The following is a 54,170-nucleotide window of genomic DNA, read 5'->3' on the forward strand; positions in this document are numbered from 1 at the left end:
CTCTAAGGATCTTACGACAGATCGTCTCCTTTTTTGGATAACACCATGAGCAGCACCCACATCTTCTTCACAAAGCTGGTGAGTTCTAACCTGGTGCGTGCGTGGAGAAAAGCCGCAATGGCTCTATCTGTATAGAGAAATACAGATAAACTCTGTATCTATCTTTATGTTTTTTCAACTTCTATTTTAAGCAGAAGTTTTAGTCTTGAAACAAAAATCAGTAACAATTTCTGCCTTGTTCTATATAGACCGCATCAGTGATGGCTCTAGTTTCTGTTAGCCCTGAAATTACTGAACAAAATTTGGTTGCGGCAAAGCTGATAATAATAATAATAATAAAATGTTTACTTGCATGGATTATTGCACTCTCTAATCCTGAACCAAAGCAGTGACTTGAAACTGTTTAACATGCTCGTGCCCTATCGGCATGGCCTTGTTTCAGAGAAATAGGGAGAAAAAGCATCAGAGAAGTAGCTGAAGTACAGCATTTGCTGTGTTTCCACCATATAAAGCACAACATTGCACATCCATTTCTGGTTAAATCTGGCTTTCCTGAAGACTCTGCTGCAGGTAACAAACCAACTGGTTATTTTTGTCACATTTACAGGAGAAATCCATCATCAGCAATTTACTGGATAATTAGCAAGATTTTGCCTTCAGCAAAATCCATCAGCTGAGTACCAGTGCATCAATATAAGCATGACACTATATAAATAAGTACATAAATAATAAAGATATATATATTCACTGAGGCATGGAGCTTGTTTAATGGAAAAAGAAAAAGAGCCAGAATGTTCCTCAGAAATGAGTCCACTGGCAAATTACTCTTAAGGTTGAAAAAATACTTCTTTTTTTAAAAAGGGGGAAAAAAAGTAGTGTGGTTGTATTTGCAGCAGTGTATACCACAGAACAGTTACAGTGAAGATTAGATTAATTGATGCCATTTGATGATCTAACAAAGTGCTTAGGGAAGAGATGCTGGAGGAAGAATAAGAGTAAACAGAAGTTGAAGAGATTCCTTCAGTGCACAGAAAGTATGTCTGAATCCTTTTGGTTCTTGTTATGATTGATTCCTGCCTGCAGGGTGGTTTTGTTCATGTAGACTTTAAACATGTATCATCACACCAAAATGTTGCTGTCAGTATCCAGGGGAAAGCTGGGAAAAGGGCTGACGAATGTTACCCCTGTGCAATACAAGATCACCTGAGAATTTGTATATTTATGCAATCATTACCTGTATATTTCAGGGTTTTTTTTCTTGATATGTATTTCAGCATGTTTTTCAGCCATTAGAGAAATATGTGCAAAAAGTATAGCCTTTTTAAAATTAAAAGAAACTGGTCTGAAACATGTTACTTGCATGTTTTAAGCACCGTGATGTTTTAGAAAGGTGTAGCGTCGCCATGAATATTAAGCCGACCTAAGGCATTGTAAATACTGAAGTGCTACAGGCTTTTTCTCACTTCACGGAAATACATTGTAATTCTTCCCAGTTATCACCAGGTGGCAATACCGTGACCGTAAAAGTCTTATTTTTCTGAAGGGGCAACAGACATGAGGAAGTGATGTATCCCTGTGCTGCGATCGTTCCAGGAAACAGTTAGATTGCAGTCTCCAGCAAAGTTCAGATTACGGTCTAATTTCATCTTTTGTGTACAAAGCTATAGCCAGTATTGAAAATCTTAAACATTAGGCCTCCAGGTTTCCATTTAGATTGTCATTTAACACTGGTTTGGGGTTTTTTTCTTTCTTTTTTTTGAAGAACTTGGGTTGTCAAGAATTCATGATGAAAAGCCTTTTTCTGTCTGTCTTGCTAGTCTCTGTACTGTTTATGAACAGCTCAGAAGTGCAGGGAAAGAAATGGAAAGGCGAAGGTACAACGCTAAACCTGGAAAATATTGTCATCGGAAGATGCTATGACTATATTAGAATTGTGAATCCTGCTGTTGGGTAAGTTTTGCTTGTTTCTGGATTAGTTTTTTATGTTCTGTACAGAATGGCTATTCATCAGAAGCCTGATGTTTTGCTCCTAGCCATGAAAGCAATCCTATCAAAGCCAACATGCTTGTAGCTGTCTAGAAACAAAAAATGAACTTTGGTGGATGTCATTATAAAAATAGTGTAATTAAGGCAAGATTTGTAATCCTTCAACTTTTTATTTCACATTTCCCTCCCCACCCCACCCCCCCTGCCCTCCCCCACACTAGTGCCACAATATTCTGTAAGGAGAACAGCGTGCAGAAATGGTGGAGATAGTGTATCTGAAGTACCAAATCTCTGACAGTGCTCCTGGGAAGACCAGCTTTACTTCACATGCCTTGTATGTCAGGTCATGTAAAGAAGGAAAGCACTACACTATAGCTATCCTGTGGTACTGAAAGAGACTGTGTAGCTCATCCACCTGAAAAATCAGGTTAACCTGGAAAAAGTTATCAGCTGCTGAAGTATGATTACCATGAGCTTTCACTGAATTGTGTTAATTCCCCGGAACTGGAGGTTAAGTCAGACACTTGGTTAAAATGCCACTTTTTCTGTCTTCCTTACATTGTTTGGTCTTCAGTGAAAAGGAAAAAAGCCCTAAGAAGGACAGTCTCCTGGAGTTCAGTCCTTTATTCTGCCCCTAAATTTTTTCCTGATAGTTTGAAGAGGTATTTGCAGAGAGGACTTGGCAGGGTTCCTGCAGCATTGAATTGTGATCTTAAACGGGGTTAGATTGTGTTGCATAGTATCAGCAAGTATCACCTCCTTCCCCCAACCTCCCATTTTCATTTCCTGCTGCAAAAGAGGAAGATACAGGACTGAAAACAGGTTCACGGCTTTTAACAAAGGCAAAACAATATGTTTCTTCCTAATAACATTCCAAAGTTATCAGAAGTGTTTTGGTTCGTGTCTCCATGAATGAAAAAGATATCCTAATGCCAGCAACATGGTACTAAAATTTCAGCTGAACAATTCCGAGTTTGGCAGAATTATAAACAAGTCACAATGGAAGGTGCCAGTACACTTCTAACTATAGATTTCTACACACCTACAATATAATGTATAATACAAACTGTGAAAACGTAAATCAGGTAACAGTTGTGTAAGCATATGAAGTCTGGTCTTGCAGTAGGCTTTAGATAGGTAGAGTTATTCTTGGAGTTAACAGATATCGCTTCATTTGTATCTGAAGCAGGACACTATTAATACAGAATACACTAAAATGAGCAACATAAAGGATGGTTACTGTGGAAATGCTAACTTCATTAACTGATTTGGGCTTTATATATAAATAAAATATTCTTAAAAGTATTTCTATGTCTATGTCTATATTTATGGCAGTTTTGTGGTCTAATTAATTCCTGTGACATTTTCACAACATAATTTTAAAATTGAGAAGTCTGAACACATTCTTCAAAGTACTCTTGCTCAGAATAGCATGAAGCCAGGCTGGACGTTAGGACTGCTTTCCTGAATTAAGGCCCAAAATGGCCTTGTAAAAAGAAGAGCTGCACAATTAATTTCATATTATGTGGTTTTTTCTCTTTCCCTTAGGTCTATAAGCAAATAGTGTAATATAAACAAAATGGAAATTTCATATTGCACAGGTGCAAAACAGATATTCAAATTATTTATAACCCTTTCTGTTCATTGTCTGTTTCTTAATTGCCCCCAGGATAGCTTTTACAGAGACATAGCCACCTGGATAGGTTTTGCTTCTGAATTTATGTGCAAATAGAATAATTTTTTAAAAGTACTTTGCTAACAGCAAAGAAACTAAGAAGCTAGAAAGGCATGTCTTTACACTGCAACATACTTAAAGCATAAAGACGATTATAGAAAGGTATGCAAAACGTTCCCTTACTTTAAAACAGAACATGCAAAATAGTAGTTAAAAGGAGACATTTTACAAAATGTTATGGTTATATAGAAGTGAGAGATTTAATTTTCTAAGAGGAATATGCTATATAACACAAATATTCCTCTAGTGCATATCCCCCATATTTCTTTATTTGAACTATATAATGGAAGATTGTAGAACATAATTTTTTTGGAGTGACTACTATGAAATAAATCTAATACACCTTATTAGTGTCTGTTGAGTTTGGATGGAATTGCCCTGAACTACGGTCCTTCCCTTCCCTACTCTGTAGTTTCAAAAAGTATTTTTATGAGCTAAGAAATTTTGAGTAACAGAGCAGAATAATCCTTTTGATTTACGAGCTGTTCAAACCTGGGTGAGAAGACATGAAGAAAAAAAAAAATGCAGTATGTGAATTAACCAGAAAATTACTTCTGGATTCAACTGTCAAGAATGATATTAAGAGTTCAGTTGATAATAATTTACAAGTACTAGCATGAATAAGTTAGTGTTTACAGTAGACAGCTCTTTAGCAGAATGAGACAAGTATATAGAAAGTTAGAAGCTGAAGTTTAACAGCTTGATATCAGTAGTAAGGTGCAAATATTTTTATCACATAAGGCTATTTAAGCATTGGAACTACGAATCGAGGGTCATATTACATTACTGAGGATTTTCAGATCAAGATCCCATATTTGCTTACAATACATTGGGGTTTTTTTATACAGTTGGAAGCATAACCAGAGATTGCTGTAAAAATCTGGTCAGTTTCCTGCATGGGAGCTGTGTAGCTCATCACAAGGGGTCCTTTAATTTTAAATTATCTGTGACATTCAGCATCACAGAGCAGCCCGTTAAAGAATTTCATTAGGAGAAGCGCCCCCAGAAACCCTGCTGTCTATGGACGACATCAAATGAGCAAAACACTGTAATGGCAAAGTTTGGTTTACTTGCCTGGACTACTGTTGTTCAAGCTACAGCTTTGCAATTACAGCTGTTGGCGTTAGGAATGCTGTATGCATATAAAATACACTATTCTGTTTTGCACAGTGTTTCTGGCATAAACATTGGCACAGCGTATGAGGGGAAGGTACTGTGGAAAAGTGGTGAAAGAAGCAATTCCCTTCTTAATTACTCCAGGCAGGCTCAGAGCTGTGACAGATGAGATCCTGCAAATCCAGAGAGATAAAACACTTCCAACCCTAGATGGCCTGGCCTGGCCTTCTGCAGGAGATTATTGTCCCCAAGGCAGAGCTGGCAGAAGGGAACTATCGAAGTGCACAGCCTAGCATCTTATTTCAGGCCCCCCTTCACAAGCAGTTTGAATGTTGAATCCTAACAGCATTCTTGTAGCTCCTGCACAGTGACAGTACAGGTACCACATGGTCACTATACTCATTCCAGCGAGGTAAAACTGCATAACCCTAGGGCCTATATACACAGAAGAAATGTCTTGGTCAAAACCATTATTCTACCATCAAAACTTTTTAGTAACTCCTCCTGCATTGAATCTAACATTTTAAGACTAATTTTACATTCCAGTAGCTTTGCACATTTACCTACGCTTTAATTGAAATGGCTTTTTGAATCTGGAAAATTTCAAAGCAAGCTGTTTTCTTTAGTATTTTTACAATGCTGGATAGTGATCTCACTGTGTATACTGTACCTTCTTGATTTACTTCTAATTCCACATTGTAAATCCTAATATTTTCATTGCTACTTCTTAATCTCCCGCTGTTAGGAGTCAGGAAAAGACAGGATCTATATGCTCTCCTGGATTGCAAGTTTTCTACCAGCCTGACTTCAGTTCTCTATCTTAACCTTGTAGGGGGTTTAATTTGGGAATCTGAAGAAGTTGGGAACAAATTACTTTCATGCTCTGCTTTGAAAAAACAATTCTATTTGTTTGTTTCAATGATTACAGTGAGAAGAATTGTTCAGAGATATGGGAAGCGTTTAAAAATGCATTTATTAACAAGGATCCTTGCAGCATTCTACCTAAGGACTATGAATTATTTATCAACCTGTCATTGCACGAAATTCCACCTAACAAGGTAATGATTTTTGATGTTGAGTTAACAATCCTGTGACATCCAGCAGATTTTCCATGACACAGTTCAAAACTGACCGAGAGTCATTCTGTGGCTGACTCAGGATGTATTATTTTTGGCCTGTCTGTAGTTTACAAACTAAGCTCAGGCTTGATGGCATTTTTCAATGTGTTTGACTGCATTTATTTTTTTGCAGTAACTTCTCAGCACATTCTTTATTTTCATACCACAGTGCCAGGAGCTCTGTTGTAGTGCCTGGATTTCTACTTTTTCTCAAGTTAGGTGCCCTGCCTGCAAAGACTTTGTCTGCTATCACCTTTTGCTTCCACTCCTCACAGCCAAGTCTCAGGGCAATGACATGTTAAACATTGACATGTTAAACAAGCATCAGCAGAAATGAGATAGGATGTCATTGCATGCTAGAAAAAGTAAGGGTTTGATGTGCTGGCAGCTGCAGAGACGTGAAAGTGCAAAAAAGACAGCTCTTCATGCCGTCATATCTCATCAGAATGTGTGCTTTGGCCTTTTCTAAAAGGTTGTGCTTTAAAGCAGGTTTTCCTCTAGCACAATTACTCCTTATTTCTAAATGATAAAAGCTAAACCAACAAATAATCCCGTCAACACAGCTTAATTCATGAAAGATTTTTTTCAAACACAGAAATAGAACTAGACAGATGATTTTTCCACAACATAGCAGTGTGAAAGAATTCTGGTAAAATATACATGGCTTATAAATATGTGTCATCCCTTTTTCTCCCTTTTCCTAAATTTGTCTGCTGAGAAAGAAGAAGCTTGGCCTAACTATATTTAATATAGGCTTATATCAATTACCATGGTATGAATGCCCCTCAAGCCTCTAGTGGCCAGAGCACCACTGAAAAAAAACCCCAAACCCCAACAAACTTTGTTCCTCTAAAGAGACAGCTAACATTGGTGGTTATTAGCTTGATTTTGAAAGAAATACCAAAGCATGTTTTAAACTGTTTTCAACACCCCATAATCTCATTGTGCCCATGCCCAAGTGATGGTTCATTTCTTCTCTTTTTTTTTTCCTTTTTTTTTTTTTTTTTTTATATAGTCTCTCTTCTGGGAAAATAATCAGCTGCTAGTCAATAGCTTTGCTGGCAGAGGCCGTCGCTACATGTCTCTGGCTGATACTCTGTTTGGCTTCTTTGGAGATTTTCTAAACTGGTGTGGGCAGGAAAACAGTGCTGGTAAGGTGATGAGTGCTATATTAAACATCTGTCTGTAAAACCATAACGGAGACTGACTGCTGTGTTCTGGAGGAGCTAATTTTACTCTCGCCCCATGAAGGGGATAGCTTCACTGTCTCATTTTCTCCTGTTTTCTGTGAATATTTAACATTGCAGTCAGGGAACCACACAGTGAAATCTAAACAGTGCTGCACAGGAGATAAATTTCCTTCTCAGTCCTCTGAATGTGGAGCTTTTTGCATCCCAGATACAGAGTTAGAGCTGTTTCAGCCAAATTATTGAATACACAGAATGTCACTGTTTGTGTAAAATGCAAAGGATGGAAAATGATTGCAAAAAATGCAACTGTCAGCTTTCAGCGTTATGTCAGACCATCTTGTATGTTCAATGAGTAACATGCAGATATGTTTAACTGCTTTCTAAGGTCACTGTTTATGATCATTATCATCTCTCTAATAGCACAAATCACATGTCTTCCTACAGCACTGGACTATGAATCCTGCCCTACCACAGAGGAATGTGAAAACAATGCAGTGGAATCTTTCTGGAGAATGGCCTCAATCACTGTAAATACTGCATTAGTGCTGACTTTGTACATTAGTGTGTGTGTCCTGGGTGTTTCAGGAAAACGTTGCCAGATCAAAACAGATTTAAGTCTGTAACTGTGCTAGATTATTTCCTCTGATACAAATACACTCTTTTAGACTGGGTACAGTGCTTTAGCAAGAGGAATCTAACTTTCATCTTAGCTACATAATGTGTTAAAATTCTGTGTCAGCTTTGTTAATATATATTAAGCATGTAATAAGCACAATAAGCACACTAGTTGCCTACAGAATATGGTCCTAAGAGACATTTGACAGCCTTGGTGGAAACCCTTTATTCACAGATCAAACCCAACACAATGTGCCAAAATGCTTTCTTCCTATGCTGAAGAAACTATTCATAGGTGTGAGAAAATAGTTTGAGAAGATGCACTGAATTCATGCACTGGCTATTTAGCTCTTGTTCTCCTTCTTGCAGTGACCTGCTAGTGTGTTACTTTGGTATTATTTTCACAGTTCTGATATTCTTCTTGGTAAAATTTTTCCTTGGTCATTGTTGCTTGAAATACAATACTGTCATATAACAAATCTGTAAGATGAGTTCTGAAAGAAATTGTTATGTATTGCAGTATGCACAGCACAGTTCTGGGGTGATACATGTATTGTTGAATGGTTCTGCAGCTGGAGGAGCCTATCCAGACCCAGGGTAAGAAAACTGAATTATTTATGTGTGCAAGGTCTGATGCCTGCTAAAAAAGGGTCAACAAGTTGTTTGGGTCTTCTGCTGCACAAAGCATGGGAAGTATAGCTGAAAGAGCCTGTTGCATAAAAGTCTGCTGAGTTGTGGGGACAACTGTAATTGTCCCCAGCTGTAGGAATTAACATGAAATGTGTTGAAACAATCCTTTTGACTCCTGCATTTCACAAACTGCTGTGACAAGCAGGATATATGCTCTTTGAAAGCAGCCTTCAAGTCAGCCAACATCCTGCAGCAAAATGTGTGTCCTCAAAAAGATAAGCGTTACACAATTTCTATTCAGGAAGTCTCCAAAGAGAGGCTATTGTTACAAGGAGTGTAGCTTGTCTCCAGCCTAGGAGCAAACTTGTGAAGTTCTATAGGGAAAGTGCTTTGTCCTGCTATTTCTCCATGACCAAGAGAGGAGGCAGTTTGAGATCCATCATGGTTTAAGAAAGCAAAAAGGCTTGTTGAGAAGGATAACAGCAAGGATTAGTTTCCTCTTCTCCTCATTCCCTTATATATTAAGGATAGATATACTTTCCCTGATTTACAAGGGTACCACTATACAGAGGTTCATCTAAGCCTATATTTAAAATTTATTGTAAAAGTACATCCTTAAGAACTTTTATGTAACATGTGGCTGTAGTGACAGTACCTTTGATGAAAAATACAACTGTCCTTACCTCAGCAACTGTCCTGTCCAAGGCAGCTAAAACCCGCCATATTTTACACATCCATAAAACAAATCCTCCTCCTGTGTACTCACTGAGGACTAAGAGTGATCATTAGAAAGTGAATTTTATCTCCAGATAGGAGAGAAACAAGAACCACATGTTCCAAAACACCTACTACCTACTTACCTCTGTCCCCTAAAAGGTCCGTCTCTATACACGTCTTTCAGCTATCGAGAAGACTTACGTGGTCTCCTTGGTCAGGTGGTCAGCTGGGATCAGGCCTTCTGCAGATGATAATAGCTGGCAGCAGGTTAATGACCAGAATCCAATGTAGATTCCTTATATCAGAAACGGATACCTTATTTCTGTTAATTTACAGATTCCTTATTTCAGAAACCTCTTACACATAAATTCATTCTACCACTTCCCTGAATTGCCTGTCTGGAGGTATTGTGACCAGTGAAATCTCCACCACTGGAACAAAGCCTGCCAAGAAAAAAATACAAAGTCAGTTAATCCATCTATTTCCTTGGCTGGGTATTTTCAGGTCCATTTATGACTGAATTTGTTGAAGAGGTCTTGTTTGAAAGAGGCTTAGGGATGAATAGTTGATAGCAGAAGGTAATCTGAAACATCTGTCTGTCTTCCCAAACATCTCTCTGGTCTGTTTTCAAGAATTTCAAAGCCACTTCCAAAGTTTATTCATGGCACGGGGGTTGGAACTAGATGATCTTTAAGGTTCCTTGCAACCCAAACCATTCTATGATTCGATTATTTAGTTGCCATTTTATTATCTTGGTTTAATTGTTATTTAAATACCTATCAAAGTCAATTTACACAAAGTAATAAAGGGGAAGATTCCCTAGCCTAGGGATGGACATATCTAGAAGTTTCTCCCTTATGATCTTATATATCTTAGACAAATACTTCACGTTACTGTGATTTGTGACCTAAAAATATATTTGTCTTGTGGCTGTTATTTTTTTATTTAAAGCAAAATTGTAATTGTGTCTAAAAGCAGTAACCACAAAAATTACCTTTTCTTTTACTAAGTATCAAATGCTTTTTGTTTTGTTTTTGCATTTTTTAAAGACCACTTCATTCTGGTTCACCTCTAAGTTGTGCCTTCTTTTAGCTGAGCCCCTCTAAGCTGAAGAATATGAAAACAAAATTTATGATTAAATGCCTTTGACCTTTGAAGACAGACAAGACACTCTGAATGTGAATCACATTTTTCTACTCTGTGTTGAGTCTGATTGTAACCAGAAGTTATAAATGTATAATTGAGCAAGCCCATACCCTACAGCAGGATCAGAGCCTTCATTAATACAAAAGGGAAAAAATTTGTTAATTTTTCATGTTCTTTATAGTTCTAAAAAATTGTTTCTTGCAATAGTTTTTTTGCAGATTATGAAATACCTAATCTCCAGAAAGACAAAATCTCACAAATTGTCATCTGGGTTGTGGATGATATTGAAGGACCAGATATGTAAGTTACATTTTATTTGTATTTAATTTCTCCTTTTTGGACCTGTCTTTAAAATTTCACCTTAGCTGTCTGATTATATTTGCATAGCAATTAAACTAAAAATATTTTAGTTTCAGAAAGCATTTTAGATGCTTTCACTAACAGAGAAGGCATACCCTGCCATTCCCAAAGACTACAGGAATACCAGAATTAGACAAAGTATAAATAAATTTTAACATTAGGTCTGGTATCCACTCTTGGTTAGATGTGCGTGTGGATCTCAGACCTTGAGTGAACATATAGCATGTACAGTTTTACTAAGAAATGTTTCAATCTGAATTTCTGATTAAATGCTGACATGGAATATTTCTTTTGCCTTGCCATATGCATTCTTTTCGTTTTCACCTACCTTAACTGTTTGAAAATTAGTGGAAACAGAGAAATACCATGCGGGGGTCTTGTTTACTCTTGATACTTAAAATGAATCCAATAATAAAATTCAGGCTTTAGAAAGGTCTAATTTTGATATTTAAAATTAATTTAATTAAAATGATAAAAATTTTCAAAAAAGCCCCCAAAAACCCAAACAGATAAATAAACCAAAACAAAACAGATGACTCCAAACAGCATAGCCTGTTAGTAAATACCATAGACCAAGTAAGTTTTCAACAGAAACATCATCGAAAACGGACTTTGAAGTTAAAAAAATTAAATCATTAGTCCTAATTTCTGATTAAATTAACTAGGGACTGATTAAAGGAAGAATTAAATATTTTTTTCATTATAGCTTTTGTGAGGATCCCTGCAAATGTACATAGATGAATCAGGGGTAGGGGAACCCCAACCATCTGCAAGGTCCCTATAGTTCAGCATAACATGGTGGTACTTCATTGGTCTTAAAACTGGCCTGGGTGAAGAGTGCCAGAGAAATGGACTCAGATGCCACCATACCCACCACTGGTGGCTGAATCCCTGGTGTCATCTGCACTTTTAGGAGCATGAGGCTTCTGTTCTTGCTTCAGTGTTTTTTAGTTGCATCCATTCATTTTGTGTCATTTCCCTTTTACATTTTGTCTCTTCTCTTTTCTATCTCCTTTTGCTTTTCTTTCATTAAATTTTGGCATGGCCGACCCAGACCACATATTTCATCATATGCTGTGGAGTCTACAAAACATAGTTCAGATTAGCATTTTTCAGCCTTTCTCTTTACATCAGAGAATCATACCCTTTTAGAAAAAAAAAAATACAGCTCACCTTTGCAAAAGTTGCCCATATTACAAAGAAAAAATCAGACAACCACTGAATGTTAATGGATGCATGGGAATATTTGTGTGCTTTTATTAATTGCTTTTTACAATGATTTTGTTAGTCCTCATATTATTTCTTTACTCATTAATATTTACTAAACAATGTGTAAGTAGCACTGGCCTTAATACTTGATGGTGGTGTGAGTCTGAGAGGTCTCAGTAGGTTCTGTATTGTGCTAAACTTTCTTTTGCTAATTGGGCCACAAATTAAAAAAATCAGTGCTAGGCACAGAAGCTGCATTTAGGATTGTTTCTGGTTTCTTCTTTCTCCTTGCGTTTTTTTATTTTTCTGTATTCAAGACAGAGAACAAACTTCTAACAAGAATAATTCCAATTTATTATAACCAACTTATTCTGTAAAGACAGCTAGCATCACCTTTAGCACCACCTAAATAGTGGCCAAAGAGTATTACAAATGAAACAGTTATTATTTTAGAAAATTATTTAGCTCTTTTTCTGTTTGTCAGTGAAATATTAAAGGTGAGAATATTGGTTAATAGAATATGCAAATGCTACACTGGCTGAAGCCAATCTTCTAGTCTCTGCAAACTGAGTATAAAATGTTAAATGACTGTAAGCAAATGAAGCATTATAAATAGTGATGTACACCAGTTTTCTGTAGGTTTTAAGGAATATAGAAGAGGCAAAGTAATAAGGGTTTACTTTACTAATTCCATCAGGTTCTGTGAAAGGAAATTAAATAATAAAAGACTTGCAATAGTATTAATATCCTTTCTTACAGAGAATCCTGTGGAACTCATAGTGTAAAGATACTAGAAAACAGGCTGAAAACCCTTGGTTATGACGTCACCTGCACTGACAATTACAAGTAAGTGAAAATCCTTCATTAATATGGTGTATTTAGAGAAGGACCCGATCTATTTTAAATTGTTTCTTACCTTCCAATACTTAATTGCCATTAATGTTGTGTCTTCAGTAAGAGGGGTGTTGGAGGGATGATGTCACATTTTTCAAACTTAGCATTTTTCACCTGTGAATTGAGTGAAACACTACACTGTATTGTATAATTAAGTGGAATATTATACTTACCCATTGTCAGACACAGAATATGGTGTCGTGTGTTCCATTTCACTCTAAAATCTTTATTCGGATTGAAAATCTAAATAACAGAAAAAACTACTGTTGAATATCTGCAGAATTACTAGTTATTCACAGTAGTATTCACAGCTCTAGTGATTCACAAAATAGGTTGTGGGATAAATATAATTGAAGGGAAGCTTTAGGCACGGTAATACTGTTGACTTTGTTTCATTTGTTTTTTTTCATTTGTTTTCCTCAGTTTTCTTCCTGAAAGATGCTGAATAAAATTGTATCTTTACAGGTCTGTAATGCTCTTACTCTGCCTGGATTATCCTGATGATTCTAAGTGTACCCTTTCATCGTAAGTAAAAGGAATCCAGTCCATCCTCAATGTCATTACAACCAAATAAATAATGCAGAAATCAACAGTTCAACAGATTCCACCTCTATCATCTATTATATATCACCCATGCGCAATATACTTATGCTGGAATTTATTACTTGCTGTGTATTAAGTAAGCAGTTTCTATCTACAAATATAGTGCAAAATAGTCTGTGAGCACCTGCTGTTCAAGATCAGGTTTAATATACAGTCACCTTGTATATCAATGATAGTATGAATGAAGTTTGTAACTATCAGTGTTCTGATGCAAAATCTATTACAAATTTGAAATTGCTTTCATTGGCATTCTTCCTTGAATAATGAAATTGTAGGACAAATGACAACAGATCTAAAGGACATTTCTCCAGCTACTGGAACTTTCAGCTCCAAATTTTGAGAAAGTTTTTTTTTTAATCTTCCATTTTGTGTGTAAACCCAATTTCTATATTTTAATGTATTTACCTTAGGCCGCCTGTAGGTTATCTGCAGAGAATGCAAATTACATCTGAGATACTCCTTTCTTACAAGCATCACTCCCAGACTAAGCTTTAATAGTTTCCCTTCCTATTCATGTTTTTCTTTATTCTATAAAGAGGTTTAAGTTAATTTATGATGTATTTCAGTGAATTTACAGTAAAGATGGCTGTTTTCAATTGTGGCTAAGTGTCTTAATCTATATGCTGTTGCATGTATAGGTACATATAAGGTACTCAAATACCTGAATATGAAAACTTCCTCACAGTTTGGAAAGTTGCAGGATACATAGATGCATAAGAGTTGTTCTCTGCATAATCCAGACATTTGGCCACATGGAATCATGGAATGATTTGAGTTGGAAGGGACCTTAAAGATGATCTGCTTCCAACCCCCCTGCCATGGGCAGGGACACCTTCCACTAGACCAGGCTGCTCAAAGCCCCATCCAGCCTGGCCTTGAGCACTGCCAGGGATGGGGCATCCACAGCTGCTCTGGGCAACCTGTTCCAGTGCCTCACCACCCTCACAGTAAAGAATTTCTTCCTAATACCTAAACTAAATCTAACCTCTTTTAGTTTAAAACCATTACCTCTTGTCCTATCACTGCAGGCCCTACTATAAAGCCTGTTCTCATCTTTCTTATAAGCCCCTTTTAGGTACTGGAAGGCTGCTATAAGGTCTGTCTGGAGCCCTCTCTTCTCCAGGCTGAACAACCCCACCTCTCACAGCCTGTCTTCATAGAGGTGCTCCAGCCCTCTGATCATCTTTGTGGCCCTTGTTTGGGCTCACTCCAACGGGTCCAGGTCCTTCTGCTGCGGGCCCCAGAGATGAACGCAGCACTCCAGGTGGGGTCTCACAAGAGTGATGCAGAGGGAGAGAACCACCTCCCTCAACCTGCTGGTCAGGCTTCTTCTGATGCAGCCCAGTACCCAGTGGGCTTTCTGGGCTACAAGCACCCATTGTGAGGCCGTGTTGAGCTTTTAGTCCACAAGCACCTCTAACTCCTCCTTCTCAGGGCTGCTCTCAATCCATTCTCTGTTGATCGCCACAAGGTTCACATGAGCCCACCTCTCAAGCCTGTGAAGGTCCCTCTGGATGGTATCCCCTCCCTCCAGTGTGCCAAATGCACCACTCAGCTTAGTGTCATCAGCAAACTTGCTGAGGGTGCACTCAATCCCACTGTCCATGTCGCTCACAAAGATGCTGAAAATCTATCTCCTACTGTCCTTTCTGCCTAATTCAAACAGCAGCAACTCTTTTGTATTTTAATACTTACGTAATACTGCAATGATAACTTCTTCTATGAAAAAACTGATTTTGTTATGGCAGCAGAGAGGTGGGACTCCTGCTTGCCTGCCTCTGGCTCTGTGGCAGAAATGCTTCATGCAGTGCAGAAAAGGTGTATATCACTTTCTGCAGCATACATTCAGTTTTTAATACACCCTTTTGGAGAAAGTGAGAATTCTCTGTTCCTGCCGATCACTGAAAGCTTTTACTCAACCTGTCATGCAACAACATCATTCTTACATTCAAATTACATCCCAGCACCAGCTTATAACTGTGTGATGAAAACAGTGGCATTCTAGGTATCACTGATAGCTCCAGACTCCTAGGTAGTAGATCATGGAACAGGCTTTCTGTTCTGTTAAAGCATTTGTTTGTTACTAGATACCACTTGCATGGTGAATTAAAGGTAGGGTTTCCTTGTTCTGCCAGTAAATGGTAAGGTTTTTGTTCATGTGTGAAAATAAAATACAATTGTCCTGTGCAAATCAGCAGCTGTGAATGTGGTGACAATATTAACAAAAAGGAAGAAAATGCTCTTTACAGGACTTTAAAAAATATAATATTGTGAACTCTTAACAGAAGATTTTTCTCTTCTCCACGTTTTAAACCATTTCCCTCAAAATTCTGTGATGTGAGTACACTCCTCAGCTGAGAAAACCGGAATAAGAAGGCTTTTGGCTTTTTTACTGGCTTTTTCCAGTATTACCATATAGTGCTTGCAGTACGTAAGCAGGGGAGCAGCCACCCCTTCCTTTCCATCCATGTCAGTACTTAAACTAATATGATCACTAGCATATTCTAAGCACCAGTCTCATACTCTCCTGGGGTAACTACTAAGCAACTCACCATTAATCTCCTTCTTTAGGAAAAATTTCCTTGCTTCTTCCCTTCCCGAGCCTTCTATTCCATCCCGTATGTATGGCAGTGTGATAGGCCTGATTCACTTCATATCTGTACTATCCCTAATCAAGACAGAGCTTCCCAATCTGAATGTTATCATTGCCTCTCCCTGAAATTGAAGTAGCTAAAATACTTCAAGCCAATGAGTATTTACGGTCTTCCCCAAATCACTTACTTCTCTGCAGTAACATCTCCATTGAAATTAGCTGCCCTTTCAGAAAGAGCCTTAAGCAGATATATATAAATTATTTGATGATTATTTTCTACATCTGTTTTCTCCATGGATGGATCCCTGCTCTCTGATAGTCCATTAACTGACACGGGAACAGTTTGGTCAGTAGGGGTATCAATATTAAGAGTGTGTATGTGTTAGGAAAAGGTTTTCTTTCAGAGTGTGTATGCTTAGTGTACACTCCGTGTTCATATTCCCATAATAAATAGTGAGACTAGGTATGCAGCCTCTGTTGTGTCCCCTTTCACAGTGGCTGTTTGCTGTTACAAGACAGATAACTGCCATCTCTGCATCTGGAGAAAAACGTCCTGAGCCCAAAACCACCAGGGTTGTGCAAGTGACTTTTTTTTGTCACCGCAACTCCTGTTACATTGGCATACCAAAGGAGAGGGCTGTGTCAGGGTAGCAGAGGGATGGCCTAGAAGGTGCTGTAATGTACTTGGGGCTTCTTGGGTGGTGACAGAGTCCTTAACTCCTCTCCAAACTTGAACTGTGTTCCTGCCGAGTCAAAATTTGAACGGGCTTGTTGACAGTTTGAAAAAAACTTGTAAGTAAAAAAATACCCACTAGATGGCACAGATGACTTACAAACATAAGCAGAAAGGACGCCAGATGCAACCTACTAGCAGCGGTATTTATTACTTGCATTATTGCAATGTCAGGGAGACTTAGAAGTGGATCTGGATAGTGTTGTATCAAGTGCTGTAAAATACATATATAGAACTCTAGGATCGCTGCTCTCTAGAAATGCTCTATACAATCTCAAGCATAAGGCCAGAGACAGTAAATGGATGTGGAGAGACAAGGAGGCTTAGGTATTAAGGTAGAATGGAGTGCTGCCAGGGTTTTGAAGGTTTTGAACAGATACGCTGTTTATAACATCATGACAGCCAAAAGGAATCTGGTGGCAAGCTCTTATATTGAAACTTCTAGCTTAGCACTTGGACTGCAAACTTCACCCTTGGCAACAACCCCCTGATACTTAAAAGAATCCTAACTCAGCTCTGTGCTGTGAACATCCTGTTTGTTTTCTTTTCCTCAGATCTGCACCAGCAGCACAAAGAGGACCTGTATCTTCAGACAGAAGAGGCAGCTGGAACAAGCTCATGATTGTTTCTTTTGTAGGCTTTTTGTTCAGATTTGCTTTAGTGTACTAAGTTAATCAACTGAATCCACACTCTGTCTTAGCTGGCTATAAATTTGGCTTCAACTAATTTCTGTCTGCAATTTCGCCCTACTTCTGGGACTGAGAAACCTGCATATTAAACCCCTGCATACTTTTATCTAGATACAAACTACTTTTAGTATCAAAAATTGTTCTACTGCTACTACCCTTCATTTCCTTTTCTTGACTAGAAATCCCTTGCTATTTCCTCTTATCCTTATTCTCCACAATTAAACTGAGAAGACTTCCTGTACACATATTTCAGAAAGAAAAGTGAAGCTATGCCTGTCATACATCTCTACACAGCTTACTTTTTTGTAAAAACAGTCCTAGCGTTTGGCCTTGGAAACTGTCTGATTATTGTGTTTTGGCAAGGGGAAATACAAATTCAGATGGCAGGGAGCTTAGATTTCTCACTTGGTACAAAACGGAATAGGTGAGACAGTGGAAAAATGAAACTCATTTTCATAAGTGGTCCAATACTTGGGGCAGACTTACCTGAAACTATCATACATCGAGATTCTGGCTTGTATACTCACATACACTATTTATCACATATCGATTGCTTCATCATCCACATGGCTGTTCCTCAGCTGGCTGTTTCCTGGCCACTGGATAGCCAATAATCAGGAATACCAGGTCGAGAAGGTTCCTCAGGTTTTCCACCATAATATGATGGTTGATCACCATGATGTGATTTAGGGCCTATCAAATTCAGACAAAAACCTGCCAAGTCAGACATCTGCCTGCTTGCAGTGAACTCAGCATGCTTCAGAATATATTGAGAGAGCAACTGCCATTTTGAAGGTCTCTTGAGTTACTTTTGTAGATTATCAAAGTGTTTCAGCTAGATGCTCCTCTAAACCACCAAGGCATCCAGCTAACAAGATGACACATAAATCTTTGGAAAAATGTAGTTGTTCTTCTAGAAAAACAACTTTAAGTAGAGTTTTGTTGCACATTCTCTGTTAGCTTCTGTATTATTTATTTGTTTCTATTAGCTGGTTGTCAAGAAGCTGGGATAAGACGTTCCTGTTATCTCAGTGCATCTGATTTAGGACTCCAAAGTAGGTTTACATCCTTTCAGTCCCTGGTACAACTGTATCATGTTGTATGTTTGAAAGATAAAATATCTAAAATGTGTTGTTGTTGCTTATTTGTCTGGCTTCCATTCCTGTAACAGTCTTCAATTTGGTTTTATTGCAAATCCCTTTACGTTACAGACATAGTTGCATTTGCCTGTGTCACAGCTGGGTTTAGGCTCCAGTCTGAAGGTTTTTTGTGTCTGTTTCAGACACTTGCAAAAGTACTGAAATCAGAAGTTACAGACCTTTGAAAATCTGGGGTCTAATATGCCTCAAAATTGTTCCCTACCTATGCTGAAACACTAGTCCTTAAGTTCCTTCAACATCTCATTTTTGTTGTCCTTAGCAGCAGCTGCCAGAATAGAGGTATCTGTTTGTGACACCCACAGCTCAGATAACTAAACCCAAGCAATTTTGCTCAGTCTTCTAGTTGTCCACAGCAGATCACATCGTGACACATTCTGAAGCGCAGGCTGTAGAGATAGTGCGTATGAGGCTCACAGATAGGTGTCTAAGCCATCGTTTGGTCTAGTGTTGTCCTACCCGCTGACCTGTATATGATAGTGTGTGTGGGATTCAGAGGAAAGCATAATACCATCAACTTTATGGGCCATGTGCCTCTTAGGCAACTTCCGTCCAGAAGCCAAGTACCCTAGTTGGCCAACTTTAGCTTTCCAGCCTGTGAAAGCTTTGCAGCCTCAGGATGCAACCCAGTCCAGCAGCACAGTCAGTGCTGGCCATTACATAGGATACCAAACACACTATAGGAAGTTCTAAATAATTCTATTAAAAAAAAAAAAAATAGTAAAATACAAAGTAGAATAGATAAGATTCAAACATTTGAGGTTATTTACTGCTTAACCTTATATCAAGAACAACACACTCAGAACCCTCTTGCAGTGTTTTCTTATTTCTCTTTCCTGTTCCTGTCTCTTTTTCCATTACTTCAACTTGGTAGCAAATCCAATTTCCAGTATCTTTTGAGTAAAGTGTCTCAAACTTCCTGGAAAAGCTGAGGAAGACCTGTAAAGATTTTTAGCTCACCAGCCAATATAGCTGGGAAAACAAAGAAGGCAAAGTTTTAGATGCATAGACTTCCTAAGATCTTAAAGGCAGTAAATTTCAAACTGAGTGTGGATCACTTGTTGTGCGTTTAATCTAATGGTTTTAATCTGTGCAAAAGAACAGTGTGACTGGCACCTTGAAAGCAGAGGGGCAGAAGAAGTGTCAGAAGAAGGTCATTTGTTACTCCCAGAAGGAGGGAGAGACTCACTCACTCAGGCACACACTCAGGCATGCTCAGGCACACACTCACTCAGGCACTCAGGCTCATACTCAGGCGCACACTCACTCGGGCACACACTCAGGCACACACATCACTCAGGCACGCTCAGGCACACACTCGCTCAGGATCACACTCAGGAACATACTCACTCAGGCAGACACTCAGGCATTCACTCAGGAACACACTCACTTGGGCCCACACTCACTCAGGCACACACTCACTCAGGCAGACACTCTGGCACACGCAGTCACTCATGCACACAGACACTCATGCACACACTCAGCCTCACACTCAGTCAGTCACACACTCATTCAGGCACACACTCACTCAAGCACTCACTCAGGCACTCAGACACTGAGGCACACACAGTCACTCAGACACAGACACAGGTACACACTCAGGCACTCACTCAGGCACACACTCACTCAGGCACGCACTTATTCAGGCACACACTCACTGAGGTACACACTCAGACACACATTCAGGCATTCACTTCGACTTTGTCTTTCCTTTTTTCTTTCTTTCTTTCTTTCTTTCTTTCTTTCTTTCTTTCTTTCTTTCTTACATGCTTTCTTATTCCTTCCTTCCTTCCTTTCTTTCTTATTCCTTCCTTCCTTCCTCCTTCCTTCCTTTTTTCCTTCCTTGCTTCCTTGCTTTATTTATTTATTATTCCTTTCCTCCTTCCTTCCTTCCTTTCTTTCTTTCTTTCTTTCTATCTTTCTTTTTTATTCCTTTCCTTCCTTCCTTTCTTTCTTTCTTTCTTTATTATTCCTTCATTCCTACCTTTCTTTTTTCTTCCTGTCTTTTTCTTCCTTCCTTTCTTTCTTCCTGTCTTTTTCTTCCTTTCTTTCTTTCTTCCTTCCTTTCTTTCTTCCTTCCTTTCTTTCTTCCTTCCTTTCTTTCTTCCTTTCTCTCTTTCTGTGGAAGTCTGCACAGCTTAACCACAGGGCCCTTTTTCCTTTCTGTGCCAGAAATAGCTGCCAAAAAGGCTGTGTTCACTTGGGCTGTACAAAGAAAACTTCAAATGAAACTTCCAGCCATATGGCAACAGGTCAGGAGGTGATATTCGGTACACCAGTTTAAATTCAAGGTAGTTCACTGTGTTGTTTCACCAGGTGCAGCAGGCTTCTGTGAAATGCATTTTTTGCAAGGGGCTGTGCACTGCCAGCTCACCGGGAAGTGCATGTTGCCTACTGGCTGAAAAGAATTTGGAAAAAAAATAACTTGCAACACAACACTTGTGTACGGTTTGTACCCCGCATGGCAAGGCACTGGCCATGGAGCTGCTGGCCCCCACGTGGAGGCACAGCCCCGTGGTCCAACAGGCCCTGGCCACAATGCGGTGAGCAGCTCTTCCCCAAGCACCGCTGCCATGGAGGGGGTGCTGTGCGCTGGGTCCGCGCCCACCCCAGTCCTCCAGCAATGGAGGTGCTGCAGCCCTGCCTCGGGGTGCCCCAAGAAGGTGGACCATGTCCTCGGTCGAAACGGTGACCTTGCATTTCTGTGATCTGAAGGAACAGCTTGGTGCTGCTTCACCACGAGGAGCAGTTGGCTGCTTTTGTACCCTCTGAACTCTTTGACATATGGTTTGCATGACAAAGGCCCAGGGCAGGTGACAGCCCCGAGTACTGGAACATGCAAACCCTACACCCCTGCCCAGCAAAGTGCAGCCCACAGAGGGGCAGCCTGTAATGCCTGGTCAGACAATAGTTAAACATTTTTGCCTCCTCCTCCTTTAGGCAGCTACTCACTGTGCAGGGTTCACTACTTGTGCCCCGCTTGTCAACATTTCTCCTCCAACAAAATGGAGGCTCACCAAGCTGGGACACATTTAAATGTCAAGATGTCTGGGGAAAAGTCATCCTGCCTCTTTTAAACTTTGCCAAAACGGGCCCAATAAAAATACAGGCAGCTTTTGGCAAGCTGCCTAGGTATGGTACATTTTCCATGCATACTGTTTGCCCAATAAACAGGTCTAAAGCACTTGAGACCCTCGTGGAGACAATACCTGTGGCCCGTGACAGCCATTGCTTGTCCTGCAAGCCCAGCTGGGTCTGAACAGCTCTTAACCCTGCAAGTGTCATCTCCTACCCACACCTCTGGGTTGATGCATGGATGAACGAATACATGGGTGAACACATGCATGAATGCACGTACGGATGCATGGACAGATATTGGCTTGCAGTGCACTGAACCCACTGGTTGCTCCCTGACCATGAAAGCAGCAGGTGATCTGTGTGGCTGCAGCAGGGTCCTGAATGTTATGCACTATCTCTTGGTCTCACCTCTAGTTCCCTTCAGGTGTCTGTACGGGTGACTGCTGTTAGTAAGCCTTGCAGAAAGTGACAGGTCTGAGGGCTGAACATGCTTGAGGCAGGAGGTTGGCATCAGTTTGCAAGCTGCCGTATCCTGAACAGCTCACACTGCCGCCTGCAAGCACCACTCAGTGCAAAGCAGCTCTCAGGCAACGGTGGATGTGTCTCCTGAACACCTTTTAACATTTTGGTTTGTAGTAGGTGGGTGGGCTTCTGTGAAGGTGTCAAAGTATGCCAAAAGGGTGCAGTGTGGGCACTTGCAGAACCCACTTTGTGAATTACATGGTGAGGGCCATAAACACTTTTTGAAGAACTAGCTTTTGGCAATCGTTTCATGTCCAGACATGAAAAAATCAGGGATAAGCTGAGGGCTAAAACTTAAATATCCACTGAATAAATAGTGTCTTTATTTAAAAAAAAAAAAAAAAAAGCCAACAGAAAATGCCCTGACAGTGATGTGACCTCAGTGGCAGAAAGATAGCTACATCCATATATTCAGACTTGGAGGAGATACTGTAACAGGACCAAGATGCTTAAGTGGGTTGCTGGAGCTACACAGGCAATACGCATTGCCTCTGTTCTTCCCATGCTTGTGGAAGTTCACCTTACTGTTAAATTTCCCTCAGGCATTGCACACAGGGTATACCGGTCACTAGTATTACATGTCCTGGTTTATTCTATTGCATGACCAGCAACGGTGCATTTTCAGTAAAATCTTCTATGATTTTTGCTGTTTAACCACCTAAAGGTTTTAATTCCAAAGGTTAGTAACAAACAAGCTGTAACAACATGCCTGTAGCATGGAGACATGGTGTGTACCATGAAGTAACTGGGGGTGAGAGGAGGGTGTGTGCCATGAAGTGACCAAGCAGCTAATGCTACAGATGCTGTCGTGAAAGCCAAGCTGAGATGCAAGACTTGGTTCCAAATTGACCTAATCTTAGAGTAAATCTGAGTTTCTGAAGGAAAGAGGGCAACGTGCCAGGAAATAAAGAGCTTGGTAATTCTAAACAAGTAGCTTGTACTGGATATTGGGGTCCAGCCTACATAAAACTGTTGGAATTTTTGCTAATGAGTGTTAGATATCTTTATAAATACTTAATACAGAATGCATATGTGAAATAACACAAACTTTAATAATTTTAAGGTTTGGGATCTCCAAGTCCAAAGTTGTAGGATATGGTGTCTAAGGCTTGATTTTCATAAGGAGTTTCTGTGCTACCTTAGTCTTTGCATTAGTTTACCTTGACTTTTTGAGGATCATGCTTACATGATTTTGCCACACTGATAAAAGACTGAGCCTGAATAAAAACGGAACAAGTATCTATCGGTAAAGGATCTATCTGCATGTATCTTGGCACATTGCTAGGGTAAAACAAGGTTAAATTTGTATGTTTAAGTTCTCAGTTGATTTCCCTTCATTAGGAAGTGGCTGCATTTTAGTGCTGTTGTGCCCAATGGATTACAGAATGTTTTACACTGTAATGCAAAGCTTCGCCCCTGTGATGTGCACAATGCTTAGCAATCCAGCAGGGAAAGCTCCTGGGAAGTTTTAACACTGCATCAGTTAAGTTAATGTAATTTCCTTTCCCTTGCCTGGCTTTGTTATCCAGGAGTTGTTGCTGCAGTAACCGAGCCGCAGGATACACAGCAATTAAAGCTATGGGTGGTTGCACTTCAAGAAGATCGCCCCAGGAATACTACTTCACAGAGGTGTTTTTAGGACCCAATTTGATGAAAACTTTCTGGCAGCAGAACCAACATATGCCATTTTCTAACTTGGCCTTTGTAGATCTGCAAGATAAAGTTAATCTTATTATTTTTAATCTATGTTTGTTTCTATATTTGCTTCAGGTTTAACCAAGCAAAATGTGCTAGGTGAAGGAGACAGCACAGAGAGGGAACATATTCGTTCCATGTATTCATTCATCCAGCTGGGAAAACACTTGTGAACATGTAGGTACAGCACAGCGTTAAGCATTTGTTCAGGAGCTCTTTTCCCTGTTGGAACAAAAGTAACCATTGACATTTGGAACTGCTTACAGAGCTGATGAGGAACCATTGTGAGACAGCTGCTCTGCACAGCAGCAATTCAGCTGATTTTTATGAGTTCTTCCCCCACACCATTCTTCCCTGCTTGCTTGGCATCAATGGACATCATCACTGGGAACACCCAGAGAGGCTTTCCTGACTTTGAGTTGACTAGAATGTGCTTTACATCCTTTCTCATCCCATCTCTTAGGTGAGCTGTAATTGCATCAATATGGAGAAACAGCACATTTCTATCTTGTGAGATTCTTAGTGTGAAGCCATGACCGTTACTACCATGAATACCCTGGTTTCTATCTAAGACAGGCCAGTATCCCCTTCCATTTCAGAAAATGAGGAGCAGTAAAATGAGAGCATTTACCATCGTGGTAACTAAAAGCACTCTCCTCACAGCCTTGAAAAGATTATCACTTCACATGTGGATTTTAACAGAGACCTGGTGGGTAGGAATGGAAAGAACTACACACCCAAGGACAGTCTCAAGGTTGCTGTTCCCCCTGCTGTCTTGGTTAATGCAGCCTGCTATGCTTCTGTGATGTACATCAGTACTTTTCTGGTAGCACAAAGGACAGTCAAACAGGTCCTCCAACCTGTCATTGCTGCATGCCAGCCCTGAGTTTCAGGATGAAAGAGCAATCCAGGACTCCATGTGTGATTACACAGCATAAGGCTGAGCAGTCATGCCTGCAAACACTTGGGCCTGTGCAGTCAGTTCCATCCCTACCATCATGCACAAAGCAGAATCCTGCTTCTCCTTCCCTAACAAATCTGTTTTCCCTCTTGACTAAAACATTTGTGACCCAGAGAACCCTCCTTGCATTCTCACAACAAACCAGTCTTTCCCCTCACTCCTGAGGCATGTCCTCTCCCTGGCTTTCCTCAATAACCAAAGCTGGTGAGTCAAACTCTTCCTTCTGTCTCTCATCACTCAGCCTAAGACCTCTGCTTCCTCTGGCACACTCTTCATGTGGATATTTTAACTAAACCAACTACCCTGCAGTCACAGAGAGAGTTCTAGCCACTCTGACATACCACTTCACATTCATCAATACATGCAAGATGACTGGGACTCAGCGTCAGCATCACAGTGTGCTAATTCTGCAACAGCTTGTAGTAAAGCTGTAGAAGGGGAGCTACCAAATGTATGCCAGGGAATTAACAGATTGTTGTTGACTATCATAGCTCTGTCTTTGCAGTGTGCTCTGCACAGAGAGCAGAGCAAGACATTTATGTAACTAAAGATCCTCTTGGAAACTAGATTGGGTACTGAAAGTGTAGTATGGTGCTGTTTTCTGTATACCTAGTTGTCACCTAGGTAGCTCCTGAGCATGCTGATGTGATGCACTACAGGGGATGCTATTACTGTAAAGGTGACACTCAACCTTCTTATGATCCTGCTTCTCAGATACTAGTTATTTAATCTGTATTAAGCGTCTTTCTTTAACAAGTGCTCCAATTACAGAATGAGGGTTGTTTGTGTTAGTGAACTTACGTTGTTCTCTGCTTCAAAGGATCATTTGAACTGATCAGTGTCATCTTTGATGTGTTAGCCACATTTCAATTAAAGGCTGGTTTTGGTCAGTATCTGGGTTGGAAACATCCTTTCAAGGGGGATTTAGCAAAGGATCCTAAGAATTGTTAAGGTGAAGGTTTTTACAGGTGAGGAGATAAACTACAGCAACAGCTGCTATGGAACTCCAACTTGGACAACAGGGTCGGCTTCCTTGCTCGTGTCATATTCAGTTAGCAGCTACGCTCCCTCCAACCTCACAGCTTCCAGTCACCAACCATCAGCTAGCTTTACTTCTCATTACACTAGACAGTAGAAAGGATACATGCTTTATCATCTTGTCACCACTGATGAATAGCCTTTGACCAGGGTGTTACAGAAAGACTAGAGAAAGAAAATGCAGTTTAATGTAAGATTATACAAGGTCAAAACACAATTAGAACAGCCATGCTGAATAGCATGCACACTGACCCACAAGTCACAACAGTCTCAAAACCATCACTGGTGAGAAAAGTCACTTTGTACCAGTTACTCCCCTTCTTTGAAACTTTACAGAGCACTGAAAATTTAGTCTGTATAAAGTGTAAGATTTCTGCATTGTAGAAGATACCCCTTACTATGGAAGCCCAACAGAAAGATGGAACCATGTCTTTTTCAGGATCTTCATCAGCACCTTGCTGTTCTGTTAACAGCTTCATCAGAATATCCATGAGATACTGCTGTTACAGCTCCCCAGCCAGTACGAATGAACACCGTACTGGTTTGGAGGAAGTCCAGCAAGGCCAAGAGCATAGTGGAAGGCAGTCTGGAACTCCCTCTTCATCACTGCCATGCTATCCGAGCGCACAGAGGGCCCTCTCCCTGCGGCCACGCTGCCACATAGACATGGAGAGCTTCAGCAGGACATACCCACATCTCTCCACATAACCTCGGTTGGATCAAATACCTCTCTTGGCCTATATGAGATACATACAAAGGTTTGCGCTCCCTTCAGTCAGCTGGAGGTCACTCGAGCACAGAAGCTCTGGCTGTGCTGTGTTTTGGTGATTTGCCACCAACTCTTCTCTAAAGAGGGCACCAGAACAGGCTGTGGTAAACACTACACGGCGCCATACACACCCTGAGGAGAGCGACAGGAGACTCCAAGTCCCAGGGAGAGATCTTAACACTTCAATAGTTACAGGAGAGTAGTTACCATTTGAAGGGCCAGCCCCAAGTTTCAACCTGGATATTGACACGCAGAATCGAACTCTACAGCTCGAGGAGAGTTATAAAGCAGGTATGATTATTGCGGCACCAGGTGCAAGGGGGATCCCTCCTCCTAGTTTGCACACTGTTTCAACAAACAGTCCAATATTTATTATACAAAGTCATGTATATACATAAGGTTTCTGAACATTCAGAATCTTCTCCCTCTGGCGCCTCTTCAAGACGTACTTTTCACCTTCTTGCAGTTACCTGAAGTTCTTGTTTATCTTTGCATTCATTAGCAGTCTTTGTTATTTAGTTTCTGTTATCTTAAAACATCTGCTAGCAAACGATTAGTCCTTCCTTATTGTCCACTCTAAACATGCCAAGGTAATACATGTCCATTGGGCTGGTTTTGATCTATATCAGCATGATCCCCATATGGGGGATCCACCTTCTTCGGGGTGGGGGCCATTTGAGTAGGAGGTCGCTGATCTCCTACTACCACAATTATTTTACCCTGGTTTATTTTCTTTTAGCAGTTAGCACATCCTCGTCAGAAGGCTCCTTATTTACACTTTTGTTGAGCTCATCTACATCAGTACTAATTGTCCCTTCTCAGGGCTAAGTGCTAAGCTCCCGCACTTTGCTCTTTCTCATATGTTAATGTTTCTGTTATCTATGTAGCTTCTGTCTGCAGCAGAGTTCTAGGTTTTTCACTATATCATTATCATGGGACAAGTAACAGGATCTTGAAGAGGATCAGGCTGATCTGCCATTCTGGAGATGACGGCACCAAAGGAGGTGAGGGCGCGCAGGAAAACAGCAAGCTGAAGCTCAGGCTGCCAGCTATGGAGCCTGGCTGCTTTGTTTTGCCTTGGGATTCAGCAGGGGTGGCTGCGGTAGAAGGGGCAGCCATCACATTAAACTGTGCACAAATCACCTGGGTGGGCCAGCTGTAATTAATGGCGAAGGATGGCCGGGGAGTAATTCAGAGCTGAGTCAGCTGCAGCCAGCTGTTCTCTGCAGGAGGCCTTCCGGAGCCCCCAGGAGCACAGGTAGGTAACCTTAGACACCTTTTAACCTTACCAGTCCGCCCATTGTTTCAGGCTTGGGCGGGACTGGGGTGAGGCGCACCCGCACGCCCCCGTCCCTGCAGGCGGCCCGCGGGTTCCGGCCCCGCCAACGCCCGCCGCCACACCTGCCGCGCTGGGCAAGGCCAGGGCCAACGCGTTGGGCGGGCAACCAATGGCAGCGCTCCGAGCTACTCCGAGTGCCCAATCGGAGGGGGGCGCTGCGAGCGGCTCCGCGGCTATAAAAGGGCCGTGGGGGGACAGCGGCTGGCCTTCGTTGGTTCCGCTATGTCCCGGGGTGCCCCAGCTGCGGCCGCCCCCCTTCTGGGAAATGATGCTGCTGCTGGCCCGGGAGCCGGGTATGGAGTGGCTGGAGCTGGGCCTTACTGCGCAGGCAGCCACCTGCCTGCATCGTGGCCGAGGAGCAGCGTGGGGGACCGAGGCGGTGGCGCAGCCCCGCAGCTCCTGGGAGGACGGCGTGGCGGTGGCTGGTAAGTGCGGCCCGTGCTCTGTGGCGAGGATCCCAGGACACCCGGTGGTGGGTGGCTCAGCACCTGCCCCGCCGTGGATGGGGCCTGGCCTCTGGTTCTGGGTGGGGGGCAAGCGGGTCGCTGGTGGCTGTGGCTCTTGCTGGGCAGCCTTTCCCTGGTTTTGCCCGAGTTCATGTGCTTTTGGAAGGAGGCCTTGAAAGAATTTCCCTTCCTAGGCTTGGAAATACAGTGCCTTCTGGCTGGAGTGTGCCCTTTGCAGTTGCTATTTCTGTAAGCCATACCAGGAAGGCTTGGTTTTAAAAATGCTTTTTGCTTCTCTTGTCAATTGCTACTCCACAAACCTGTACATTCCCAGAGTGTTGCCAGATCTAGTGCCTGAAATGGTCCTGGTATGTTGCTTGTAGTTTCCCATTTGAAAAATGTCTTTGGTCTTAACAGCTCTGGGTGTAGCTTTGTGTGAATTTGTCTTTAATCAGATAAACTAGCAGAGCATTGTCTAGGGGTGTATTGCACTGAAGAATGCTATTTTTATTGCTGCTTAAGTGACATGCTTGTGTCCCTTGTCAGCATGAGCTAACATGTGAACTGTCTTGTAGGAAGGGAGTTTAGTTGTCCTCAGAAACATTCCTTGGGACCTTGGCCGCTGAAGACATTGTCGTTGTTGGAGAGCTCAGGAGATAGTAGGCTTTGGCAAGCTTACCTGGAAGGACTGAAGAAATTCCTTCTCTTTAGGAAAAGCATGAGAATGCCTGCAGCCTGGCCAATTCCAAAGGAGCAAGTTAGAGACTTTTTGGCTGTAGAATCTCATCGTTCATCCTCAAAGACACTCATGTATGTGGCAGCACTGTCTTACTTATCAAAACTGACTGGTAACCCTGATCCTCTGGAAGACGCTGTAACCCGTTGTATGGTGGTAGGGTTGAAATGTCAAGTGGGCATCCTAAGGGATAAATACTTGCCTGTAACAATTGAGGTGTTGCGATCTCTCTTAGGAGCTCTGGAGTCTGTATGCATAACTCCTTATGAATGCTTACTGTTTCGTGCATTATTTACTGTAGCTTTTTTTGGGGCACTTCGGATAGGTGAGATGGTGGCAAAGCACCATAATGTACTGCAGCCTGAGCTGCTGTACCTGAGTGATCTCCAGCTGATGGAGAGGAGAGTGGTGTTTTGCCTGTGTAACTCTCCTGTGGCTCAGGAGAGACAACTCATCAGCCTTGGGCTGTCTGGAGAGCCGTGGGTGTGCCCTGTTCTGGCCCTCCATCGCTACGTGATAGTTCGTTCACAGCTGGAAGGGCCACTCTTTATGCACTCTGATAACACTACTGTAACGAAGAGGGAGTTCCTGACCATTCTCCGATGTGCCCTGCGGCTGCTGGGGTTATGCCCAGAGCAATATGGTGTGCATTCCTTCTGGCTGGGGACTGCTGCCACTGCTGCACGCTGTGGGTATCCCAGGGAAGATGTCACTCGCCTAGCAAGATGGCCCTGTGTGATGCCAGAGAGATCATAGCCATGGAGGCCAACGGTGAAATGGAAGCTAATGAATTACCTTCTTTCTGTAGAGCTGGCTTTTAATAGTGTAGTTTCTAGTCTTTGACAGTAATTTAGTATAATGCCTGTAATGAATTTTCTACCTCGAAGTGGGGTGATCTGTGAAGGTCACTCACAGTAGCTGCTTGTGCTGTTTGTAGTGTTGGTGGTGGGGTGTCAAACCTGCTGTGCATGGACCTTGTCTGTCTTGTCTTGACAGAGCAAGTCTGCAGACAGTTTTATCTTGTATAGTGTGAGTATACGTTTCCTTTTGACGTGCAGAATTAGACTCTATAACTCGAAAGTTATAAAGTAGGTATGTTTATTGTGCGCAGATGGCCCGGGGGATCGCTCCTCCACAAGCGTGCATGCCCAAAGTGAGGAACCATCTCACATTTATACAATAAAACAAATGAATATTCAATTAACGCCTATACATATTCGTTACCTAAAGCCGCTTACTCTTGCTTCGTATGTTAATTAGTTTATCAGTCCTTTGCCTGGAATGTGGTGGTCTTGCAGGTTTGTAGGTGATTCAAGTTCTTGTGGCCATCCGATCTTCTCCAGCAAGGAGACTTAGCACTCCCTCCCTCTAGATAGCATTGGAATATCTCTCATCCTTTTCTCATTCTTTTTTAAAATAGCCCCTTTTGTTAGAGGAAGAAGGGCAGGCGTCTCCTCAAAACTGTAGGAGTCTCCTCAAGGCTGTGTGCCTGTGTGACCAGACACCGCACCCATGACTAGTCACCATACCCACATTCCTGGGCAGACATATACAATCACAGTCGATGTCCATTGTCCCCATTTCACACTATTTCTCCATATCACTTTTTAAAAACAGTCTCTGCCTACTAGTAATATTGTTGCTCTTTACCAGAAGAAATTGTAGTCTTGGCTTTGACAGCAATGAATGACAAGCAGACTCTGAAGTTTTGAAGGAAGACTCTTGAGACTTTAAGGTGGTAATCATTGTAAAACAGGAGGTAGTTGGATTGCATAGGTGCACGCTTTTAGCACTGACATGTCACTAAGGTGAAAAGGGAAATATAAGCTACGTTATTAGCCCAATAACAGACACCAAAGGATGAGCTTTCTGCAATTTCTATCGATAATTGTAAGATGTTCAAAGTAATATCCTTGTACTGCTTAAATAGGGGACAGCAGCTTTCCTGCTCAGCAAACTCTGCCTCTGAAAATACTTTGCTTAATCCTCTAGACCCAATTCCCTCTGAGCATAATTAGCCTAATCAGTATTTTCAATAACAGAAATAGCACGTGGTTCATTTAACAGTTAATGATTTCCTTAGGATATGATACTTGCTGTCCTTAATTCAGCCTACTCTTTTTGCCTGAATTTTAAGTTATTTTTTTAAAAATTGAGGAGTTTTCAACCATAATTGTGAATACAATGGCTTGAGTACTTGTAATTTTGTAATTATAGCATTTATAGTATTTGGATAGCATGTGTTGGAGTATGTTTTTCACCATAGGGCTGGACTGGGAAGGCAGTTGATGTGTCAGATGGTCCCCTGGCCAGAAACTGTGGTGAGCTACCAGCACTGCTCCAAACCTGGACCATGATGATTGCTGATCAGGCTAGCTTTGTATCTTACTCTGCCCTATGCGCGTCTCTAACAAAACTATGGGTTATAGAAGTGTAACCTGAAATTTAATGCTCACTTGATCTCCATGTGGATAATTAGCCATGATTTCTGAGACTTCTGATTGGTAGAATTTAACGCTGTCTATGTAGGGCAGCACTAATCTGCTACTCTACTATGAGTGACATTGTGTTCACTGTGGGAATTAACTACAGTGCAGCGAGACTTCTGTGGTTATGACCGTATCTGAGATCTTTGTAACTGCAGTTCAGCTAAAAGCTTTTTGATTGTGTGGCTTTGTTTGCTAGAAATGCTTGTATAGTAATTTCTGTTCCCATGCATGGAATCAAGTTTAAATAGAGCTAAGGGGATGCAAATGCAGCATCTGCCCAGGAGTTTATCCTGAGGTGCCCGCCAGCTGCTGCTGCTGGTTAGGCTGAACAGACACTTGGAACATACCTGCATAAGGAGCTGCTTTGTGCTCTGTGGAAGCTTTTATGCGTTTTTTGCTGCCACCACTCCCACCCTCCCCCCCCATGCACGTGATGCTTCTGCTTGCTGGCTTATGTTGTACGCAGGCATGCCAGCTTCTAGTGCTGTCTGTTGCCTTGCTGTGAAAGGTGTTTGTATTGGGTATGTGTAGCATGGTTTTGGTGGTGGGGGACCTCTGTAGGAAGAGGTTAAGGGACTGCCCAGTTCATATTTTTGTTTCCCAGTACTCAAATATTTTATTTGGCAAAAAATTAATTTTCCCCAAGTTGAGTCTGTTTTACCTGTGACAATAAGTGATCTGCCCATCTTCAGCCCTCTGTACAAGTAGATCAAAGTAGCTGCACCACTGTTACAGCCCCAGGAGTTTGCAAAATGAATGTGGTACAAAACCAACTCAGTGGATGTGCCTGACCATTTTAACTTGCTGCTAGGGCTCTCCCGTTTAATTGATTTCAGCACTAAAGTGTTTCCCAAATGGGGAAACAGGAAAGCCTTGGAAATATTTTTAGAGTGCAAATGGGATGTTCTAGTAAGGCAGGAATGGCTGCATTAATGTATGTGCTCTTTTAAAAGCTTAGAGGTAAGTCTGTCTTCTGGGGCGCCTGGTATCTGGCAAATACATGCCATGAAGATTGCTCTACAATACTGGGAATACGGATATCTGTCTTATCTGTAATTTCTATGTCTGTGTGATACATGAAGCAGAAGAATTAACTTTGTTCTTATTTATACCTGTGTTCTGTAGCTGTAGCCAGAGATTTTGGGCTTGTACCCCCCCCCCCCCCCCTAATTTGAAGTAACATCTAGGAAGTAGCTGGAGAAATGATGAAGAATTAAGTAGTTACAACTTCACTGAGTTATCATCCAAGCATTAAGAAGATTAATTTGTTTTTAAGGCAGAGCCTTCAGAGGTAATTACTTCAAAAAGCCCTGTTTTGATAGGCTGACATATTTTCATGTAATAGGGTTATAAATGCAGGGTTTGATCTATAATTACTTGTTGGAGCTATAGGTGTCCTCTTAAGTGATAAAACTGAGACAGCTGGGAATTAAATGAGACCTGTTTTTCCCTGAATGTTAGGAGTTTCATATTTCGTCAGTTCAGTATCTGAAAATTGTGATCTCTAACAATATTTGCAAGGTTTTTCCATTTAACTGTTTTAAAGATCCTAAAGAGAAGCAGAAGAAGATATAAGAAGGGTATTTAAGAAGCAAAATGGGGAATTATTTCAACTTGCAATTTTTTCTTATGATGTTAATTAATGACTTCACACATTTTTGTTATGTTAAGGGTGAAAGGCTAAGCATATGGACTCCAGAAGGAGCTAAATTACTCTTGTACTACTGATCACTGCTGTGGGAATTCATTATGTTATGTGGAGATATTGGTGAATAATTATCCACATGGAAGCTTGAACTCTTTACTTAAATTCAACAATTATAAATTGTAGAAGTTGTAATTAGACTGTTTACATGAGTAAAGGGGAAGTGACTAGTTGTATTTTTTATTAATAAACCCCAAAACTTTCTTTGTACACCTGGTTGGTATGCCTTTGATTCTATTCTGATTATGATGCTTATATCAAATACACAGTCTTTAGAATGACAGAGATAATGTTACCCATTAATTACTATAGTACTGAATAATGAAGTATAAAGCCTATGTTCTTACACAGCTAAAATTTTCATTTTGGAAATTGACTTCAGAGTTCATGTTCCTGAAGTGGATGAAATCTGCAAGAAATAGCTTCATATCTACTAGAAATGAAGCGGGTAACTACATCGCATCTTTATCAGGTTTTGCACCAGGATCCATGAGTATTTCTTGCTTGTAGAATGAAAGCATCCCCTGCTAGTCTGATGAAGCAGCATTGTGTCCTTTGATAGCAAAGACTCAAGTCCAGAAGTTAAGGATAAATACACAAATGCCTTAGGGTTTTCTTTTCAGTGATTATGTAGAGAATTAATTGTGCCACAAAAAGTGCTGAGGAGGCTTTTTGACACTATCTGGAATTGCAAAGAATTGCATATCCCAAAATTTTTTCTTGTTTGCAACCAGCACTTGGATGGGAACGAGCTAGCAAAAGAAGACCTTAAAGATTGAGGAGTTCAATTGATTTGTGACTTGAAATGTCCCCAAAGTTCCTTTTGGGTACCTAGAAGTCTTTCGTCACCTTGACTGCTTCCTTCTACTTAGATACATATATCCATCAGTTGTGATGTTTACTTACACGTTGAAGAGACTTGATTATTCTACTCCATAGCAAGGAGGACACTGATATTCTGTCACAGCTGTAATGGCAGCACACTGGGCACAACATGCCAGCACTGTGTTACCCTGCTGTGGCAGGGGAAACATCTGAAGAGGTGTCATTTCATATTTGTAAATTATATCTCAGGTGGCTTGTAATTGCTAATGTTGCAAACTTGGAATCTGCATAGGCATAAAAAATAAACTTATTTTAAGATATCTGAAGGAAAAGCAATTTTTTTTCCTAACAAGATAGGTGAAGAATGCTCTGTTTTATGTGTTGTGATACAAGTTTGGCTGGAAGCATTAGTGTAGTGCCAAATGCACTGATTGCTACTGGCTCATTGACTCATCTCTTCCAAGGACATGTCCTAATGTGTTGCCATCTCATTTTCTGAAGCTGGCTGTGTACTCACAGCAACATGTTGCTTAACCACATCAGTATCTTATTTGCTACTTACATTGCCTTGAAGTACTGGCAGAAGGGAAAGAGAATAAACATGTATCACATCCTATGCTTTTTTTTTTCTTATGTATAGCTTCCCACCAAGATTAAATCAATTACCTATCAGAGTCCAGACCTGACCATATCTCAGTCATTAATACCATTGGATTAGGAGCAGCTCTGTGAAATGGCAGTGTAAGATGCTGCTTTTTCTAGAGCCCAGGAGTAAAGCCTGGAATTTGTTGCTAAAATTGTTTCATGTTCTAGCATGTTCTAATACTAGCTCTTCTATATTAGTTTGCAGAACTGGCTTTTGCACTTTTATATACATGTCCCAAAAGCTATAACCACAGGATGGTTGTAGGATAGTCTGTCTTCTTATAGCTCTGCTATAGCTACAAGCTGGTTTTTTGTAACAAACAAACAAAATTCCTCTTGCCTTTTCCTCAACATCTTGGTTCTGTTTCAGAGTATAACACCCTTCCTTAAGCTGAAGGCAGCTGAGCAATTGGCAAAGATACTTCACAGCCCCCTGCCAATTGTTGGCAGGCAAGTAGCAAATGTTTTCCAAAGCACACAAACCAACTGGATATAATTTGTAGGTATGGTAGCACTTTAATGTTAGAGCACTTTCTTTTATACCTCATATCACCTTTCACAGAACTTGAAAAATAGCAGTTATTAAGCCTGTAAGATTCAGATCACTAGTGTAGGCTAACACTTCTAGATGGCAAATCCTTTGTCTTTATGGGCAAAGTAAGTTTTTTTCAGCCCAGTTAACCAAAGAAAAGGATGTTTCTTCCCGTATTAGTACTTGAATTTTTTTGCCTTGGGAGTACTAAGCCTTCATTTCAATGCATTTGTTGTGGATTGAAAAGAAGGAGCCAGTATCTTAGCACTGAACAATTGCTTAGAATGTTGAGGATGAAAACCAATGGTATGGATACAGCCTCCCTTAACTGATGTGCAGCCGCTGTGCTCAGAGATGCTGTAAGTGCTTGCTTAGTTCTTTTTCAAATTTGTGTCACAATGTAAGTAAAATTGTGTACAACACTGGTGAAGTAGTAGCCTGTATGAATACCATTTTAGCAGCCATCTTGTAATTGGAGTTCTGGGAATTCCTTAAACAGTTGAAAGTTCAGGTTGCTACATTATGATCTGCGGGTTTTTTTCTTGTCTTCATCTTTTGGCACCTTGCCTTTTCAGCCAGCTGCACTGTATTAGTGCACAGCATTAGTCTCAGCTTTTTGTAGGGAACTCATAAACTCTGAGGAACTTGGATAAGAACAGAAGTTTAGATGTAACGTATTCTGTGTTGCAAGGTGAGTATGAACTTATCAGGAAAGCACATGTTTTCAGGGGATGCTGGACTGTCTATGCAGATGTACTTGTGAGCATGATAATTTTTGGTAGTGTTTTAAAGGGATACTCCCATCTCCCTTTCAATTATGGAGTGTGAAACTTCAGTTTTGAGTTAGTATCCAACTGTTGCCCTTCAATCTTGCTTCTTCAGATACTGATTTAATCTTTGGTGCTGTGCATACAAGCTGAAGGAATTGCTTTCTGGGGAACTTAGAGTTGTCTTCAGCCTGCAGTGGCAGCTGAGGGGCTTCCATCTACTTCCAAAAGCTGAGGTAGTCTGCTGTCTTCCATGGCTCACAGGTGATCACAAAGGTGCTTGAGTCTGTCTGCACACTTATTAGAGGGTAAAAATATTTCTCTAATCCAGTTTGTTTTGGAGCATCGGGCTGCCCATCAGAGCAAACCTGTGATCAGAGCGCACAGTGTCTGGGCCCAGAGATTGTCTCTGTGTAGAGCACAGATGCTGTGAACAGCCATTCAAAGGCATGGTGCATGCAATGCTGGAAATGATCCCAATAAGAAAGAGCTGTATATAAATTAGTTTCTGATAGCTAAAATTGTAAAGTAGCTCTGTTCCTAACCCTGCCAGATACTGAATACTTCTCAAGGATGAACAAAATACTAGTCAGCTTGCAAGCATCCTGGTGAAAAAGGATGAACACACTGCATTTTAGATCACTTTAAATAATGGAAGGCTTCTAGGGGCAAAAGATTTTTCTTCTTCAGGTGCTGGGAGGTGGTCAGCAGAACTGCCTGCTTAACCAGACCCAAATGAAATTTATATTCAGAAAACCTCAAAACTGTAACACAAAGATTAGGATTTCCTATCTCTGGAAAATGTAGCTAATATTCTATCTACATGATAACACGATCTGATGTTATGAATGCTTCCTAATGTATTTCCTATCTTCCATGCGTGTAACAGGGTAGAAGAAAAGATGAATGAGTGTGCTGTTTTCAGGTGGCAGGGGATTTCTAGAGAGAAGGAAGGAGGAGGCAGTAGGTGGGTGAGAAAAAAAGAGGTGGAAAGAAACACACTCCATAATCTAGATGAAGTGCTGTATTCTTCTCAGGAGCAGGCACAGTGAGGCTATTCTATGGCAAGAATAACTGCTGTTACCCATGCTGTTAAGACTTCAGACTAAGGAGAGAGGTTTAACTCTGAAGAATTTGTGTGTTGCTTGACCCCATCACAAGATAATATTCTGTAGTGCATGCTGCAAAGAATGTGAATGCAACAGCTTCTGTAGAGAAGAATTGGCAGGAAGGCAGGTAGAAGCAGACCATGAGACACTTGTTACAAACTGTGCCTAGAAACCGATCTGTTCTTATTTATTGTTCTTTGATGAAGGGATGGATTAGAAATGGTACAGGCAGCCTTGAGGCCTGTGATAATACAGTATCTGTAGCTTTTCCAGTTGGAGGCTTAAAAACTCTGAATGCTTTTTATGCAAAAAAGGGTAAGAATATTTTTAAAAAGTCAGGAAACTTACATGCAAAACCTCAGCCTCAGGAAAAAATTAGTATTTTAGGCAGAAGATGAAAGATTTAATTGAAAGAAAAAAATTAAATATGTTTTTACACTTCTTTCCTGCTTTGCTTATAGTTTGGCTAAGATAAATATCTAAAGCTGGAAGCTTTAATATGAAAGAGATCCCTTCCATGTTATCTCACTTCAGTCTGTCCTTAAAGTGCATGCAAAGTCAAACTTCCCTTAAATGGCACTACACTGAACTCAGAATTTTTTATGGTCTTGATAACAGCCTGTGTGTTTGTCTAGAACCATAAAGTTACAAGTGTCATGTGAGTATCATAAAAGCTTAGTGCACCAATGAATGGTACACTCTTGTCCCACTGAATGTAAGCATGAATGCAATGTTCTGCTCTCTTAATAACCCAAATGCATTCTCACAGTGTCAAATGTGTGAACAAAGTATGTGAAAAAAGGGTTGGATATTGTGCCACGGGCCTTAATTGCTTTCTGCATCAGAAGTGGCCTATGCTCTAAATATGGTTTTCTATTTTACAGTTGTTGACAATGATATATATTTGCTCACCCTAAAAGCCTCTCGTGACTGGTCTCATGTATGGTAGGCAGACCTGATAACCAGATTCAGCCACTGAGTTGTGCTGAATCTTTTTTTTTTTTTTTAAATATAACATCTTGCTTCTGCTTGTCTTATATCAAATGTAAGGCAAATAATCAGAAAAGTAATCGAAGTGGATTAAAATGCCATGTGATTTTTGTGTGATAAAAATAGTTTATCTGGGTGGATCAATAGGCTGGCTAACGGGGCCATCTGCTGGCAGAGGTACTCTAACAAGTTAACTGAATTTTGCTGGGGACAAGTCTAGCTCTGGGAGAGGTTAATGGCTTGATTTTAACTTCCAAACACCTGTGGCTCTTCTTAAATTATCTGCCAGCTGCTTCATACTTTATATTAACTCCTTACTTCTTAGTGTAAAAATAGAGAACTGCTTAACTATAAATTTAAGCTCCATTCAAATGTTAAATGGGATGTTTGATCTGGGAGCAGTATTGCCATAGATTACACCACAATTTAAAACCATATTCTGAGAAAGCATGGGTATGTAGATGAATCTCTCAGATCAATGAACAATGATTAATGTTAATACTTGCTCTTCACACAAAATGTCTACATTAGGGACATTTTGATTAAAATTACAGATCATGTTTCTTGTGAACAAATGTGAAGAAGCCAATTGGTCTAGCATACTAAGATTGTTAAATTTCTTGTATCTTTAATATTGAAAAGACTTCTGGATGTGTTTTAGTTTTATTTTTACAAGCACTGTGTAATCAGTGCAGCATCTGAGATGTAACAAGTGTGTTCTGATATGTGTGTGCTTGTGTTTGCCTGTCTGTATGTCCGATATATGGCAACTGTTGGATATATTTGATGATTGTAAAGACAATAGATCATAACTGAAAGATTATGATCTATGCCTTTACAAGTTTATAATGAATAACATGGAGTATATGCATGTGTAAAAATAAATTGAGTAAACAACACATGTAAATAAGCTTTTTGGTTTTGTCTTCTGAGAACCTGCAGTTTGCCCTCAAGAAGCTGTCATCACAATAAAGGTCCACGGTTCTTTAAGTTGCATAAGATCATGTATTTTAAAGTACATCAGTCTGCACTACTTAGCAGATACATATTGCTGGTGTAACAGCTGACAAGTTTGTCTCAAGCCCGTGGCAAAACAAGTTTAGCCTTGGTTCCAGTAGTAGCACACTTAAAGCAGTACCCCAGTCACTCTTACAGATTCATAGAATGGTTTGTGTTGGAAAGGACCTTAAAGATGATCTGCTTCCAACCCCCCTGCCATGGGCAGGGACACCTTCCACTAGACCAGGCTGCTCAAAGCTCCATCCCAACCTGGCCTCGAACACTTCCAGCTTCCAGGGATGGGGCATCCACAACTTCTCTGGGAAACCTGTTCCAGTGTCTCGCCACCCTCACAGTAAAGAATTTCTTCCTAATATCTAATCTAAATTGACCCTTTTTTTAGTTTAAAACCATTACCTCTTGTCCTATCACTACACGCCCTGCTAAAAAGCCTGTCCCCATCTTTCTTATAAGCCCCTTTTAGGTACTGGAAGGCTGCTATAAGGTCTGTCTGGAGCCCTCTCTTCTCCAGGCTGAACAACCCCACCTCTCACAGCCTGTCTTCATAGAGGTGCTCCAGCCCTCTGATCATCTTTGTGGCCCTCCTCTGGGCTCACTCCAACAGGTCCAGGTCCTTCTTATGTTGGGGGCTGCAGAGCTGAATACAGTACTCCAGGTATTTTTGTAATTACAGTAAGAGAAGCAGTAGCTATTTGTTGACTTCATGGCAATGTACTATAGATTAAAGATAGCGCCCTGAGAATGCACTGATCTGACTATCCAAACGTGTTTCATCTTTTATCTCTGATTTTTGTTGTCTCGAACAGCACATACCTTCTTCCTACAGAGAAAGCAGGTTATCACATACTGTTTATGGGCTACTCTGACCTTTTTGACTTCTGTTTTCCACCTTTTTCCCCTTTGACAATTCAGCAAATGAAGTGAGTGAGATGGATTTCATTACAGGTGCTTTAGCTGAAATTATTTATTGCTTACCTATTAAACCATAAGGGTCATTGATTTATAGACCCCACAAAAGCACAAGCATTAGCCAGTCAGTGCCAGGAGTGCAGTTATATAGAAATTATTTGTACAATCAGCTTCCTTCTAGTCAAAAGACTACACAAGAGTAAAGCAACAGTATTTTATATTTTGTGTGGATCAGAACTATTCTGGACCAGTTTTTTGCTGCTAGTTCAATCTGTATTTTCACCTTTCTATTTTAATGACTGTTTTCTGTTACCTATTCTACAAGGATGGCAAAAGGGACTGCAGTATATCAGGAAGGATGAATTGGATCTATGGAAAGGTAGAAGTCACCTCTTGTCTCTGAGAAACTTGTAAGAAAATGGCCTGCAGTGCTAGGAAACTAACTCGGCTACATGAGTGACATAAAGCTAATGAAGTTCTGACTGTCGGGGTAGATGGGAGGCCAGCTGTGGTATTGTTTTGCATTCACGTTTCTCTCCTGTAAGTATTGTGGCTGATGCAAGAGGGGTCCAGTAAGCGTAATTCTTTGTAATTCTGGTGTCTTGCCGAGTTCACCTGAGAAAAATTGTACTGTATTAGGAAATGGCATTTTCTCTGCAGTCCAGTTTTGCTCCTGATTTACTGTGCCGAGTACCGGTCTCAAAGTTGTCTACACCAGTGGAAGTTGTTTGCACAGTGGTATTGTGCTACTGCAAATGTTGCCTATGTTGTCTGATGGGTGTAGCTGCAGTTTCTTCCATGCAGCATCACTTTGGTAGGTGAAAACATTGCTTTGTCACAGCATGGGTGTAGGCAGGCTGTGGTGTTTTTTCTGCTCTGTGAGATGTCGGATGTGTGATGTACAGTGTGACTATACCAATTAAAATACTGAGGCAGATCACTCTTTTTGTGACAGGTCCTCAAGTTCCGCCACAGAACTAGTTCTGAGCACGCTATTGCTGAACATAGGGGCTGTAAAACGTGGCCCACCAAAGAACTGTAAAAGGGTTCTTAAATTAGGCAAAATCTTATATTTTGTGTGCAGTGGAATACAGTTTTCCTACTGATATCCAATCCGATTGTCTTCTCTCTCAGCATTAGCTTGAGAGCAGGCAGCTCTCACATTACGGAGGGAGAGGGGGGTTCTCATCAGAGCCCCAGGCAGTGGCAGGGACAAAGACCATCGATCATTCCAAGACTGACAGCTGCTGAGGGAGGACTGACTTGCTTCTAGCAGCTCATCAGTGCCTCAGCATCTTTATGTTGCTGTGCAACTTGGTTGGTTGGTTTTTTTGTTAGCTTCGGATGGTGATAAACATTTTTGTTCCCTTGGGTGAATTATTTAAGGTCCAGAAATGAAGAGAAATATCCTGTCCTCTTTTTACATCTCTCTGTGGTTGCTGTTTACAGCGGTGATACTACAAGGTGAGAATACTGCTTGATAGCTGTTATGTTTTTATATTTATGTTTATGTTATGTTGCACTGAGGTTTATTTTATTCAGGTAGGATCTAGTGTCCTGATGTGTCTTACAGGGTTGAGCTCCAGAAGTCTTTCAGCTGTTTTGTTTTATTTTGTCTCACTAATGCATAGATAAAATGAATGATCCCATACAGCCAGAACTTAAATTATCTTTGTGAAGCTTTAATTTGTTAGGATTTCTTTTTAATCAGGAAGGTTTACTTTAATTAGTCCAGGAAGTCACTGTGAGTCACCAGAGAGTGATCTACTCCAAAGCACTTGCTTCCTACATGGTGCCAGCTGGCACTTGGACGAGTCTTTTGAGTGTTACTGCCCTTGCCCTTTGCTTGCAGAAATGTATGAATCTATCTAAAGGTAATACAGAGACTACCTAGAGAAACTGTGATGAACAACACAGCACAGAACAGCAAAAGTGTCATTTAAGACCTGAATTTTCAGTGAATTAGCCGTAGTGACTAAGTCTTGGATAGTAAGAAGCATCTCCAAATACATGGTTTGGAAAAGACGTTAGTGCAAAGATGTGTCCGTACATCATGCAATTACCAATGTGTGAAGAAAAGCAGCTCAGACTTTTTCCAGGTGGTAGTTAAAACAGAAATAAGAGTAAATTCTGAAAGAAGCCTGAATCCATCAGTGCTGCATTTAGGGAGATATCACAAATCATTAGCCTGGCAGCAGCTTTGACTTCAGACTTTGCTTCTAATTTTAGCTTGGCAGGTATGTGACTAACTCAATCTCTATGCCTGTGAAAGACACCAGTAAAATAAAGGCAATATTTACTTTCAAAAAAGGCAGGCACCTCTGTATACAGAGTTTTTTTTTTTCAGTGGGTATGAAAAGCTAAAATCAGCTATTCATTTACTACAGGTGAATGCTGTCCTTATTTGAATAGCTTCATCAGGCATACTTCTGTTTCTGAACTAAATTATATTCTACAGTATATTATTGATAAATACAGTTACAGCAAATACTACTTGAAGCTGTAGAAAGAGGATGTCTTCTGATACTACTGAGTGCTTAATCTGATGTACTGAACAAATCTGTTACCTAGCTGTTGAATCAGCCAAAGGAAAATATGCTCACCTGCTGTTTAATGAACTGTTTGAACACTACTCAAATGCTCTAATACCAGTGGAAGACACAGATAAAGTACTGAATGTCACCCTTCAGATCACGTTGTCCCAAATTAAAGACATGGTAAGTAATGTTTTTCTGAAGATGTGCAGAAATGTATTAGCTGTAAACCTTTTGCCTGGAGTAGGAAAAGCAATTTGCATTTTGTTGTGATAACTTCCATAATGCTTCCTCATGAGGGCCCTGTTCTCCAGTTCTTCATAGATTACCTGATTGCAACACTAAGTCTTCCATTATAAGCCTGCAAATTTAGAGCTGCTCAATTGTTAAGGCTTCTTTTGTAGTTAGGTGTTGGTAGAGCACCCTCCAGGCAAATTTTGCAGAGTTTTAAATACGAGTAAATGCTTTTTCTTTTCTAAGATGCAATTAATTTTTACACAAACTCCCTATTTTAGCCTTCAGTTACTTTTTTATAAATTTGATACAGCCAGATATACCTCAAAGGCAAAAGAAAAAGTTTTTTTGGAAGGAGAACAGAAAATCACTTTTGTGACTTGTGAATTACAACTTAAAGGCCTCACCAACATTTCAGAGAATTCGTTAGACTAAATCTATTAGCTGTTTGGTGTTCTGAAGCTTGCAAAAGGAAATTCTTAACGTACTGGGGGCCTTACACAACTGTGATTAGAGCTGGGAGGGTCCAGGGGGAAGAAGGTTTGGCCAAGAGAAAGTCCGAATAAATGAGCTCCCTGTGCAGTGTACGGGCATGTGTACCTGTCTGAGAAGTACTCTTGTGGCCCGTCAGTATTCTGGCCTGTTTTGGGCACTACTTTAAAGCTATACAACATATGCTCTCTGCATTTAAGATGTGATTTTGTCACCTTCAGTTAGAAACATCTCTACATTTTTACACAGGATGAAAGGAACCAAATTTTGTCAGCTTACTTATGGATTCGACAAAGCTGGTATGATGCATACCTCAAATGGGACAAAGATAAATATGATGGGTTGGATTCTATCAGGATTCCAAGCAATTTGGTTTGGAGACCAGATATTGTCCTATATAACAAGTGAGTGTGGCTGGAGAAAATCAGCTTGATAATTTGAGGGAGGAAGGGGGTTGAAGGAGGAATTGACCCACAGAGTCAGAACTTTCATCACTTTACCTTACCTTAGCAAGGGGTATATTTGTTGTCTTAACATTAGTTGTTGATCATTTAAATATTCTGCAATAAAGCCATAGATGAGACTTGGCAATTGATTGTGCTACACAGCAAAGCTGTTCTGAATTTCTCTGCACTGTGAATTGAATACCCTGGCAGTCTGAAGTACTTTCTGCTGAGGCTATAGAAGAGCTCTGGAACACTGTCCACAAAAAGGTGGTACACAAAGGCCTCACTCTTTGTCTGCTCTCCTGGGCCAGTAATGACCAACAGATTATTTTTGTTTTTGAATGGATTCTTATCCTACTGCATCCTCTTTGAAGTCAAGATTGAAGAAGCAACGGCTAATAAATACAACATCCGTTAACAGCACTGATGTTTGGCATTAATGGGCAGTAGTACCTGTAAATAATAGTTAATAGTAAGTTCTTACTAAAATTCAGTATAAATACAAATATGATTTCAGAAGCATGCTTTTAATGGTGTGAAGTGAAGGGTCTTCCCCATTGCCCCCCCTTTCCTGGTCCACGCTCTAGGTTGTTGCCTGTCAGTCCTGACTGTCACTTTTCTGTCTTTTAGGGCTGATGATGACTTTTCAGAACCAGTGAATACTAATGTTGTGTTGAGATATGATGGAAAAATCACTTGGGATGCACCTGCTATCACAAAGAGCTCTTGTGTAGTGGATGTATCTTATTTTCCTTTTGACAGCCAGCAATGCAACCTTACATTTGGGTCCTGGACCTATAATGGTAATCAGGTAGACATCATCAATTCTCTTGACAGCGGTGACCTCTCTGACTTCGTAGAAGATGTGGAATGGGAGATTAATGGTATGCCAGCAGTTAAGAACGTCATCACTTATGGCTGCTGCTCTGAGCCTTATCCGGATGTGACCTTCACACTGATTTTGAAAAGGAAGTCATCTTTCTACATATTTAATCTGTTGCTTCCTTGCATTTTGATCTCTTTCCTGGCCCCACTGGGATTCTATCTCCCTGCAGACTCTGGGGAAAAAGTGTCTCTGGGCGTTACGGTTCTTCTTGCTCTGACTGTGTTCCAGCTGATGGTTGCAGAAATCATGCCTCCCTCTGAAAATGTACCTCTGATAGGTGAGCTTCAAGTGCTTTGTCTTTAAACATGGTTTATTAATAGTAGGGCTGTATGTCAGGGAAACCATATGTAAGTTGTGGGTTCTGGGAAGATAAAGGTGCTACATTTTTAAAACATCATTAAATACTTAAAATATGTGTAGAATTTGTACAGGTATGCTACAGCTCTTTAAGATTATTTTGTGTTTTTAATTATATATTAGCTAGCTATTTTGTATTTATTTAATATAGTTAAGGCTTGTAATAAAGCTAGTAATGGAAAACAACCTCAGAACTAGAGTATGAAGTGTAAGCATGAGCTGTGTACACAAGGTCAGACTGTTTCAAGACACGTTTCTGTCAGATCCAGATGGCTGGATGGCCTGGCTGGGATACTCAGGGTTGATTTAATATCTGACCATTGTTACATTGAATTGTAATGCCTGCCAATCCATTACACTGGATTTTAATTTACATCTGAGAATCTGGAAGAACTAATGTGTAGTGAAAGGGTGGTGTTCAGCACTGTCCCACTTGCCTTCTGCCAGGACCCTCCTCCTGTCCCTGGCTGATCTCACCCGAGGTAGGAGGCTGCCCAGCTGCCCTGGTGGGATTTCTGGAGGACTAGGAACACAGTTGCCTCCAGACTGGCTTCCAGCTTTGTTAAGATAATTCAGATCTCATTATTCATTACACATTATTACTGTGTATATAAAAACCAGTATGGCTTAACTGAGACAAAACACTGGTCAGTAAATAGGGCTGTTGAATGCATTTTCCGCATCATCATCACCAGCTATTCCTGTCTGGAATAGGGGCTTGCTGTACTGGAGTACCTCCCCTGTCCTCCTGTCACACTATCTGAATTAAGAAGTCAGGACCTAGCATGAGTCTGCTTTCTCTGTTCCCTCACGCTCCCTCATCATCCTTTCCAACCCCTTTGAAGACTGGGATCACATCATATTTGTCTGCGGTGCATCCCGTGTCATTGATGGCAGCCCTTGCTTTTTCTGAAGAGGCTGCACAGCAGCAGAGCAGGGCAAGGAGGTGCCTCTGTGCCTGGGCACAAGCCACAGCATGTTAACTGGTCAGCTGTACGCTTCAGGTGTGGAAAGCAGTGGCTGAAGGGCACAGCTTAATTTATTCACGGTACTTCTCTGCACCTGGCCAGAATGAACTTTGTCCTTGTTTGGACTGGCTGTGCTGAAGAAAATCCAGGCAAGAAATCTCAACAGGCAATGGAGCCACGCATCAGCCCTGGGCCTGGCTTCTTAGCCTTCCGTATACTAGCTGTGTCTGCCAGTAAGGTCTGGATATTCACTGGCCTGTGTGAACGCAAAGGCATCCATCTGCTGGTGTGGTGTGCATCAATAGCTCCAACAAAGCATTATCATCATTTTTGTTAATACACCCAGAATGGGATTTCTAATGTGCCACGTGAAGCCATCAACATTGGCATTTTGCAGACACCAGGAAAAGAGCAAGGCTCCTGATAAACATTGCTAAGCTGCTTTCTGAATGGGTGTATTTCGAGAAATCGGAGGTTTTGGCTTGCAAATATTTACTGTGCTAATACAATAGCCCCTTACTCATGATAGGCATGCCAGTAATGAGTATAAGCTTTTACTTTAATGGCTTTAATCTTTGTTTTTAAATGGTAAATTAAGTGTGATCTAAGTACAGAGACTCAGGGTGATTAAAAATCAGTTTCACTTGCATTTGTGTTTAGCACTGTGTTGTCACATTTTTCTGCACTTAGGATAGCATCTTTAATATGATTTTATTTTGTGTTCCAGGAAAGTATTACATAGCAACTATGACGATGATCACAGCTTCCACTGCATTGACGATCATTATAATGAATCTCCATCACTGTGGCTCAGAAGCAAAACCTGTTCCACAATGGGCCAGGGTGGTTATTTTGGACTACATGTCAAAAATCTTCTTTGTTTATGATGTGGGTGAAAATTGCACAAGTCCGAAAAGAGAAAAGGAAGATGAAAATAAGTTAGAGGAGGGTGATAGGTGTCAGAGGAGGCACAAAGAGGTGAGGAGTCACCTTTCTAATAGGAATGATGAGTGTGATCTCAAGGAGAAGCTCAATGGAAATTTGAATAAAAGCTATGGAGTTCCTGGTGAAAATGCTAGGGAGGCTGTTAATTGCTGTTCCTGTTACAAAATGCTGATTAAAAATATTGAGTATATTGCTAATTGTGTTCGAGACCATAAAGCAAACCGGGCCAAAGGAATTGAGTGGAAAAAGGTCGCAAAAGTGATGGACAGGTTTTTCATGTGGATTTTCTTTATCATGGTGTTTTTTATGAGTGTGCTGATCATTGGGAAAGCAGCTTAACTGAAGATGAACACATTCCTTTTGTAAATCTGAATGTATGTGTTAGCTTGTTTTAGTGGAGCTCTGGGACAGAGGTGCTTTTGAGATTTTTGTCTTCTGTAACTATAAACAAATTGATTCTGTAGACTGTAACAGTGCGTTGAGACATTGCTCAGCTGAGGGCTTTGTTAGTGACTGTCCTCGCCTTTTATTTCAGGAGTGCAGCCCTGATGAGGCTGCTGGGTAAGCTCTTTGTGCTCCATCTTGATGGGTTGTGGCTATGACTTCAGACAGAGTGCGGTGGAGCGCTGCAGCGATGGAGCAGACAGCCTAGCAAGGGAGCATTGTATTCACAAGGTTGCATCTCTGCATCTTGTAATTTGACCAGCCCTTTCTCTCCTCTAGAAAAAAAGTGTATTTGTGACATAGTGGCAGTTCCTGGAAATCATGCATTCATGGCATTGCCTTTTTTCCGTTTTGTTGGGTTTTTTTTAGCTTGTCTTCCTAATTTACCTTTTTATTATGACTCTGATCACTGTTCCTATAATTTCACAGGCTCTACATGTCTGTCTGTTGTGCCTTTAATACCATTGAGCTTACTGAGTATGATGGTTACCTTGATCTTCCTTTATTATTTCCTGCTGCTGAATATTAACCTGTTGTCACCACAGCTCCAGTAAGCCGGATTCCTGGGACTTCTTCCTCACTGTGTTGGAGAGCCTCTTCTGTTCTTTTCCTCCTGAGCCTAACTATAGGAAGGACTGCTCCTGTCCTTCCTAGATGTCTCATTCCCTTGGGCATGGGCATTTAAATGCTACTTCAGACTGCTAAAGTAGGAGGCTGTGACTTTTTGTCTCTGCTAGTTTTATTGACCTTCGATGTTAACCCCATGTGTCCCTTGTCTACTCTTACATCCTCTTTAATACTTAAACTTTAAACTGCCTTCAGGAATGCCAAGGTTGCTCTGTGCATTATTTAGCACAAAAGCATGATCTTACAGGCTTGTTAAAGTGGTGTCATAATCAACACTCTTTGTTCAACACCTTAGTACTTCTGTGTATGTGAGTGTGTTTGTTGCTGACAACACCAAAACCCCCTCTTATGTGTGTTAATTTCTGTTAATTCTGTCAGACTGATAGAGCCCTGGAGGATGTCTCGTGTAGTAAAGTTAGAAGCTAGTACCCCAGGCATGCCCATGGCAGATAAATTGCTTTTACAGAGCACCTTGAACTTTGAAACCATGATATTCTAGATGCAGTGGGAGAGGCAGAATGACACTGTAATGGATCCCAGTCAAAAGTTCACATGACAAAACTCATTTTAATAATTGTTGAAGTTAATAGGAGCATGCCTGTGCAGCTGTAACTTAAGAGCAAGGTGTCAAAATGGCAAAGCGATTCAGTTATTATGCCCAAATTTATTAGAAGAAAAGAATTGTAATTATTATTATGATGTAAATGATGCATTGAATTACTAATGGCAGGTTTTCTCTTGTGTGGAATAATTGATATTGTAAGCTTATCTGGATTCTCATACATAATGCAAGCCTTAAAGTCCAGGTTTTAATGTAAAGTTAACTGGGTGGCTAGCCAAGAATAAACTCAGTATGTGGAAAAAGTCTCAAGTGTGTTCCCTGTATATTATCAGTTCCCAGTCAACCAGGCTAATTTTGAATAGCTCCTTTAGAAGACAAGCTGTTCACTTTCTGTGAACAGAACACTTTCTGTGCAGAAAGCCAGTTGTACTCATTTGTCGTGGAGTTCAGGGTTTGGCACTTACACTGCATGTTTGAGGAAACTGATTTGTTCTTTGTTGTGGGAAAAAATACTGTCCCAAAAGCTGAGGGAGCAATGTATTTAAAGATAAGGGTAAAATATTCAGAACATGAGGCGTCAGCATGGAAAACCAATGGCCAAGAGTTTGTCCAAGGGCTTATGGGTAGCATAAAGTAGAGAGTTACTACTGTTCACTGTCTCTTCCAATATAGGAACCAGGTACATCAAATATACACAATGTGTCACAGTGGAGGAGTCTCTTCAATATGTGAGAAGGCTGAGGAACTTCTTGCAACAGGATTTATGAATGCTGAAATATTACATGGATTTAAAATTTGGGGAGAAAACATGGAAGAAAAATCTTATTGGCATACTATTAAATACAGTCAGGTGCTGAAAGGTGGAGTAATATTTTGGGGATTCATGACTGTATGTTCTTCAGTGCTCTTCATCCCACTGGTGGCACCCATTAAAGACAGCTTCCAGATTTAGAAAGACCTTTAGTCTGATGCAGAATATCTTTCTTAGAAATCCAGATTTTGCCCATGCCATTCTGTTCCGTGCATCTGTGGCCTTCCCATTTGTAAGGGAAAGTTTGCAATTGTAGGTGGATCATGGGCCTCTATCATGCTGGTGCTCTTCAGTATGCTACATGCTTGGATGATGATGTTGAAATCATACTTTGCACTTCCCTAGCACATTTTATGCTAAGATGTGACAGTACTAAAGAATTCTTTTCCTTACAAGAATATGATTTGAAAAATATTCCTAGCTATTTGAATTTATTAACTACTACTTTTAGTCTTTAATTATTTTGTGTTAATTTTTTCTTTCGATCACCAGACCTTCTCAAGTGTTTCTTTTCTTTTATTTACATATGGTCAATGTTGTTCTTGCTCTTGTAACAAACATTTTTCTGGTTTTAGTTCATAAGAGCCCTGGATTCAATAAAGAGTGTGAGCAGCAGATGATGGATGCACGTAGAAGATGGCACCTGAACAGTTCTTGTGAAGCCTCATGCTAAGACCCTCAGAGTCACTTCTCAATCGTTTTCCAGAGGGAAAGCATAACATGGTGCTGCATGGCCATGCTTCTGGTGATAAAGCTGATCCAAGGTCCATACTGCTACCTGGTTTAAAGCTGGCTTAGGAGTTTCTGACTAAACTCTAGGGGCTGTAGTTTAAGTGTCCCTCCAAGGCCTAATATTTAGTTTGTCTATCTCTGTATTTAGCTATTTCAGTAAAAAACCCACCATATTCTAAATCAGCCAAGTGTGTTAGTCAGAAGTGTACATGCCAACTCTAGTGCTAAGTGGAGGCAGGAATGTTTAATCTAATTCTGTCTATTCTGATCTCTTCCTCTTTCTTTTCTCTCTCATACTTAGATCCAGCAATCTTTGAGGAAGATTAAATCCAAAGATGATGACTATGTTTATAATAACAGAAAAATAACTACTTATGCACCTGTCTGAGTTACTGTGTAGGCTTAACATGAATGCAGCTGGGTGACTTCAGATTTACTGAGGAGGACAATGATGCTGTAAAAATACTGTTTGAGATCTGTGTGCTGTGGAGGCATTTGAGGAATAAGCTGACAGATTTTTTTTTTGTCTCTTGGCAGAGAGATCACCTCTCCCTTTTTTATTGAGTCGTTGCAGTTTTAAAATGGGAAGAAATACAAGCTGTCTCTTGTGATGCCTTTGCTGTGCTCTCTTCCATGACCAGGATTATGGAACTGAAGATGCAGTGCGATGGGATGTTGGGGTATAGAGTTTCTAACTGTGCAGAAAGGTAGGAGATGCCCTTAGCTACCCCAGGAAATCTGTTTCTGTTTGTGGAAATTGCAGCCTGAAGATTCATGCTAAACCCAAAAGAATCATCCTGGACAGTACATGACACCTCGAAATAGAGAAGCAGGTTTCCCCATGTTTCAGGAACTCGGATGTTACATCATAAGCTATCTGCATGTTTTTGTCCTCTGGTTAACAAAGCTTTGTACTCTGACCCATGAGATGGTGGAGTTCAGGATCCTGTGTGGAGGAAGCAGGGCAGTAAGTAGGATTGCAACCCTGGACTTCACAAGAGCTAACTTTGGCCTCTTGAAGGACCTACTTGGAGGAATCCTATGGGTTAGGGCTCTAGAAGGCAGGGGGCTCCAAGAGAGCTGGCTAATATTCAAGCATCACTTCCTCCAAGCTCAAGATAGGTGCATCCCTCTGAGTAAGAAATCAAGCAAAGGGGGCAGGAGGCCTCCATGGATGAGCAAGGAGCTTCTGGCAAAACTCAAAACAGAAGGAAGGTCATGTGATGTGAAAAAAAGGGACAGGCCACTTGGGAGGAATATAGGGATGTGGTCAGAACATGCAGTAGGGCAGCTAAAGTCTGTTTGGAATTAAATCTGGCAAGGGAGGTCAAGGGCTTCTTCAAGTACTTCAGCAGGCAAAGGATGACTAGGGAAAATGTGGGCCTACTGCTGAATGAGGTGGGTGCCCTGGTAATGAAGGACACGGAGAAGGCAGAGTTACTGAATGCCTTCTTTGCTTCAGTCTTCACTGGCAGGCCGGCCCTCCAGTTTGCCAGGCCCTGGAGGCAAGAGAAGTCTGGAGAAAGGAGAACTTTCCCCTGGTCGAGGAGAGATCACCTGAGCAAACTTGACACCCACAAATCCATGGGCCCTGATGGGATGCACACCTGAGTGTAGAGGGAGCTGATAGATGTTATTGCTAAGCCACTCTCCATCATCTTTGAAAGGTCATGGAGAACAGGAGAGGTGCCTGAGGGCTGAAGGAAAGCCAGTGTCACTCCAGTCTTCAAAAAGGGCAAGAAGGGAGGACCCAGGAAACTACAGGCCTCCATCCCCTGGAAAGGTGATGGAACAGCTCAGCCTGGAGGTCATCTCTAAACATGTGAAGGAAAAGAAGGTCATTAGGAACAGTCAATGTGCATTCACCAAGGGGAAACCACACCTGACCAAGCTAATAGCCTTCTATGATGGAATGACTGGCTGGGTGGACAAGGGGAGAGCAATGGATGTTGTCTACCTTAACCTCAGCAAGACTTTTGATACTGTCTTCCATAATGTCCTCATAGGCAAGCTCAGGCAGTGTAGTTAGGTGAATGGACAGGGAGGCGGATTGATAACGGGCTGAATGGCAGAGCTCAGAGGGCTGTGATCAGTGGCAAAGAGTCCAGCTGGAGGCCTGTAGCTGGTGGTGCTCCCCAGGGGTCAGCAGTGGCTCCAGTCCTGTTCAAATTGTGCATCAATGACTTGGATGAGGGGATAGAGTGTACCCTCAGTGAGTTTGCCAACCATACAAAACTGGGAGGAGTGGCTGATACCTCAGAAGGCTGCGCTGCCATTCAGTGAGACCTGGACAGGGTAGGGAGTTGGGCAAAGAGGAACGTAATGAATGAAGTTCAACAGAGGCAAGTGTAGGGTCCTGCACCTGGGGGGGAATAACCCCATGCACCTGCTGGATGGCAGCTCTGCAGGGAAGCACCTGGGAGTTCTGGCAGACAGCCAGTTGCCCATGAGCCAGCAGTGTGCCCTGGTGGCCAGGAAGGCCAGTGGCATCCTGGGGGGCATTAGGAGGAACATGGCCAGCAGGTCGAGGGAGGTGATCCTGGCCCTCTGCTCTGCCCTGGGGAGGCCACAGGTGGAGTGCTGTGTCCAGGTCTGGGCTCCCCAGCTCAAGAGAGACAGGGAACTGCTGGAGAGGGCTCAGCAGAGGGCTACGAAGGTGATGAGGGGACTGGAGCATCTCCCTGATGAGGAAAGGCTGAGGGAGCTGGGCCTGTGTAGCTTGGAGGAGAGTGAGAGGGGATCTTATCAACGCATACAAATATCTTAAGGGTGAGTGCCAGGATGATGGGGCCAGGCTCTTTTCACCAATGCCCAGTGACAGGACAAGGGGCAACGGGCACAAACTGAAAGACAAGAAGTTCCATCTGAATATGGGGAAGAACTTCTTTACCTTGAGTGTGACAGAGCACTGGGACAGGCTCCCCGGAGAGGGTGTGGAGTCTCCTCTGGAGACATTCAAAACCCACCTGAATGTGACTGTGCAACCTGCTGTAGGTGAACCTGCTTTAGCAGGGGGTTGGACTAGATGATCTCTAGAGGTCCCTTCCAACCCTGACCATTCTGTGACCCTGCCAGAAGTATGGCAAGTGCCTAAGACTTGTTTCTCAAGAAGTGCAGGAGTGCGGCAAGAGCTCCTGATTGTGCGTCTGTCACAATTTGAGAAGACCAAGACCTGTAATGTGATTGTTTAGCAGGTGGGAAAAGGGAAGTGTGGGTTGAGAGGCAATTCCTTTCTTTCTGTTTATGAAACTGGAAGAAGCCATCTTTTCATACAAACTTCTGCTACTCATTGAAGAGGAGAATACATTGACTCTTGTTTTCATTCTTGAAGTATTTTAATCAGAGACAGGATATAGGTCCAAAGGTGGCCTGTGGAGTTTGTGCGTAACCACCTCCTTTGTATTTGCAGGCAGAGTGAATAACCTAGAGCTCAATTAAAGGAGAGTAAGCTGTACATCCTTTTTGCCACTGTTTCTGAAGTCCACTAAAAAGAAAAAAATCTATCTTTTTTGTTAGAGACAAGTCCAGCTGTGTTGAAAGGACAAGATGTAGCAGAGGAGTTTGTATGTAGTTTGCGTTGTGCAAATTAGAGCTTTGTTGTCTGCAGACACCTTTTAAGAACTCCATTCTGCAAGGTGGCAGTGAACAATACTGGTTTTACATTGCTTGCAGTAAGGAATAATTGAGATTGCAAGTACCCAGCTCAGGTTTGTTCTTATCTGTCTCTCTTTCTAAATACTTCTGTGCATTTGATTCCTAGCCTATAGGCCACAGACCACTGAAGGTCTGTAAGGCCACCACCAAACACGCTGCAACTGTTCTATCAAGCTGTCCTGGTTTAATCCATTCTTCCATGTGGCTACATGTGGGCATTTGTGAGATTGTTTGAGCTCCAGAAATTGTCCAGTGGACAACAAAGGCAGTGAATTTATCAAAGCCTTTATTGTGCTAGTACTCCTTTGGGTCTTGGAAGCCGTATTGGCTCTCAGGAGCTGTCAGGAGCACAAGGTGTTCCCGCATCTGCCTCTGTCACTAAGGTGAATCTCTCAGGCAGTGCAACCTGCCT

The 54,170-nt window shown here is 41.2% G+C and overlaps 3 protein-coding genes across 3 annotated transcripts; all 3 read left to right on the plus strand.

Annotated features, from left to right (window-relative positions):
* The first annotated feature begins 1,558 nt into the window (after positions 1 to 1,558).
* LOC101917967 (ADP-ribosyl cyclase/cyclic ADP-ribose hydrolase 2) lies at positions 1,559 to 18,465 on the plus strand. The gene is made up of 9 exons (XM_005232127.3): positions 1,559 to 1,950; positions 5,766 to 5,895; positions 6,971 to 7,106; positions 7,590 to 7,672; positions 8,281 to 8,357; positions 10,461 to 10,553; positions 12,582 to 12,668; positions 13,182 to 13,241; positions 17,200 to 18,465. Exons 1-9 carry the CDS (start codon positions 1,784 to 1,786, stop codon positions 17,312 to 17,314), a joined length of 948 nt encoding a protein of 315 aa, XP_005232184.1. The 5' UTR covers positions 1,559 to 1,783; the 3' UTR covers positions 17,315 to 18,465.
* Positions 18,466 to 28,030: 9,565 nt separating this feature from the next.
* On the plus strand, positions 28,031 to 30,268 carry LOC129783848 (uncharacterized). Its single transcript, XM_055796445.1, has 2 exons — positions 28,031 to 28,318; positions 28,915 to 30,268. The coding sequence occupies exons 1-2, from the start codon at positions 28,159 to 28,161 to the stop codon at positions 29,829 to 29,831; spliced, it is 1,077 nt and encodes a 358-aa protein (XP_055652420.1). The 5' UTR covers positions 28,031 to 28,158; the 3' UTR covers positions 29,832 to 30,268.
* Positions 30,269 to 40,798: 10,530 nt separating this feature from the next.
* Positions 40,799 to 51,566, plus strand: CHRNA9 (cholinergic receptor nicotinic alpha 9 subunit). Its single transcript, XM_005232126.3, has 5 exons — positions 40,799 to 41,530; positions 42,638 to 42,783; positions 43,576 to 43,730; positions 44,403 to 44,935; positions 46,711 to 51,566. Exons 1-5 carry the CDS (start codon positions 41,461 to 41,463, stop codon positions 47,265 to 47,267), a joined length of 1,461 nt encoding a protein of 486 aa, XP_005232183.1. The 5' UTR covers positions 40,799 to 41,460; the 3' UTR covers positions 47,268 to 51,566.
* Positions 51,567 to 54,170: the final 2,604 nt, after the last annotated feature.

This window comes from Falco peregrinus, chromosome 2 (assembly GCF_023634155.1).
Source record: "Falco peregrinus isolate bFalPer1 chromosome 2, bFalPer1.pri, whole genome shotgun sequence".
In the NCBI taxonomy this organism is placed as follows: Eukaryota; Metazoa; Chordata; class Aves; order Falconiformes; family Falconidae; genus Falco; species Falco peregrinus.

What these genes read in the sequence shown, in the direction of transcription:
- LOC101917967 (XM_005232127.3), top strand. Translation starts at nt 1,784, where the DNA reads ATGATGAAAAGCCTTTTTCTGTCTGTCTTGCTAGTCTCTGTACTGTTT. An exon ending in TGGGCAGGAAAACAGTGCTG is followed by an intron (nt 7,107 to 7,589) that starts GTAAGGTGATGA and finishes GTCTTCCTACAG; the next exon opens with CACTGGACTATGAATCCTGC. An exon ending in GGAGAATGGCCTCAATCACT is followed by an intron (nt 7,673 to 8,280) that starts GTAAATACTGCA and finishes TATGTATTGCAG; the next exon opens with TATGCACAGCACAGTTCTGG.
- LOC129783848 (XM_055796445.1), top strand. Translation starts at nt 28,159, where the DNA reads ATGATGCTGCTGCTGGCCCGGGAGCCGGGTATGGAGTGGCTGGAGCTG. An exon ending in GGACGGCGTGGCGGTGGCTG is followed by an intron (nt 28,319 to 28,914) that starts GTAAGTGCGGCC and finishes ACTGTCTTGTAG; the next exon opens with GAAGGGAGTTTAGTTGTCCT.
- CHRNA9 (XM_005232126.3), top strand. Translation starts at nt 41,461, where the DNA reads ATGAAGAGAAATATCCTGTCCTCTTTTTACATCTCTCTGTGGTTGCTG. An exon ending in TACAGCGGTGATACTACAAG is followed by an intron (nt 41,531 to 42,637) that starts GTGAGAATACTG and finishes TCTGTTACCTAG; the next exon opens with CTGTTGAATCAGCCAAAGGA. An exon ending in TGAAAATGTACCTCTGATAG is followed by an intron (nt 44,936 to 46,710) that starts GTGAGCTTCAAG and finishes TTTGTGTTCCAG; the next exon opens with GAAAGTATTACATAGCAACT.